The sequence below is a fragment of the Megascapheus bottae genome, chromosome 38 (genome assembly GCF_031878675.1).
Source record: "Megascapheus bottae isolate mThoBot1 chromosome 38, mThoBot2.hap1, whole genome shotgun sequence".
Classification (NCBI taxonomy): Eukaryota; Metazoa; Chordata; class Mammalia; order Rodentia; family Geomyidae; genus Megascapheus; species Megascapheus bottae.
This window is the reverse complement of record NC_143546.1, coordinates 5,346,847-5,417,653: the sequence shown is the minus strand read 5'-3', so window position 1 is coordinate 5,417,653 and position 70,807 is coordinate 5,346,847. Positions and strand designations below refer to the sequence as shown.

At 50.2% G+C, this 70,807-nt stretch overlaps 1 protein-coding gene, 1 long non-coding RNA gene and 1 pseudogene across 2 annotated transcripts; 1 reads left to right on the top strand and 2 right to left on the bottom strand.

The window, feature by feature from the left end:
* Positions 1-15,462: 15,462 nt before the first annotated feature.
* Positions 15,463-23,841, bottom strand: Bod1 (biorientation of chromosomes in cell division 1). Its single transcript, XM_090325564.1, has 4 exons — positions 23,458-23,841; positions 18,888-19,012; positions 16,396-16,592; positions 15,463-15,890 (listed from the first exon to the last, which is right to left on the bottom strand). Exons 1-3 carry the CDS (start codon positions 23,719-23,721, stop codon positions 16,397-16,399), a joined length of 585 nt encoding a protein of 194 aa, XP_090181690.1. The 5' UTR covers positions 23,722-23,841; the 3' UTR covers positions 15,463-15,890; position 16,396.
* Positions 23,842-31,323: 7,482 nt separating this feature from the next.
* On the bottom strand, positions 31,324-32,841 carry LOC150041911 (NADH dehydrogenase [ubiquinone] 1 alpha subcomplex subunit 5 pseudogene; annotated as a pseudogene).
* An 11,600-nt stretch (positions 32,842-44,441) lies between these two features.
* On the top strand, positions 44,442-49,285 carry LOC150041910 (uncharacterized). Its single transcript, XR_016533708.1, has 3 exons — positions 44,442-44,726; positions 45,654-45,846; positions 48,975-49,285. It is a non-coding gene; the product is annotated as an uncharacterized LOC150041910 (long non-coding RNA).
* The last annotated feature ends 21,522 nt before the right edge of the window (positions 49,286-70,807 follow it).

The following is a 70,807-nucleotide window of genomic DNA, read 5'->3' as shown; positions in this document are numbered from 1 at the left end:
CCGGGGGCGGGGCCGGGGATCCGGGGGCGGGGCCGGGGAGCCGGAGGCGGGGCCAGGGATCCGGGGGCGGGGCCGGGGATCCGGGGGCAGGGCCCGGGCACCGCGGGTGGGCGGGGGGCGGGGCCAGGGATCCGGGGGCGGGGCCTGAGCACCGCGGGTAGGGATGGGGCGTGGCCAGGGATCCTGGGGCGGGGCCAGGGAGCCAGGGGCGGGGCCGAGGAGCCGGGGGCGGGGCCTGGGCGCCGTGGGCGGGGCTCGGGGAGTGGGTCCGGGAAGCTGAGGGCGGGGCTAGGGCAGGGCCTGGACTCTGTGGGTGGGGCTGGGGAGGGGCCTGGATGCCGTGGGTGGGGCCGGGCGTGCGGCTGGGGCGGGCCCGGGGGCGGGGCCTGGACGCTGTGGGTGGTGCCGGGGGGGGGGGCCTGGACGTCGTGGGCGGAGCTAGGGGCGGGGCCAGGGTGCCGGGGGCGGGGCCTGGACGCCGTGGGTGGGGCCGGGCACGCGGCTGGGGCGGGCCCGGGGGCGGGGCCTGGACGCTGTGGGTGGTGCCGGGGGAGGCCTGGACGTCGTGGGCGGAGCTAGGGGCGGGGCCAGAGTGCCGGGGGCGGGGCCTGGGCGCCGTGGGTGAGACTGAGGGTGGAATCGGGGAGCCGAGGGGCGGGACCTGGGCTCTGGGGGCGGGGCCGGGGGCGGGGCCGGGGGCGGGGCCCGCTAGGTCCGCCTCACCCTCGTGTCTTTCCCACTACGAAATGCAAACGACCCTCACCCGCGGGGGTCACTCGGGTGGTGAGAGGGGGCGGACGACCCGAATCCCCGCCCTGTCCCCGCCCGGTCCCCCGCCGCCCGCCCGCACTGCTGCCGGCTGCCGGCTGGAGCCCGGGACTGGAGGCCGAGCCGCGGCCGGCCGGGGCGGGGCGGAGCCGAGGGCCGGGCCACAGGATCGGGGGGTGGGGGGGGGGGTTTCCACGATGGCCCGGGCGCGATCGGCCGCGGGTCCCGTGGATTCCACCCCCGAGAGCCCCCCACGGCAGGCCGAGGAGCGCGGCATCCACGCCCCGGGGCCGGACGCGGGAGCTGGAAACAGAGAGAACAGAGCATCGATCGCACAGCCCGGGGCGTCTGCAGGCGACGAAGCCGATCGTGCGGCCCCATCCACGCGTGGACGTGTCTGCTGTCCGCTAGGGACCCCTCCCTCCCCAGCCCTCGCTTCCCCTTGGACAACTGTTGAAATAACTCAGCATTTCCTGAACACTCTGTGCCTTGGCGTAGCCCGAGCCTTGGCTCTGCCTCTCTCCGTGTCCCCTCCTGCACTCCCTCTCCTGGCTTGGGTGTTAGGGTTCCCCTTGGTGACCCCTTTGGGTCAGATCCTTCCCTCACAGGACAAGCAGCTTGTGACCACTGCAAAGCTGTCCTCGGACAACCTCTCCAGCCTTTCCTCATCCAGTGTGGGCCTGGCCCCCCCCCATCCCACCGCACCCCATCCTAGGCACTTGGCCCAGGATACCCCAGTGCATTTGCCGACAGCTTCATCTCACCCACCAGAGCGGGGGTCATTGTCAAGGTCAGGGTCCTTTGGTCTTGGCCATTCACCAAAAGCAAGTAGGAGTCAGGCACAGTGGCTCCCGCCTGTTGTTCCAGCTACTCCGGAGGCTGAGATGTGAGGTTCGGGGGTCTGAGGCACACTTGGAAGGCTGTGAGATTCTGTGGTTAACCAGCAAAAATCTGGAAGTGGAGTTGTGGCTTATGTGGTAGTGGACCAGCCTTGACAGAAAAAGCTCAGGGCCAGCGCTCAGGCCTCAGGACCAATAAATGGCTTTTTTTTGTTGGTTCATCGCTGTAGCCGTCTGGCATCCCTTTTACGTATTTACTTATTTATTTTTTTTTGTCTTCGAGCCACGTGAGCCACAGTGCCACTTCTGGCTTTTTCTGGGTAGTTTATTGAGGATAAACGCCTCCCAGACCTTTCTTGCCTTGGCTGGCTTTGAACTGTGATCCTCAGATCTCAGCCTCCTGAGTAGCTGGGATGACAGGCGTAGGTCACCACGCCTGGCAGTCCTTTTTAAAAGAAAAAAAAAAAAGCAAAAAGAAATCTTACCAGGGACTGGTGACTCATGCCTGTCATCCTAGCAGCTCAACAAGCTGAGAACTGACACCTGAAGTTCAAAGCCAGCCCCAGGCACGGAAAGTCTATGAGACTATTGACAATCAACTGTGCCAAATAAAGGCCAAAGTGGCACCGTGGCTTAAAGTGGTAGAGCATTAGCTCAGGGACAGCACCCAGGCCCAGAGTTCAAGACCCACAACCGACATAAAAAAATAAATAAATAATGATTAAGACCGAGTTTTGGTCCAGGCAGCTTGCTTGCAGAGTCATTGTGTCAGCATTTCATGGCTCTGCAAACCACGCCGTGATAGGGGGTTCTATTTAAAACACAGAAAGAGTTCACACAACTCCCTTAGCAAAGCAAAGAAAGGCTCTGGCTAAAAATAGGTAACAGACCCGAGCACACAGCCCACCATCCAAAGACAAGTGACTGGCCAAGAGGTGCAAGACAAATACCCCTGTGTCACTCCTCACTGGGGAAAATGGAAATTCACAGTGCCTGGCTGTGCCATCCCCCAGCTGGGAAAATGGCATAGGCGATTGTATAAAAGATGGTGAACGGGAAGAGAATTTGCTTCTGGGTAGTGGGAATGCATGTTCATGCAGCCATTGTGGAAAACAGAATGGATTTTAAGACTTGTGATTCCACTCTGGGGGAATCACTAATTCATAATAATATTATGATGATATTATTATAACATAATATATGATATATGATAATAATAATAAATTATTATTATTAATGTTGTTTCTTGTCCTATTCACAGAGGCTCCAGTCATCAACAAGCACGGATGATGTGATTTCTGAAAGTCCTTCTGCATGGCATGCACTCCTGGAATCAGAGAAGGAATCAACCAAAGATCAAGGCAAGCCGGTGGCTCACGCTGGTCAACCTAGCTCCTCAGAAGGCTGCAATCTGAGGATTGCGGTTCAATCCAGGTCGGAAAGTCTGTGAGACTCTGATTACCAGTAAATGATTCCGAAAAAGGCTCAAAGTGGTGCTGTGGTTCAAGTTAGTCGAGTGCTAGCCTTGAGCATGAGACTCAGGACCTGAGTTGAAGCTCTAGGATGAGCAAAAGAAGGAGGAGGAGAGGAGGAGGAGGAGAAGGAGGAGGAGGAAAAAGAAGGAGAGGGAGAAGAAGGAGGAGAAGGAAGGAGGTGGAGGAGGAAGAGCAGGAGGAGGAGGAGGAAGAGGAGGAGGGGGAGGAGGAGGGGAGGAGGGGGAGGAGGAGGAGGAAGAGGAGGAGGAGGAGGAGGAAGAAGAGGAGGAGGAGGAGGAAGAAGAGGAGGAGGAGGGGGAGGGGGAGGGAGAAGGGGAGAAGAAGAAGGAAGAGGAGGAAAAAGAAGGAGGAGAAGGAGGAGGAGGAGGGGGAGGGGGAGGGAGAAGGGGAGAAGAAGGAGGAAGAGAAGGAGAAGGAGGAGAAGGAGAAGAAGAGGAAGAAGAAGAAAGGATGAGGAGGAGGAGGAGGAGGAGGGATGGAGGGAGGGAGGAGAGGGAAGCAGAAGGAAGAAGGAGAATTGGAAAAAAGAGCAACAAAGTATTTGGAGGGCAGAGCTTGGCTGGTCCACAAGAGCTGGAGGCCAGGAGCTTGGAGGACAGGCCAGGATAAATGGCAGCTGGACAGATGGTCCATCCCAGAGGCAGGGTGGGCCCTGAGGACACTCCGCTATGGCTGGCCTTCCAGCCAGGCCATACATAGCCCCCCCTACCAAACGGGGGCCTCCAGGACAACCCTGAGGGTGTGTGATGGGCCCCTGTCCTCAGTCCCCTGTCAGAGACATCAACAGCAACACCCACCCTAAAAGAGACATGCAGAGGGACTGCCGGCACTGTGGCTGGACTTGTTTTCCCCAAAGCTGTGGCTGGATCTTCTCAGTGCCCATCTGCTCAATGTCACGGGCCACCCCGCCCCGCCATCTGTTTATGGGCTGTCAAGAGAGCTGGCCGAGAAGTGGGGGGGGGACGGGGAAGGGGGGGGACACAGCGTGACCTTCCCTTCGCACAACCTGCCAGCCCAGCCCAGCCAATACACTGGCAGAGTGTGTAGTCAGAAGGAGCACGGGTGATGGCTGATCCAGGACTCTGGGGTCAGCTCCTGAAGCCTGGTCTGCTTGTATGGATGAGAAAACAGAGTCTCCATGGGTGACAGGCCAAGTGACAGTACTGGAAACTCATCTCCTGTCTCAGGCTCTCAAGAATCTCCTCCTCCTGGAATACCAGGTCTTTCTGGGTCATGTGATGACCCAGACTCTGACGGGGCCTTCAGGCCATTTCCAGGAGGCCCCTGTGGTGTTTAGGCCTGGGCTTCTATGATCGGTCTGCTCAACCGTGAGGAGTCTCTGTCTCTCAAGCATGGTAGCTCATGCCTGTGATCCCAGCGACTCACGAGCAAATGAAGCAGCAAAAGAAAGCTGGAAGTAGAGGTGTGGTTGAAGTGCTATAGCATTGGAGAGAAAAAAGGTAAAGGATAATGTCCAGGCCTTGAGTTCAAGCCCCAGTACACACACACACACACACACACACACACACACACACACAGAGTTAAGACTGTTCTTTAGGACACTGTTAAATTCTTTAGCAGTGGTTTGCAAAACAAGAATTTATTTTATTTTATTTTTTTACCAGTCCTGGGGCTTGAACTCAAGGCCTAGGGCTTTCTCACTGCTAGTGCTCTGTCACTTGAGCCACAGCACCACTTTGGCTTTTTTTGTGTCTCTGGTACTGAGGAATCAAACCCAGGGCTTCATGCAGGCTAGGCAAGCTCTCTACCACTAGGCCACACTCGTAGTGGCAAAATAAGAATTTAAATGAATCCTACAGTAGACCTTAATCCTCTTGCTGAGGTAATTGTTTTAAATTCCTAATTGAAATGGCAAAATGGCCATATATATATATATAGATAGATATAGATGACTCAACCATGGATATTACAGTTGGAAATTACTTGAGTAAAAATAATGTACTTGTCTTGGGGGAGGGAAAGTTATAAAATTCTAGTTTTTCCTCTAAGACCATCTCTCCCACTACATATCTTTTATTAAAGAATTTATTAACATTGATTTTTACATCATATTTCAAATGGCACTATGTTTTTTTTAGGCCAAAGCCATTATAAAATAAACCATGAAGAAGTATATTTCTTTTAGCATGAAACAAAACAACATCAGGTCAGTACCAATAGCTCAGAGACTGCTTTGATTTAAAAAAAAGAAAATATCTCAGTGACTTTCCATTCTTCATTAATCTCTCTGGCTTCTTTCTTTCTTTCTTTTATTTTAGGGGTGTCTGTCCTGGGACTTGAACTCTATCCCTGAGCTTTTCTTTTTTTTTTTTTTTTTTGCTCAAGGTTGGCCTTTGCCCCCTGGAGTCACACCTCCACTTTGGCTTTTGGCTGTTTAACTGGAGCTGAGTCTCAGGGATTTTTCCTGCCCAGGCTGGCTTTGCACTGTGGTCCTCAGATCTCAGCCTCCTGAGTAGTTGGGAGGACACAGGCCTAGCATGGAAGCCTCTGGGGACAAACTTCTCCAGGCTCCTGAAAAAACATGGCAGCTGTCACAAGACTTGTCTCTTCACCCCCATTCTTCTTCCAAGACACCACGGGATTCATGGAAGAATGTGGCGACAAGATACCAGAAAGAGATTTATTATTATTATTACTATTATTTTATTAAAATGAACCGTGGCCCAAAAGAAAGCCTGGAAGCCATTAGCGACTTCCAGCTTCCCAGCTTGATTCCTTGGGTGAGGGTGGACATGTTGGAAGCTCACAGCGCTGTGGGCTGGGTTTGGGCACAAGTGGGTGAAGACTCCCTTTCCATTCAAAATGAAATGAGGATACTAGGTCTTACCCAGACCATTTTGGCCAGGTGATGGATGAGACAGAATTGGGTTTGACTTGACTGGTGCCATCTTGTCTTCATGATAGAGGAAGGGAAGTTCCCCCCACACACACACCAGGTGATGGGCAGGTCTGAATTCTCAGAGGCAGTGGATGATAGGTGATTGGACCTGCCAATCTTGAGTCAGGGCTCTCAAGCTCCCTGTGACTCTGTCCCCTGGCCAGGACCTTAATTTAAGCCTGGATGAGTTCAGGTGGGGCGATACCAGGCCTGCTGTCTCAAATCTCCTGGCTCTCCTCTGGTCACCATGGTGTCCCAGTTCAGCTGTCCATCGGAGTTGATCTGGTTTGTTGGTATTGTTTTTCTACTCTTTCTTTGCTTTACTACTGTCATGGCGCAGCTTTCTAAGCATGTGGCACGTATCTGCAATCTCCAGTCTTTCCCATAAAGACTCCCCAGTCAACTCCTCAAAATGTGGCTTCTGTTTCTCAGCATGGAGCTCCCATACAACAAACACACCTGGAAGAGGATGTAGGTTCTAGAAACTTCCAAAGCCCTTAGAGATTGAGGCTAGGGCCCCAGGAGCACAGCTTTGGATGGATGAGGAGAGGCAGCCAGCCTGCAGACCCAAGGCCTGAACTTGGTATCAGGTAGAATCTATAGTGTGGACGTGCATATTAAAACAATAATAATTATTATTACTATAATATAGGTTTCCAGCTTCTAGAAATCTAAGGATCTTGTATTAAAAAACCAGAGCCTGGCCGGGAGTTTGGCCTAGTGGTTAAAGTGCTTGCCTAGCATGCACGAAGACCCGGTTTCCATTCCTCAGTACCACATACATAGAAAAAAGCCAGAAGTGGTGCTGAAGCTCCAGTGGTAGAGCTCTAGCCTTGAACCAAAAAGAAAAAAAAAAAAGCTCAGAGACAGTGCCCAGGCCCTGAGTTCAAGCTCCAGGGCCACCATCTAGACAGACAGACACAGACAGACAGACAGATAGATAGACGGATGGATGGATGGATGGATAGATGGATAGACAGATGGATGGATGGATGGATGGATGGATGGATAGACGGATGGATGGATGGATGGATGGATGGATGGATAGACAGATGGATGGATGGATGGATGGATGGATGGATAGACAGATGGATGAATGGATGGATGGATAGACGGATGGATGAATGGATGGATGGATAGACGGATGGATGGATGGATGGATGGATGGATGGACGGATGGATGAATGGATGGATGGATAGACGGATGGATGGATGGATGGATGGATAGACGGATGGATGGATGGATGGATAGACGGATGGATGAATGGATGGATGGATAGACGGATGGATGGATGGATGGATAGACGGATGGATGGATGGATGGATGGATAGACGGATGGATGAATGGATGGATGGATAGACGGATGGATGGATGGATGGATGGATAGACGGATGGATGGATGGATGGATACACACACACACACACACACACACACACACACACACACACACACACACACAGGCACTACATACACACACCTGGATGGACAGACAGACAAAGTCTGGATTTCATCATTGCTGGGCACGGATGCGTGTCTTGCATCACCGGAAGTGGAGGCGGGGCTCAAGGGGGTGGAGCCTGAGCCGGCCCACACCGGAAGTGGAGGCGGGGCTCAAGGGGGCGGAGCCTGAGCAGGCCCACACCGGAAGTGGAGGCGGGGCTCAAGGGGCGGGGCGCTGCAGCCCGGCTCTGCTGGGCAGTGAGAATGTGGGACAGCGAGGATGGCAACGTCAATGGAGGAAACCTGCCAGGGAATTAAACAAGCAGATGTGCACAGGTATTATTCCATTCTGTACAACGCAGCGTTCACCATCTGTTATATAACAACACACATCACACGTCCTGGACATGTGAATGCACAATAGAATACAGAATATAGCCATATACAACCACCCTGCTAAGTCTGTGTTTTGTATTCGTTTATAATTCTATTATTACTAATATTAACATGAATATATTGTTATGCATTCGTAGGTTACATGTGAATATAGAATAATAGTGTTAAGTATTCATAAGTAATATTTTATTAATATAATATGAACCTATACTGAATATTACTATAATATTACAGATTTAATTGTATTTTGTAACTGTAATAACATTTTAATATATAATAGAATTGTTCTCTGTTAATGATTGTAGAAGATAATATATAACTGTACACGAAGCATATGTTCGTATGTTATAACTCATCGATAATTATAATCTTAATTAAAATTAATGATCTATTAGGTAATTATACATTAAAATTAAATGTGTCATTGCAATTCTCGTATATCATATAAAATATATGATATATTCCACATAGATTGATGTGTGTATATTTTTCTAATGACTAAAATTTATGAAATTTTATATAATCCAATATTATAACTATTATATATTTATACTATAATATGGCACAGTATCATACATGATTATACTCAGTACTATAATAGGGAATAATTAGTTATTACAGTTTAATAACCATAATATAAGTTTATCATGGAATACTTAGTGTCATACACTTATTATACTTGTTATGATGCTGTAATGGCATATTAGAATATGGAAATACGGTTATAACATATAATTATGCACTCAATAATTATTTACTATGTTTATTAACACAATTCATAACGGTAATAGCATCATTGTCACACAGCATGGATTCTTTGTTTTCCCCAGTCCTGGCCTGGCATCGAACCCGGGTCTTCGTGCATGCTGGGCCGCACTCCGGGCCCCTAGTGCCCTACGGGACGCGGTAGATGAGGCACTGCGCACGCGCCACACCGCACCTGCGCCCTGGGGGGCGTGGCTCAGGCCGGTGGGCGTGGCTCCTGGTGGGGGCGTGGCTTAGGCCGGGGGGCGGGGCTCCGGAGACCAGGCGTGGAGGCTGGCGTGGGGCGGTGAAGCAGGGTCTTCTTACAAAGGCCTCAGAGCCCTGCTTTAGTTTCTCTCTAGGAGCTGATTGGCCAGTGATGGATTGGCCAGCTACTGATTGGCCAGTGGCTGCCCTGGGGGTGGGACTTCCATTTTGACCCCACCTCTGGCTGCTTTCTAGTTTCTGCTTTGGATTTCTGTGGCATTCCAGGCACTGGGGGCTCACGCCGGTTATCCTGGCAGCTCAGGAGGCTGAGATCTGAGGCTCTAGGTTCAAAGCCAGCCCAGGCAGGGAAAAACCCATGAGACTCTTACCTCCAATAAACCACCCAGGGGTTTGGCGCTCCAGGACAGTGCACCTATCCTGAGTTCAAGTCCTTGATAGGCACAAAAAAGAGGGAAACTGAGGCAGAAGCCATGCCTTTCCTAAGGGTTCAGAGCGTGCAGGAGCAGGGAAGAGGGACAGGCAGGGATAGGAGACCACCCCCTCCACACACACACACACACACACACACACACACACACACACACACACCTCTTTTTCTTGGGTACATAGTATTCCGTGCCAAAGGGCTGGCAGGAAATACGACTGACCATCACCCTACAAGCTTGGAATTATTCAAGCCCAGAGAAAGAATCCCAAGAGCTTGGTACACAAACCACCTTCTCTTCCCTCTGGCTCCTTCCCAGCCAGTCCTGGGCCTCTCTGGTCCTTGGCCCAACTCTGCCCAAGCAATCACCAACCACACAGCCATCGAGGCCCAAGCAGGGCTGGACTGGAGCGACAGGGAGGCTGAAGGCCACCAAATCCTCAGAACACATGAAGGGAAAAATCACTGCTGTCTCACAAGGCCACCTCTCAGCCCTTGTTCAAGAAAAAAGAAATACTCACAAGCAGAGGCCATGACAGGGCCAGGAGGCACAGCGAGGTTTCTTTACCCAGGACTTTAATGAAGGCTCTTATGAGCTGGCATTGCTTCTCCCTGCCACTTCCCTCCCTCCCCTGTCTCACTGAAATTAAAAAAAAAAGGGGGGGGGTGCCTTGGTCATCTCTTTCCCAAGCTAATTTTCAAAGCAGAATTAGCACGAGCAGAATGGCTTTACTATGTATTGGACTATTTGATGACCACACAGTCATGTTCTCCGTGGGTCAGTTGTGACAACTGTATTGTTTTTCTCTTAGGCATGCTGATGCAGTTTTGGGGGTGTTTGGGGAACCCCTTGATTTTTTTCCCTCTAGCTCTTTCTCTTTTCTTTTTCCTTCCCTCCTTCCTTCCTTTTTCCAGTCATGGGGCTTGAACTCAGGGCCTGGGCACTGTCCTTGAGCTTCTTTTGCTCAAGGCTAGCACTCTACCGTCTGAGTCACAGCTCCACTTTCCAGCTTTTTGCTGGTTCATTGGAGATTAGAGTCTCCTCCACACCAAACATGGACTCAAGTCTCAGCATCTTAATTCCAGTCCACTGAGTGCTGTCGGAGTCTCTGTAGGAGAAAACATGCAGACACTTAATTTCAGGACTGAGCAGTAAAGAAGGGGTTCTTTTCAGAGGGGATGGAAGGAGGGTGGGGGTGCGGGCAGCAGGCTTAGAAGGAAGACCCGGGCCGAGAGTTTAAACAATCTCCAGGAATGTAAATAAATCTTCTACAGGGAGGGGGGGCAGGAAGGGGGAGGGGACGCCCGTACCACTGGGGTTCCTGTCTTGTCATTTGGATGTGAAATGGGGGTTCGGGGAGGGGGAGCTCACCCAGCCTCAGAGATGGAAATAATCATAGTTGATTGTGTCTGATCAATCTCAGAACACAATAAGATTTCATGAGGCTTCCAGACCCTGACCCTCAAAACTACCAGCAGCCATAAATATGAAAGAGGTTCCTTTATTCATTTATTTATTTACCTTTTAATCCCCCCCTTTTTTCTATTTGGGTACTGTGTTTATTCTTTTTTCTATGAGTAAACATTTTTTGGATTGCCTTGAAGAGATGCAAGGCTTGCGTGTCTCTGATCATATAAAATAATATCCATCGAAATGAACTCTCAGAAATAAACTCCACTTGTGGGTGGGGATGGGAAGGAAAAACTGGGAGAGAGGGAGGGAAGAGGGGGTTACTGACCCAAAAGAAATGTTCTCCTTGCTGGAGTCATGTAACTGTCACCCTTCTGTCCAACACCTGGATAATAACAAAAAGTCAAACATAAAGCTGGGTGGCAGATGGCCCACGCCTGTGATTCTAGCTACTCAGGAAGCTGAGATCTGAGGATCGTGGTTCGAAACCAACCTGGGCAGGAAAGTCCATGAGACTCTCATCTGGAATAAACGATGCAGAAAAAGCCAGATTGTGGCTCAAGTGGTAGAGTGCTAGCCTTGAGCAAAAGAAGCTCAGGGACAGTGCCCAGGCCCTGAGTTCAAGCCCCAGGGCTGGCCAAAAAATAAGAGCAGGGGCAGGGAGGGTCTTAACTCCAGTTGTAGTATATTGGTTGCCAGAATACAGACTCCACTTATTACAGACCTCGTTAACTGCAAACAATCACTGTTTGAGAGGGGCAAAAAAAAATAGTGGAAACATTCCAGAAGAGCTGGGCGTGGTGGTTCACACCTGAGATCAGAAGACTGCAGTTCAAAGCCAGCCTGGGGCAGGCAAGTCGGTGAGACTCTTCTTTCTAATGATCTACTAAAAAGCTCTACCACTTGAGCTGTAGTTCAAGAGCACTAGCCTTGAGCAAAAAGAAAAACTCAGAGACAGCACCCAGGCTCCGTTCAAGTCCCAGTACCAGCGCCAATGAAAAAAGAAAGACCATTTCTGGCATGTACGGTTGTCTTGAACTCCAGTAACGGAGGGTACGGATGGAGTTTGAACTCAGTCACCTCACCACACCCCTGCAGACAGTTCTGGAATGTTCCTCAGACAGGGAAGCTGGTGGCTTACAGGAAAGAAAAGTCACCATTCATTTCTGGGTTCACAAGTCTCTCAGATGCATTTAGAACAACGAAAGACTCAGTTCCGAGGGACACTGAAAAAAAATTAAATTAAAAAGAAAAGTAACCAATAATTATAGTTTGGGCGCATGGAGCAGATCCAGGCCTGTCCATTGGAGACTGAAGAAGGAATTTTGTTTACCAATTTTTCATTTAGGCCCCACCCACTCCCCAAAAAAGAATCTGGGGTCGGCGACAGGGGAGAATGAACAGGAGTCTCAACCTGAAAACTCTGGTCAACTGTTCAAACCGACTGGGATAAAATGGATAGAAGGAGTCTGGGAAATTTTTTCGTTTAATTTTATTCGATTTTTAATTTAAAAAATTTTTTTTCCATGAAAGAAATGAGTATCTAGAACCAGAAAAAATCATCATAAAGGAATAAAGCTATTTACCTATAGAACACCCATTGTCCAGTAGAAATAGTGGGGTTGCTGGTTCAAGAACCCCCTCAGCCCTCTGTGGGAAGGCCCAGGGCCCCAGCCTCAGTTGCTTGTTTTTGTGCGTGTCAGTTGTAGGACTTGAACTCAGGGCCTAGGCGCCATCCCTGAGCTCTTTTGCTCAAGGCTTAGCGCTCTACCACTTTGAGCCACAGCGCCACTTCTGGTTTTCTGGTGGTTCCTGGGAGATAAGAGTCTCACGGACTTTTCTGCCTGGGCTGGCTTTGAACTGCGATCCTCAGATCTCAGCCTCCTGAGTAGCTGGGATGACAGGCAACCAGATGGATGTAGAGAAACCGGAAACATCTCTCCTGGAGCAGCATCAACAAATGAAACTTGGTGCTGGGCTTCTGTTGCTCTCGCGTTGTCCTCCTTGCTGGGATCTGAGGATGGTGGTTCAAAGCCAGCCTGGAGCAGGAAAGTTCAGGAGACTTATCTCCAATGAACCACCAGAAAAACAAACACGAAATGTGGCATAATTGGGAACTGGCCTGCTGTCGGGGGGGCCTGGTAGGCAGAGGGCTCCCTGGGGGGGTCTGGGTGGCCTTGTCAGGTGCCCCTAGGCCAGGCTGGTGACAGAGCCATTGAGGCAGAGGGGCCTGGTGGGGGGTGGGGGGAGAACCAGGCAGCTTGGCAGACCTGGGCACGCTCACCCTCTGGTGGCCAGAGACGGAACTGCAGATAGTCACTCAATGGGGTAACCACTGAGAATTCCCCAGGGCCTGGAAGGGTGTGGGGGCTTTTGGGGGGGGGTGGAAATCCACGGCAGAAGGCTCCCCAAGATGCTACCAACATAAATCACAAGACAATGGCGTGTTAATACGCAGGGCCACAGATAATAGAACCAGACACCAGGAAAGATTACAGGGAATAATGTGGGGAGGGGGGTGGGGATTTAACAAGTGACCCCAATATACTGATCTCTTCAGCCCCTCTCCCTTCTGACATTATCCCAGGCCTAGAAAAAAAGCAAGGACAGAGTGAAGACACCTGTCATTCCAGCTACTCAGGAGGCTGAGAGCTGAGGATCATGGTTCAAAGCCAGCCTGGCCAGGAAAGTCTCTGAGACTTTATTTTTTTAAATCTCCAATGAATCACCACAAAGCTGGAAGTGGAGCTGTTGGCTCAAGTGGTAGAGCGCCAGCCTCGAGTGAAAAAAAAAGCTAAGGGACAGCACCCAAGCTGTATGTTCAAGTCCTAGGACCAGCATGAACGAATGAATGAATGAATGAAGCCACAGTGAACATGTGTCTATTGGAAATTTAAGCCTCCCATGCCAAGCTGAACGTTTTCTCTCCATCCCTCAGCTGCCCTCACAATGATCTGGTTTAGAAGATGGGGGCACCCCGGCTCTGACCTCTGGGCCTGCCTGGCCTCGAGTCAGCTCACCACTGCGCTCTGGTGGTGAGAGCTCGCTGTGCACGACCGGGAGAAACAGGAAAGGAACTCCTTATTCAAGTCTGGGGTGTCGGTGTCTGCACCCCCCCATCCCACCCCACCATCCTGATGTCACTGGTTTACGGCTAAGGCCAGGCATTTAAAAATGCCCCAGACAAGATGGGTGCTGGTGTCTCACGCCAGCTAGCTACTCAGGAGGCTGAGATCTGAGGATCACAGTTCGAAGCCGGGCCAGGCAGGAAAACATGTAATTCTTCTCTTCCATGAACCACCGAAAAGCCGGAAGGAGAGGCGTGGCTCAAGTGGTAGAGCACCAGCCTTGAGCAAAAGCAGCTTTGGGACAGAGCCTAGGCCCTGAGTTCAAATCCTGAGACTGGCATTTTTAAAAAAAAGGAAAAATACAAACTGGGCTCTTTCTGAGACATTTCCAGATTTCCCCCAGACTTCTATTTTTCTGGTCACCCCAGCGCTGATTTCCTGTGGACACCGGGTCTTGTTCCTGTCCCCTGGATCATTTTTTGCTGGCATCCTGGGAGACACATTGGGGACCCCCCCCCACTTCTCCCATGGGGTTTCTCCTGGGCTTGTTTTCCAACTCCAGATCCAACGGGGACCAGTAATTAAAACAAATGCTAAAAACCCACTTTCTTCCCCATCCTTTTCTGTGTGCAAACCTTAAGGGATCATCTCAACACTGTGCAAATCTCAAGGGTTCATCTCGTAATTACCTATGTTACAAACTGGGCCCAACTGCCAAGGGGGTCCTGTCGGGGTCCCCTGGTCTTGGAGCTGGGTCTGGGTCACTCATGCCCTTTCTGGATGGATGAGGGAGAGGAGGGGCAGGAAGAAGGAGCCAAGGAGACATAGCAGGGGTGGCTTGGATGACCAAGCACTAGCCAATGAGTACCAGCGTCAGGCACTGAGTTCGAGTCCCAGGAACAGCACGAAGCAAGCTGAAGACTTGCGGAAAGTCACCTGCTGAAGCTCAGCATGTGAGATCCAAGTGCCAACCCCCCCCTTCCAGAGCCCAGATGGTGGGTGACCCCTCCACCCGCCCTCCTCCTGGGTTAGGAAGGTCTCACCCACAGCAGAGCCTGGTCTGACCGGCTCCGGCTCTTCTCCCTTCCCACCGCCCTGAGTCCAGGCTCCAGGCTTTCCCTCTCCCTGCTCCTCTGGCTCCAAGGTCAGCACTTACCAGGTGAGTATGCTGGTGGGAAAATTCTCACTCTTCAAGCCATGTGCCGCTGGAATGTTCCCACAGACAAGCACTGGTGATCCACTGACCCATAGAGTGCCAAGTGCCAAGAGGGGTCTCCCCGTTCTCTCCTCCCTCCTTCCCTCCCCATTCTCCTCCAAACTACTCTTGCCTTGTTCACATTCCACCAGTCTCCCTCTTTCTCTTCCTGGGCGGGGAGGGGAGCAAGAAGCCTGGCCGAGGAGGAGATTCTAGATAAAAATCAACCTCAGGAGGGGACAGGCCAAGGGGACTCTGGAAACCAAAGCAGAAGAGGCGCTGGTGACAAGGTTAAATAAGCTCATCACCTGCAGCCCCAGTTACTCTGGAGGCTGAGGTCTGAGGATCCAGGTTGGAAGCCAGCCTGGGAAAGAAAGTCTCTCAAGAGACCCTGATTTCCAATCAACCACCAAGAAGCCACCAAGAAGTGGAGCTGTGGCTCAAGTCGTGGTGTGCCACCTCGAGTGAAAAAGCTCAGGGACAGATACCAGGCCGTGAGTTCAAGCCCAGGTCCGGCGCATAGGCACACACCAGTCCACCTGCAGCCTTGAGAAAGGGCAAAGAGGATTTTATTATAAAACGTCTGCCATGACAAACACGGGCCCTGGGCAGACAGACACCTAACGCTGGATGTCCTCTGCCATGCTGGGCTCCGGGGCTGGCAGCTGACAAGGGAGAGCCGGGTTCCAGGGAACCCCTGGAGCAGAGGGTCCCAACAGCACCCCAAGCAGCGCCAAGTCTGTCCCGGGGTGTGGATTCTTTCAGTCCAGCCCAGCTCCTAGAATCCCCGAGTCAAGTTCAAGTAGCAAGGCCGGCCTGCGGTATGTAGTGTCTGCACTCTGTAGTGTCTGAACGCTGAGGCATCGCGCCCAGCCCCCTCCCCAGGGTCACCTGGCTGGCCACAGGTGCTCTCACGAGAGCAGAGGAATCCACGGTTGCATCATGAATTAAACGGAGCTGTCCAAAGTGCCAGGCACACTCTAAAAAGAAAAGACAATCATATCTAAATATACACTTTTTCCTTTGGTGCCAGTCCCGGGGCTAGAACTGGGCTTGGGCGCTGTCCCTGAGCTTCGACCCTCAAGGTCGGGTGCTATACCACTTGAGTCACAGCGCTGCTTTGGTGATTCACTGGAGATAAGAGTCTCGGGATGGGCCGGGCGTGGTGGCTCACGCCTGTCATCCTAGGCTGAGATCTGAAGATCACAGTTCAAAGCCAGCCTGGACACTAAAGTCCATGATTTTCTTATCTGCAGTTAACCACTAGAAAACCGGAAGTGGCGCTGTGGCTCCAGGGGTAGGGCAGTAGCCTTGAGCTGAAGAGCTCAGGACAGCGCCCAGGCCCAGAGTCCAAGCCCTACGGGCGTGAGCCACTGGCACTGGCTGGCACACGCCGGGAAACACTGGTTTTCTGTTACAGCTCCCCCTCCACTCATGAGACCCATCTACAGACAGCAGCTGCTGGAGAAAGACGGGGTACGGGACCTTAGGAAGCGTCCTGGGATGGGGCAGGAGGGTCCTGGCCCTCAGGCTCTGGGGGTGGCGCGGGCACAGCCTCTTTCCTCTGTGCTGCCAGGAACTCGTGAATGGCTCGCTCTATCTGTGGCCTGAAGATGTGGTTGAGTTTTGGATCCACCACCTGCGAGATTATTCGGTCCACTCCAGCTTCCAACATGCCCGACCTGAGAAAGACAATAGAGATCACTGTTATTGGGGGCCCTCTGATAATCATTCCCACCTGGGGCTTGAACTCAGGGCCTGGGCTCTGTCCTTGAGGTTTTCCACCCACTGTCACTTGAGCTGCAGTGCAACTTCCAGTTTCCTGGTGGCCCTGGGAACCAACTAAAAAAGGCCTCTGCTCGGGGGACAGTGCCCAGGTCCCAAGTTCAAGCCCCAGGATCAGCAAAAAGAAGAAAAAAAAAAAGCCTACAGCTTTGTTTGACCTGAGCTCTTCTCTGCTGTTGTATACGCTGTGGTCACCCCGGGCTTCAAGAAAGATCTGACTCATGCAGAAGCCATCTTGTGTGAAGACACACGGCCCTCACACCGGCAATGCCTTCTTCTGATCACTTTAGACGGCACACCCCAAAACTTAGAGGACAGACACCTCCTCCTTCCTGCTCTGGCCCAGTAATCAAGTGATAATTCCCGGCCCTTCCTCCAGGGGGCGCCCAGTCCACCAGGCCTCACCTGGGCCGGGCTCTGCTTTATCTCTGCAGACCTTTCTCATGGTTGCCCCCCAGTCCCTACTACTGAACCTGAAGGCAATGTCTGCACCCCTAAAAGATACCCTAAGTGCTGTCCTCCCATAGGTGCCATGGAATACGTCTTTCTCTGCCTTTCTCCCTCCTCCGTGTCTCTGTCTGTATTTGGCACTCATGGAGTGCCCCAGGCCTGACTTGGGGTCCTAGACACTGAACCCATTTTTTAGCTGTGATCCTAAACTTGTAACAACAGTAGGCGAGATGGAAGTCCCAGTCACTCACACACACACGACAGCCAGGCCCAGAGCCACTGCTTCTGGGATTCAGGGGGAAGTCGAGGCTCAGAGAAGTGGGCGCCCTGTACCCCCACACTGCCGGGTGCTCTGGGGGTGATCAGCCATCAGAGCGGGCCCAGGGGACAAAGCCCCGGGCCAGCCACATCCCACGCCCTGCGGGACACACGTCCCTAACGTGGTTTTTTGTTTTAGTTCTGGGGTTTGAACTCTCAGCCTGGGCACTGCCCCTGAGCTTTTTCACTCAAGGCTGGTGCCCCACCACTTGAGTCACACCTCACTTCCAGCTTTTGAATGATTAATTGGAGGCAAGAGTCTCAAGACTTTTCTGCCCTGGCTGGCTTCAAACCATGGTCCTCACATCTCCGCCTCCTGAGAAGCTGGGATGACAGGCGAGTCACCAGTGACCCAGCTACTTCTGAGCCCCAACTCCATTTTTTTTTTGGGGGGGGGGTGGTTCATTGGAGATAAGAGTCTCCCGGACTTTCCTGCCTAGATTGGCTTTGAACAGCCATTCTCAGTTCCCAGCTTCCTGAGCAGCTGAGATTACAGGCGTGAGCCACAGGGCTGGGCTCCAGGGCTCACGTCACCTCCACACCAGCGCCCCACATGTGTGCCTTTGGGGGAGCAGTGCCACACAACCTAATGGTATGGACTGGCCCATGGGGCACTACTGTAGGGCTGAATGAGCTATGCCCCCCTCCCCGTCAATGATGGGCATGGCAGTAGGCATGGCTGGCTTTCCCTTTCCTTCAGACCCCTGGATCTATTTTTAATCAACCACCAAACTTCAGAAGACTTCATAGACAGTTAGGAGACTTTAGTGGGACCAAGAAGGCAAAAGGCCCAGGTGGTGGTGGCTCACGCCTGTCATCCTAGCAACTCAGAGGGCTGTGATCTGAGGATCCCAGTTCAAAGCCAGCCAGGGCAGAACTGGTGGGCCAGGAGAGTGGCCTAGTGGTAGAGTGCTTGCCTAGCATGCACGAAGACCTGGGTTCAATTCCTCGCTACCATATACATAGAAAAAAGCCAGAAGTGGTGCTGTGGCTCAAGTGGTAAAGTGCTAGCCTTGAGAAAAAATCCAAGGACAGTGCCCAGGTCCTGAGTTCAAGGCCCAGGACTGGCAAAAAAAAATTGCAGAATCAGGGGCTGTGGCTCAAGTGGTAGAGCACAAGTTTTAATGTAAAATCAGTAAGGGACAGCACCCATGCTCTGAGTTCAAGCGCCAGCAGGTCAAACAAAGCTAACTTGGGGACTTTAGATTCCACTAGGGACATGGGGGCACCCTCTGTAAAGCCTTCATCAGCTGGGGTCCCAGCGGTGGCCATGGGCGGGCCACACGTTTTACTGACCACACATCCACCTGCAAGAACACAGATCCGCTTCTTTTTGCCCACGATCCCAACGCCATCAGCGCCCATCTCTTGGGACAGAACTCCACACGTGCTCAGATGACACGAAACACCTGCTCTCCACTTACTGCACCACGCTCTGCCGCAGGCCGTTCCGCAGCTGGTTCTTGTTCATGGTAGGATTCCATTCCTGCTTGTCCAGATGTGTGGACACAAAGTTATCCACTTTCTGCCTCAGGTTCTGGTAGGCCGGCTGGAATGTCAAAGAGAGACACTGCCATGAGCTAACCGGACGGGGAACCCAGCCATTCAGACTTTCTGGCTTTCGTTTACACTGTAGAAATGGGACAACGCTAAGGTGAGGCTGGGTGTTTTGGAATCAAAGGAACTGGGGTGAGAACCAGGGCAGGCCAGACTCTTAGTTGCTCGCTAGCCGCCTCACTTTCAACAATTCACACCATCTGAACAGCATCTAACCTCGGCTGCAAACCCAAAAGCCGCCCTTAAAGGTCCCAGAGAGCCACCGGATTGAGACCTGACCCAAGACGACACAAAATCAGATGGAAGCCAGGATTAAGCCCCAGTGAGCTGCAGAGAATGTACAGCACAAACGATGATCAAAATAAAATGACAAAGATTCTTGGTGAGCACAGCGATAAATGCTGAGCCCCTCAGGACCTTGGGGAAGGGACAGTCACTTTCCTCTGAAGCTGATGGCTCACACCTGCCGTCCTACCCATTCAGGAGGCTGAGGTCTGAGGATCATGGCTGGAGGCTAGTCTGGGAAGGAGTCTGTGAGCCTCTTATCTCCAACAAACTACCAAAAAGCTGGAAGTAGAATAGTGGCTTACATGGTAAGAGTGCTAGCCTTGAACACAAAAGCTCGGTGACAGGGCCCAGGGCCCAGACACACAGACACACACACAGATAATTCAGGCTTCTCTGCAGTTTCTGCCTAGCAACTCCTTTTTCTTTTAAGGCACCCATTTTCTCTTCACAACGGTATAGCGCCAGGTTTCTGGCTACACAGAGGTCAGGAGTTCAAAGCCACCTTCCACAGGAAGGCGCTGTGGCATGCAATCAAGGGAGACATGGAGAGGGCCTGGCATGGTGGTCCCAACCTTTGATCCTGCACATGGGGAGACTGAGGCAGGAAGATCACCAGAGGAGGCCAGCTGGGGCTACACAGGAGAGCCAGTCCCCAGGGATGCTGGAAACACAGGGACACTGCTCTGCCACTTGAGCCACAGCGCCATTTCCAGCTTTTTTTGTGTATGTGGTACTGAGGAATGGAACCTGGGGTTTCGTGCATGCTAGGCAAGCACTCTACCACTAAGCCACATTCCCAGCCCAGTCCCCCAACTTTGACTGTGTCCCTTGACCTGAGCTCTTCCCTGCTCCGGTTTACTCTGTGGTCACCATGAGCTCCGAGAAGCATCAGATTCATGCAGAAGCCATCTTGTGTGAACACACACGGCCCCTCACACTGGCAATGCCCTCTTCTGATCAGTTAGACAGCACACCCTAGATTCAGGAGACCCCGTCAGTTCCTGCTCTGGTCCAGTCATAAAGTGATAGCAATTCCCCGCCCTTCCTCCAGGGGGCGCCTGGTCCACCAGGCTCGCTTGGGCCTGGGCCTGGTTCTGCTGTATCTCTGCAGACCTTCCTCACCCCGGCCTCCCAGTCCCTGCTATTGAACCTGAAGGCAATGTCTGCACCCCTAAAGATGCTGAAGGTACCCTAAGTGCTGTCCTCCCATGGGTGCCATGGAATACGTTTCCTTCCTCTGCCATGGCGGCCACGGCTGGACCTAACTCGAGGTCCCTGGATTCTACAAACACGGTTCCAGGAGCGTGCTGCAAACCAAGGCAGGAACGCACTCAAAATGCCAATAAGCCAGCAACTCCCTCCAAACAGCTGAGGAGGGAGGACTCCAACAGCCTTCTAGATGTTTCCATCTAGATGCTCTTTATCTGTGGCTTATATGGAAATTCCCACCTAGACTTTTAGTCACATGAGGGCAGAACTTGTGACAGGAAATTGAGGACACACATGGAAAAAGAAGCCTGGCACTGGTGACTCATGCCTGTCTTCCTAATAGGAGGAAGAGATGTGAGGTTTTCAGTTCAAAGCCAACCGGGAGAGGAAAAGTACTGGAGATGGTTCTCTCCAATGAACTACCCAAAAGCCAGAAGTGGAGCTGTGGCTCAAGTGAGCTCTATTACATTAAGCCACAGCGCTACTTCTGGTTTTCTGGTGATTCATTGGATATAAATAAGAATCTCAAGGACTTTCAAGTCCTGCCTGGTTTTGAACCGCCATCCTCAGATCTCAGCCTCCTAAAGAGCTGAATAGCCCCCTTTCTAACCTTGGCAATCAACTGTACTCAGAATGTAAGCCTAGCTCCTTGACATAGTTTAGACAGGGCTAAAAACCTAGCAGACTACTCTGCCCGGTGTGGCCGCTTAGCTCTGGGTAAGAGTAACATCCATTCAATGCAACACTGCCGGGACATCTCCGTCTCTGTTCATTTCTGACACTGGAGAGTGAGCCACTGCACTTCTAACAACTAAGTACAGTCTTAACTTTGCAACCTATTTTTTGTTTTGTATTTTTTGCTGTATTGGGAATTGAACCCAGGGCCTCCGATGCGTCAGGCAAGTGCTCTACCACTTGAGCTACGCCCTGGGGCGGTACTGTCCTCCCCATCTCAGGTGAGCTCTACCTTAGTCCCGGCTGGTTTCTGGAGACCCTCCGGTTTCTATTTCCTTCGGCAAAGGAAACGAAAACAGCTCTAACTGGGATTAGCTGGGAGTCTCTGGGGTTATCATCTGGCATCACCTTCATTCTGCACCCTTAGGATTGATAACGCTTCTGGCATGTTCTCTGGCTCTTCCCCTGTGGGAGAGGCTGGTTAGGGGTTAGGTAGAGGCTTGGAGGCGTTTCCCTCTTTTTGGACCCCCCGCCTGGGGAGAAGGGGGGACGGTACTAAGCTCCGCAAGCCTGTGAGGACAATCAGGTTGGGAAGAGAGAGCAGCCGGGCTAGGGATCCAGGGATCCAGGGATCCAGGGCCCGAGGAAGACCCCGGGAAAGCGCTCCGCGGCGCCCCCGGCGGCGAGACGCGGCTCTGCGCCGCTCGCCCTGCGCTTTTGTTTGGGAAGGGAAAAAAAAAAAAAAAAAAAGAAATCAAAGCTGCGCCTGGTGCCCCCTCCCCCCGCCCAGGCCCGGCGTCGAGATTCTCGGGGATCCCCGGTCCTGCCCGCGCCCCACCCCGGCCGAGGCCAACCCCAGACCCTCGAGGACGCCGGCCTGCCGCCCCCCCACCCCGCGATCCCCGGCCAGGACCAACCCCAGACCCTCGAGGACGCCGGCCTGCCGCCCCCCACCCCGCGATCCCCGGCCAGGACCAACCCCAGACCCCCGAGGACGCCGGCCTGCCGCCCCCCACCCCGCGATCCCCGGCCAGGACCAACCCCAGACCCTCGAGGACGCCGGCCTGCCGCCCCCACCCCGCGATCCCCGGCCAGGACCAACCCCAGACCCCCGAGGACGCCGGCCTGCCGCCCCCCACCCCGCGATCCCCGGCCAGGACCAACCCCAGACCCCCGAGGACGCCGGCCTGCCGCCCCCCCACCCCGCGATCCCCGGCCAGGACCAACCCCAGACCCTCGAGGACGCCGGCCTGCCGCCCCCCACCCCGCGATCCCCGGCCAGGACCAATCCCAGACCCCCGAGGACGCCGGCCTGCCGCCCCCCCACCCCGCGATCCCCGGCCAGGACCAACCCCAGACCCTCGAGGACGCCGGCCTGCCGCCCCCCCACCCCGCGATCCCCGGCCAGGACCAACCCCAGACCCTCGAGGACGCCGGCCTGCCGCCCCCCATCCCGCGATCCCCGGCCAGGACCAACCCCGGACCCTCGAGGACGCCGGCCTGCCGCCCCCCACCCCGCGATCCCCGGCCAGGACCAACCCCGGACCCTCGAGGACGCCGGCCTGCCGACCCCCACCCCGCGATCCCCGGCCAGGACCAACCCCAGACCCTCGAGGACGCCGGCCTGCCGCCCCCCACCCCGCGATCCCCGGCCAGGACCAACCCCGGACCCTCGAGGACGCCGGCCTGCCGCCCCCCACCCCGCGATCCCCGGCCAGGACCAACCCCAGACCCGAGGACGCCGGCCTGCCGCCCCCCACCCCGCGATCCCCGGCCAGGACCAACCCCGGACCCTCGAGGACGCCGGCCTGCCGCCCCCCACCCCGCGATCCCCGGCCAGGACCAACCCCGGACCCTCGAGGACGCCGGCCTGCCGCCCCCCACCCCGCGATCCCCGGCCAGGACCAACCCCGGACCCTCGAGGACGCCGGCCTGCCGCCCCCCGACCCCGCGATCCCCGGCCAGGACCAACCCCAGACCCTCGAGGACGCAGGCCTGCCGCCCCCCACCCCGCGATCCCCGGCCAGGACCAACCCCAGACCCTCGAGGACGCCGGCCTGCCGCCTCCCTCCCCGCGATCCCCGGCCAGGACCAACCCCAGACCCTCGAGGACGCCGGCCTGCCGCCTCCCTCCCCGCGATCCCCGGCCAGGACCAACCCCAGACCCTCGAGGACGCAGGCCTGCCGCCCCCCACCCCGCGATCCCCGGCCAGGACCAACCCCAGACCCTCGGGAACCGTCCACCCCCCGCCTCCCCGCGGCTACCTTCGTGTCCACGTCGGCCAGGCAGTCCCGGCGGAAGCTGTCGAACAGACCCCGGCTCTTGAGCTGCTCCACAATGAGCGCGATGAGCTGCGGGTCTCCGGGAGGCAGGGAGGCCGGGTTGAGGGCACCACCACCGCCGCCGCCGCCGCCGCCACCCGGCCCCTTGGCGCCCGCCGCCGTCCCCGCCGAGGCCGGGCCCACCCCGCCGCCGCCGCCGCCGCCCACCGAGCCCGGGGCCCCGCCGCCGCCGGCCCCGTCCGCCATGCCTGCCACCCGGGCCCGCGAGAGAACCCCGACACGACTTCCTCCTCTCCGGGTCCGAGGGCTCTGCGGGAGCGGAAGTGGGGACCGTGGCAGCGGTGGCGGTGGTGGCGGCGGTGGCGGCGGTGGCGGAGGAGGAGGCAGGCTCGGTGGCCCGAACGAAAGAACACGCCCGCTAGGTTTCCGGCGCGCCGCTGATGGCGTCACCGTTTGCCTTTGCATTGTGGGAAAGCTGGTTTCCCCGCAGCCATCCCCAAGCGTTTTTATAAGGCTGAGGACAGATGAGAAACTACAACTCCCGGCAGGCACCGCGCTCACTCGCTTCCCCACCCCTCCCCGTTCGCGACGCAGCGTAGGAGTTGTAGGCGCAAACCTTCAAGGAGACTTGCAACTTGGTTCGCCAGGCATCCTGGGAGTTGTAGGCTCAAGGCCTTCATGGAGGCGGCAACTTTGGGTCGCGTGGCATTGTGGGAGTTGTAGGCGCAGGCCTTCCTGACTGCTGCAACCTGCTTGTCTTTGCCAGGTGGATCCTTGCAATCTGCTCACTGCACCTGCAGCCTCCCTGCAGATCCAGGTTACAAGAATCATCTGCAGAGCTGATTAGACGCAGGGGGTCACCAGGTTTCCCCTTTGAAGGCTGTGCCTCACACCTAGCCACCCAGGATGCTGAGATCTGAGGATGGCTGTTGAAAAAGCCAGCTGGGCAAGACAGTGTGCGAGACTCTCCTCCCGCATCAGATGCTCAGCTCAAGCCACAAGTGGCACTGTGGCTTTTTCCCAGACTCTACCACAGTCCTAGCAAAAAAAAAGAGGCTCGGGGTCAGTGTCCAGGACCTGAGTTCAAACCCCAGGAATGGCAAAGGCCTGATGCTCACAGAGACAAAAATACTGAGTCACAGCTAAGAAAACACAGAACTCCTGGCATTCGGAGGAGAAGCTGTGCTTCAGACCTTCACAACCCTGGGACGGACAGGAATGGGGTGTCCTGGTGGGTGAGGGATGAGGGACAAAGGGGAGCAGAACTAAGAGAGGCCTATGCTTAATCAAAGCTCTGTGATTGTGGATTAGACCCCAGAGTGACGTGTAATGCACCCCGACAGCCACGCGGTGGCATGGCGGTGTTGTGAATCCACAGCACTGGGGCAGGTGTGTTTTAAGTGTGTGTGTGTGTGTGTACCAAGTGTTGGGGCTTGGACTCAGGCAATCTCTTGTTCTCACCTGGCTTTTTCACTCCAGGCTGGTCCTCTTCCACTTGAGCCATACCTCCACTTCTGGCTCTTTGGCTGGTTTACTGGCTGGTTTTGAACTTCCATCTCAGTCTCTTGAGTAGCTAGGATCACAGAGGTGAGCCACGGGCCCCCAGATAACTTGTGTGACATCTGGGAACAGCGTGGCTGCTGACCTGGTGCCAGGACTGCTGCCACTGCAGGCCATTCCAGGCCATGTGTACTTTCTGGGTCAAGGCCATTGTCCTATGTATGGGAAGATAATGGAGACCAGAAGACTTCTGGAACAAACCAATGACAACCCTCGGGTGCCATGCTGGGCCCCCTGGCTCCTCACATTGCCCTCTCTATTCCAGCAAAGTGACAAAGTGACAAACACTTAGCATCCAGAGATAGACTTCCTGAGCTTGATTCTTGGCAGAGCTAGAAGACGCTGCCAGCATGGAGTCCGACTCTTCTAAATGATTTCAGCTGCCCACCTAGAACTACAGAGTGGCACACGCCTGGCATCTCAGGAGGCCGAGATCTGAGGACTGGTAGTTCAAAGTCAGCCCCGGGGAAGGAAAGTCCATGAGACTCTTCAGTGAGCCAGCCAAACAGCCAGAAATGGAGGTGTGATGGTTCAGGTGGTAGAGCGCCAGCCTTGAGGCATCAAAAGCTCAAGGACAATGTCAGGCCCAGAGTTCAAGTCCCAGCACACACACCCTGGTAGGATATTCAGCTTCCTTCTTCTTACCAATCTCCATGTCTCTGGTCTTTGTAAATTGTGGATGAAAGCAATCTTGAATGACATAAAAATAAAACACTTAATCATCCTAATCATTCAAGATGGTTGCCTGAACATCCGGGTCCAAAAGGGCTGCAAGGCATCCTAGGAAATGTAGTCTCTGGTGTTTGGGGGACGCAAAGACTCCTGTGAGAAAAGTGAGATTGATCAAAGCAGCAAGTCAAAGTGGGGGGGGGGGGGAATGGGTGGCCTGGGATTTATCTATGAGATCTTTTCCTCTCAGAAGGGACCACTGACATCTTCTCAGGATTGAGTTATGGATGTAAATGTGGCATTTTGTCTTTTGCTCACTGGGCAAGATGGTGCTTTAAAAAGTGTCAACATTGGGCCGGGAGTTTGGCCTAGTGGTTAAAGTGCTTGCCTAGCATGCACGATGACCCGGGTTCGATTCCTCGGTATCACATACATAGAAAAAAGCCAGAAGTGGTGCTGAGGCTCAAGTGGTAGAGCTCTAGCCTTGAGAAAATCCAAGGACAGTGCTCAGGCCCTGAGCTCAAGCCCAGGATTGGCAAAAAAAAATAATAATAATAAAAAATAAATAAAAAAAAATAAAAAGTGTCAACATTGAAATGTTTTGGGGAGCAGGAGGGGAGGCTGTGCCCCACCATGGGGGAGAGGGGGCAGGCCGCAGGGTGAGCCAATGGGTTGTGAGTTCTAATCTTTTCTCCTTTCTCTCACACCTCACATACCCTTCCTGGGCTTTCTACTCGAGGCCTCAGCTCTAGGTGCTGTTAACAATTGTATTTGAGGATTGACTTTCTAATGGATAAAGTTAACATTCAATCTATAGCAGGGGCTGCTTCCAGCCTGGCATCTGTCTTTTTGTCTTTTTTTTGCCAGTCCTGGGCTGGAACTCAGGGCCTGAGCACTGTTCTTGGGTTTTGTTTTTTTTTTCTCAAGGCTAGAACCCTACCCCTTGAGCCACAGCACCACTTCTGGCTTTTTTTTTCTATGTATGTGGTACCAAGGAATCAAACCCGGGTCTTCATGCATGCAAGACAAGCACTCTACCACTAGGCCACACTCCCGGCCTGGTATCTGTCTTTCACTGAGACACCAAGGTGAGCAGAAAAGGCCTTCTAGGCTTCCCCAGGCCCTGGAGAGAAAGCCTAGGGCCACAGAAAAAATGTCTTTCCAAGAGACAGTGTGTAATGAAACAGCTCGTGTGCGCACACACACACACACACACACACACACACACACACACACACACACACATTTCCTCCCCCCCTTAAACCCTAACCCAGAGTGCACTTAACATGTCTGATGACTGAGTGATGGATGGATGGATGATCCAATCAGAGACTGGAACAAATCTGCAGAAGGGGGGGGGAGGCGGGACTTGTGGGTGAGCCGGCCCCACCCCTTACCTGTTAAGACATCTTATAAGGCACTGAACTCTCACTTTCCCTGTCATAAAGTGGAACCACTAAATGCATCCCACGTGTAAGGAAGCCATCTGAAAGAGAATTCACGTGGAGATCTCCGGGAACCATGCAGAAATGTTCATTTATCCTATTCTCACTATAGTAGCCCAGCTGGGACTTTTGTGTGTGTGTGTGTGTGTGTGTGTGTAACCACTGAGACCCACTGAGATTCAGTCAGGGAGATGGTGGGGTTCCTGGTAGGAGGAGGAGGGGAGAGACAGAGAAAGAGGATGTAGAGGAGAGAACAGGAGAAGGCCATGAGCTAGGGCAGTCCTCATGTCACTGTGTCTTAATCCAACTTTAGTTATTATCATGAAATATATATATATATGAATTATGCTATGAATACTCTGGTGAAGACCTCAGGGGGCCAAAAGCTGGGCACAGAAGCAGACAGGAAGCCAGGGAACCTGAAGGCCCCCAGCCACTCCTGAAGACAACACCCCCCCCCCAAGACCTAAACACCTCTCTCTAGACCCCGCCCCTTAAAGGGCCCGCTACAGTCAGGAATGACCTTCAAGTCTCTGTGTGGGTTGTTTCTCCAGCAAGTGCTGGGCTGGCCCTGTTTTATGCTAAGTAGAATCATCCAGAAGCTCTCATCTCCACACCCCACCTTTTTTTTTCTTTCTTTCTTTCTTTCTTTCTTTCTTTCTTTCTTTCTTTCTTTCTTTCTTTTCTATTATGACTGGGTCTCAGGCCAGATTGGGCAAAACCCACAGAACTGCTGAGACAGCCATTTGCGATTACATTTCAGTAATGGCAGAGGTCACGTCTGGGGCAGGCGTGAGGCTATTTAAAGAGGGATCATTTCAGCAGAGAGTCAAGGTGGGTCCCCTAGTGTTCTAGACGCCCTCTGTGTAACCACTCCCCCACTCCTACCCCACCCCTGGCAGGGAGGCCTCAGGTGACAAGAGAAATGCTGATTCTACATTTCTTGCCCAAAAGCAGAAAAGGTGCTGAGGATGAGGAAGTCCTGGCTTTTCCCTGACACCTTGTAATCTGATCTCCCTCTCTCCTTCCCTGACAATCTCTGAGGACCCACAGAATACCATGTCCCCCCTCCCCATCCCCCACCAAGTGGCTTTCTGTCCATGCTTCATTAACCAATGCAGGGAAAAGAAAACTCAGCCAGGTGCTATGGCCGACACCTGTAATCCCAGCTACTCAGGAGGCTGAGATTTGAGGATCATGGCTTCAAACCAGCTCCAGGGAAGAACAGTCCTGTAAAACTCTTGGTCCTTCAGCAACCTTGAGCTGAAGGTCTCCAAAGAACACCAGTGAAAACCAACAGTGTGCACAAACTGTGGAATTGTACACAGCATTGGAGTTCAGTCTTAGGGTTGGGCTGGGACTCAGTTTCCCCAAATGAGAGGATGTTGAGCTTTTTTTTTTTTCCTTTTTCCTTCTGCCAGATCTTTTCCTCTCCCCCCCTCCTCCTCCTCCTCCTCCTCCTCCTCCTCCTCCTCCTCCTCTATAGCAAAGTACAACCTATTTTTCAATTAATATCCTGAGAGTCTGCGTTCTTCCCCTGCACCAACTTTTCAGAATTAAAAGTTTGGGAGTTGTCTTGAAGATAGGTGTGAACTCAGAGGCGTGGTTCAAGTTTCTGTGACTTCCTTAGAGTGCCACAAGCTGGGAAGCAAACTTAACACTTGAGTGTGTGTGTGTGTGTGTGTGTGTGTGTGTGTGTATCTTGGAGCTTGAATTCAAGGCCTGGACAGTTTTGTGGGTTTTGTTGTTGTATATTTTATTTTTCTCAGGGCTGGTTCCCTTCCACTTGAGCCACAGTTTCCCTTCCAGCTTTCGGGCATTTCAGTGGAGATAAGAGGCTCATGAATTTTTTTTTTTTCCCTTCCCTGGCTGGCTTTGAACCTTGATCGTCAGATCTCAGCTTCTTGAGTTGCTAAGGTGACAGGCACAAGCCCCTGGCACCCAGCATACTTTGATTTATTTTTTTTAAATAATATCTTTTAATGCACTCTCTAAAAGTGGTTTTCCCAACCCACCCCTGGGTCTGAGCCAAAGCCATGAAATGTGAACCCCCTACAGGGTGCTGTAGAAATTGGGGTCACAGCCCCCACCCAGGCCCTGTAATGAAGGGTGCTGAGGGTGGGAGTGGCAGGCCTCCTCGGGTACCATGGCAACGGTTGCTATGGCGACGCTGCAGCTGCATCCCGCCCGCCCACTGGGATCCGTGGGAGTTTTCTCCCTGACTGGAATGGATGGAGAAAAGGCAAAGGCTCAGAAGCAGAGCCCCAGGCCAGATTTGAGGGGCTGCCCCAACCCGTGTGTCTATTTTCATGCCCCTCCTCTCCTTCCTCTTGGATCTTTTCTTCTTTGGTGGACCCCCCCCATTTAAAAAAAGAGAAAAAGAAATACAGGTGCTAGGGCTTGAATGCAGGGCCTGGGTGCTGTTCCTTCGTGGTGATGGCTCAAGGCTGGCACTCTACCACTTGAACCATGCCTCCCCTTCCAGCCTTTTGCTGGTTGGTGGAAGATAAGAGTCTCACAGACTTTCTTTCTTCTTTTCTTTTTTGTGGGTCATGGGGCTTGAACTCGGCCTGGGCCTTGTCCCTGAGCTCTTCAGCTCAAGGCTACCACCCTACCCTTGAGCCAAGCCCCACTTCCCGTTTTCTAGAGGTTCATTGGAAATAAGAGTCTCAGGTCCTTTTGTGCCCGGGCTGGCTTTGAACCTTGATCCTCAGATCTCAGCCTCCTGAGTAGCCAGGATTGCAGTTATGCACACCAAGGCCAAGCTACGTGAAGAGCTCACACCACTCAAGTGTGCAAACCAGGAAGGGCTCATGTGTCTAGTTGGAGGTGCAGCCTTTGCTTTGGGGGTGGGGGTGCGGGGAGAGAACTTGAATTCTCAACTTGGCACTGGTTTCTCATGTTGGTGCTGAAGATTTCTGTGCCAGGAGGCAGGACACCAACCTTTCTCTTGGCACACCAAATAACTTCTTATTGTGGTGGCTGGCTGTTTTCATTTGCAATGCACATCCTTATGTCCTCCAATGAAGACTTCAATTCTCCATCCAGACATCCCAAAACAACCTACAGACAATCAGAATTCCAGAAGATTCTCTCAATGAAAATCCGCGCCCCCCCCCCCACCAAAAGCTGGAATCCATGATACCATAGCCAGAATGTCTGGAATTTTCCAGTTAAAGCTCAAAGTGTGTGGCATGGATTAACTGCAGCGTGGGACACGTGGTGACGCTTTGAGCCATGATCCTCAGATGTCATTCTGCTGAGTAGCTAGGATTGCAAATGTGTCACGGGTCCTTACAGTTGTCCTGAGATGCTGACATAAGGTCTACCTGCTATGTTCAACCAATTCTAGCTAGGAAATACGAAAGAAGAAATAAATAAATAATAACAATACTAAAGTCAGAGCTGAAAACAGATTTTTTTCCTTGCATTGACTCCCTGCACAATACATGGTCACAACATACTAAACAGTTCTGTATGCTAAGAATATGGCCCATGTCTACAACCCCAGCCACCTGAGAAGTGGGAATCAATAGGAATGAGATTCCAAGCCAGCTCCAGAAAAAAGAAAAGAAAAGTTCAAGAAACCTCAGATTCATAAGCCGGGTGCTGGTGGCTCACGCCTGACATCCTAGCTACTCAGGAGGCTGAGATGTGAGGATGGCAGTTTGAAGCCAGCCTGGGCATACAATAAGTAAACAAACAAATGAGGTCAACTGCAAAAACACGACCATTTCTGTGCTTGTTTGAAACTCGGCATGAGCAGGCTTGCTTGCTCTGGAACTGAAAGGTACAATTATTCTGAAATTCAGTAGTATTCCAGAGCAATGAACGTTCTGCTTTTGTTGTTATTTCCACTTTGTCACTATTGGCAGAAGCTGCTTTTATGTATGGCCTGCTGGTAGAGTGCTGGCCTAGCATGCATGAAGCTCTGGGTGTGATTCCTTGGTACCAAATACACAGAAAAAGCCAGGAAGTAGAGCTGTGGCTCAAGTGATAGGGTACCAGCCTTAAGCATAAAAGCTTAAGGACAGTGCCCAGGCCTTGAATTCAGGCCTGGGGACTGGTACAAAAGAGAATGAAAAAAATATATATATATATATATATATATGAAGAGGGAACAGAATGGCGCCTCCTCTCTTCCCACTGGTTAAACCTAGCCAGAATCTAGAGGTCAGGGGTCCACCTTGCCCCCTGGGAAGAGATCTGGGGTGGGTAGCAAGGGTAGCTAGAGACCCCCAGTCCTTCAACAGACAAACTGTACTCATTGGTTCAGCCCTGGCCAATGGGAGAGCTCATGCCATGTATGCCCCACCCCCGGAGACCCAGATCCTTCTGTCATGAAGACACCCCATCTCCAGAAGGACACCCCACACACACACACACACAATCAGGACCTGCTAAAGTGTCATTTGGCTTCCTGGGAAAGGGAAAATAAACTGGTTTTCCCCTTGTTGGGGATTTTTTTTTTAATTTCACAGTCACTATATATTTATATATTTTAATTTTGTTTTATACATCAGATCCAAGCCAAAGAGGCTCACCACAATTTAAGATTTTTATCACAAACTGTTTTGTTGTTGTTGTTGGTGGTGGTGGTGGGGCTTAAACTCAGGGCTTTTGGGACTGTCCCTGGGCTTCTTTGTGTTCAAGCCATTACCGCTTGCAGTTGCTGAGTGATTCACAGGGGAGAAGAGTCTGCCCATGGAAACTTTTCTACCCGGCTCTAACTCTCGATCCTCAGATCTCAGCCTCCTGGAGTCGCTGGCATTTACAGCTACTCATGACACTTTTGTCATAATTGAACATTTTACTCCCACGACCACTCAAGTCACTGATAAATCCATTCAGACAGGAATCAAATTCCGTTTTGTCTATTTCCCAAACTAAGTACTAACTTAGGGGCTGTGTCTAAAGGATCTGTAGAAACTTTACCAATGAACTTGCTTACCACAACCTTTCTGTTCAAAGCAGCACCATCTTGGAAATCATCTGCGAAAAGACTGTGCAGTTGGCAAAATGCTAATACCACAATCACTAATAACGTTGCTAAGCATGTCGGTTGCAATTTTCTTAATCCAGATAGCACACATTTTTAATATACTAGAACATTTAATTACATAGTAGCCCATTAACACATCAAAGATTTTTGACAATGCTTCTCTTGGCCTTTTCCACTAGTTGGCAGAAGGCTCTTCCTCTAATGGCTCTCAGGGTTTTCTACCATTTTTCTTGCCAGACTTAGTTCTGTTTCAGCCTGAAAAATCATCTCTTTAGTTGGCTATCCTGAAGTTTGACTTTTTCTTTTTTTGCCAGTCCTAAGGCTTGAACTCAGAGCCTGGGCACTGTTGTTGAGCTTTCTCAAAGCTAAGCACTCTATCCCTTGAGCCACAGTACCTTTTCTGACTTTTTCTGTGTGTGTGGTACCAAGGAATCGAACCCAGGGCTTCATGCAGGTTAGGCAAACACTCTACCCCTAGGCTCCTAACTTTGAATTTTTGGACATCTGGTTGGGCTTTAACCATATTGACTTTCTCTTTTGTAAGCACTTCTGTCTGTTTTCTGTATTTTACATTTTTAGGGAGTCGTTCTAGACCATCATGAATCTTGGTGTACAATATTGTTAGCCTGACGTACTGTCACAAACAGCCAAACTCACCAGGTCTGCAGTCTTCATCCCCACTCCATCCATAATAGATAGCCACTCAAGGGATTTGTTTTAAGACAATGGCGTTGTATTGAGTAGTAGTGGAGTTTGAACTCAGGTCTGAACTCACATTTGCAGGTGCTCTACCACTTGAGCCATGCCTCCCGTCCAAGACCACTCCAGATTTTCCTGTTCTTCTTGAGTCCTAAGTGGGTGATTTTTCTCCACAGACCCCTCCTACCCCATGCTCCCCCCAACCCCCCATGAAATGAGAAAAGGGGACCTCATTTTCTTTTAATTAATTAGTTTATTTATTTTGTTGCCTGTCCTGGCTTGAACTCAGGGCCTGAGCACTGCCCTTTCACACTGTTTTGCTCAAGGCCAGCACTCTACCACTTGAACCCCAGCACCACTTCTGACTTTTTTTTGTGCGTGTATGTGGTACTGAGGAATCGAACCCAGGGCTTCATGCACGTGAGGTGAGCATTCTACCACTAGGCTATGCTCCCAGCCCATCCCTTCTCTCTTTCATAAAGGGTCTTGGGGATGCTTTTGCAATAGCCAGTCTAAGATCTTCCTATCTCCACCTCCTGTTAAATATCTTATTCAAGGCAACAGAAAGCTAGCAGAACAGAAGTGTGAACCACAGTAGCCCCCCCCCCAAACCCAGATTCTCCAGAAATCACAGGAGGTGAATGCTATCATGGCTGTGCCTGGATCCCCGAACCCAAGAAGGGAGCACCCCAAGACTGGGAGAGGAGTGGGGCTTCTTGTCTCTCCTGAACCTCAGAAACTGCTATAGCCTCTAGGCTTCTGTGGGGCCTCAAATCTTGGTTATTTATGGGTTCAGCTGCCCTGTTCATACAGACTGACCAGCCAGCCACTGGGGTGGGGGGGGGAAGGAAAGGGGGGGAAAGGGCTGGCTGTCCACTGGGAAATGAAGATTCTGCCTTCTCCAAGCCCAGCTGCTGGGCTCATATGCAAATTCCTGCTAATTTGATTAGCTTATTTAGTCATCTCCTGATGATTCCCTGGCTGGCGGCAACTACCAAATGACATTGTGCCGCCTGCAAATGTAATTGTGCTGGCGAAGGGACATTATGTTAATATGTCACAGGAGAGCCCAGGCTACAGGGAGGGCCATATGGCTGCCTTTCTTTGTGGTCCTGGCTAGCCTCTGTAACTCGGAGTGTCTCCAGGTGGCTGGAAAATGGAGGGTCATTCAGTTATTGACTTGGGGGTGGCTTGAGAAGGTGGGGCAGGAGGAAAGGGGGCAGATGGTATCTTAAGACTCAAAAATTACCTGGTGCCAGTGGCCATGTCATCTTAGCTCCTCGGGAAACTGAGTGCTGTCATCTTGAAGCCATAGTTTGTCCTGGTAATTCTGCCAACTCCTTCCCATCTTGGTCTTGGATTAAGTGAGGGCCTAGCAGAGCCCCACAAGGAGGAAGTGGGGGGGGCTCTAGGAAAGGGGCCAGGTAGCTGGCAGAGCCAGCTTGGTGAAAGCAGCCTTTCTTCTGTGTCACAGGGCGATGACTTTAAGTAAATGACTTTACTTAAAGAGGAAGAGCCATCTTGGGTTTGGTCCTCAGAGCTTCTTTATTCCTGAGCTCCACGGACAAAGCTCGACCATCCATGAGATGCGTGTGAGATTTTTCTCTCCCACTTCTCTTCTCACCACTGGCTGGTCCTGCGTGTTCTTTCCTGGGAACAGATCCAGGCTCTGACCATCTCTACCCCAGTCCTAGGATCCAACCTTCCCAGATTGCTCATGATTGTCTGGCATCCAGCATGATGTCTCAGTCAGCTCTAGCTGCTGTAACAAACATCCCCAACCAGATGGCACTGACAACAGGGCTTCCGTTTCTCATGGTTCTGGTCACAGGTTGTAGTGTCATCAGGCTGGGGCCCTACTGAAGGCCCAGCTCTGGCTTGTAGGACACTGTGACCTCACTGACTTTCACTTAAAGGACCCCTGCATGGCCTGGCATGGGTCCCAGCCTTCTCCTGGCTTCCAGAGCTCCTTAGTGACATCACATGTCCCGCCCCTTAATGACACCAAGACCCCACCTCCTTGGTGACAACACAAAGGGCTTAGGCTCGAACTCTAGGCTTGAGTGCTGTAACTGAGCTCCATTTTGCTCAAGGCTAAAGCTTGACCACTTGAGTCACAGAACCAGGTTTGGCATTTTCTGTGATTAGCTATCCATAAGAGTCTCCTGGACTTCCCTGCCTGGGCTGGCTTCGAACTGTGACTCTCAGATCTCAGCCACCTGAGTAAGTTAGGATGAGATACGGAACCTGTCCTTGTTATGGGCTTTATTCTTAGCGCTGATTTCTTTTCTTTCTTTCCTTTTGTAAATAAGTAAGGGAGTATTTCTCTTGGGGGGGCGGTGGCTTAGCTGGCAGGGACAGCTCACGCCTGTCAACTGCTCAGGAGGTGTAGATCTGAGGATCCTGGTTCAAAGTCAGCCTGGACAGGAATGTCTGTGAGAAGTCTTGATTTCCAGTGAATCATCCAAAAGGCTAGAAGTGGCACTGTGACTCAGATGGGAAAGCACCAGGCTTGAGGAAAAAGGCTAAGGGACAGTGCCTAGGCCCTGAGTTCAACTCCTAGTACTGGCAAAAAAAAAAAATGGCATTGGAGTGCTTGCTTTGGTACCTCCCAGCCTCTGGCTTTCCTCCTTCCCCACTCCAGCCTCTACTTACCCCCAGGGATCTCTTGTCTGGAGGTCACAGTCCTGTCTCTGGCTCCCTGCCTGACTGTTTTGTGTGTGTGTGTGTGTGTGGTGATTGGTGGACCAAGGCACTTTCCGCTCAAGAGGAGACCTGCGATTGGTGCACACACCACCCTTCATTTGCATAAGATCCTACTCTGATTGGTCAGACCAGCAGAGGAACGCTGTGATTGGTGCAGAGACTTCCTTGTCCCCTCCCTCTCTGACTATATAAGGGGCCTGCTTGGCTAGCAGAAGGCCTAGAAGAGAGACAGATGGGGCAGAGCTGTCACATCCAGGCAGTGGCTGGCATGGGAGAGAAGGCATAGATGGCTGGCTGGTGGGAAGACCTCCTGTTAGCTGAAGCTCTCATGCCCTAGGCCTGCTCCACTTGTCTGCAAGAGCCTGGAGCCCAGAATCACCGGATGGCAGGGTATTAAACCTGTAGAAGGCCATGCTACCATTTAGAAGCTGGGTGAACTTGGCTTCTCAGCCACTCTGCTTCTCTGAGCCAGGTGACATGATCACTGTTACTGTCTGAAAGGATTCAGGGGACACTGTGGGAGCCGATGTCAGATCCACGACCAAGTTTTGGCTGTAGACAACTCTCAAAGTCTGACACTCCCCACCCTCACCCCCAAAAAGCCCCAGACAAGTTCCCAGCATGGGGAGGGGGGAAAGGTCACAGATCTGCGCTCCTTCTCCTCTGGCTAGAAACTGGTGACCCGCTGGGGTCCCCTCTGACTGCTAGGTTCAGCAGAGTGATTGTGGGGGGGGGGAGAGGGGGGGTGTGGAGGTTCCAGAGCTCATCACATCGCCAGAGTCCAGCTGGGTCACCCAGAAAGGGTCACGGGTCCCCAGTCCCTGAATGGCTCTTTCTTTAAATAGACACAGGCATCTGCTAGCTGGGCCAGCTGTCTGAGGACTCTTGCTCCCTGTCTGGCTGTGTGAGCCCTGGGGTCAATGATTGCATGTCTCTAAGCCCCAGGGAAATGAAATGGATCTGGGGAGCAGGGGTAAAGGGTAGACACATCACAAGCCACCATCCCAGAGGAGCAGTCCTTACTCACCCCAGAGCCCCAGACTACTTCATAACCCATGAGGGGATATGCAAAGGGCCTGGGGTCAGCAGTATTGCCCTTTAATGGGCCACCTTACATGTACACGTGCTTGTGTGCCTGCCCACATGCATCTGATGCTGCCAGCCCTGGGTGGCATATAAATATATACTGTTGCCATAAATGATATCACAGAATGTCCCTGTGTAAGGGGATGTGAAAGGACCAACGATGGGTGTGAATGCTGGGTACATCAAGGCAATTGTTTCTGCTGGGAGTTGAAGGGGGGGGGCAGGCCGTGGCCTCACAGGCAGGTCTAGGAGATGGCTGGCTAGCTGATTAGATGGATGGGTAGATGTGTGTATGGATGGGTGGGGGGGTGAGCATCCATCCAGGCCGGAAGTCAACTGTCCCTGGGGCCCGTGTGGGATTCCCACAGCTGGAAACAGCCTTTTTCTTCCTTGCTGAAATTCAGTTCCACAGCTCCCAGCAGCTCTCCTGGCACTTCGCGGTGTGTTCTGGTTTCTGCGTTAATCAAGCAGGGGGCCTGGTCCCAGCGTGCCAGCTCCCCTCAGCTTCTTGGCACCATGTCCTGCCCCTGGCTCTTGATCTGCTGACGCAGTTTTCAAGAACTGTGCCAGGGGGAGAAAATTCCAAGGTCCCTGGGACGTTTGCGGCCTGGTTTCCACGGCGATGCCTGTTGCAATCTTCTCTTCCACTTGAGGTTTTCCAGTCTCCACCCTCACTGGCTGAGCTCTGAGGACTGGGGTTCAAAGCCAGCCCGAGCAGGAAAGTCCATGAGACTCTTATCTCCCATGAGCCACCAGCACACTAGAAATGGTGGTGTAGCTCAAGTGGTAGAGCTCTAGCCTTGAACTGAAGGCTGGGGGTTCTAGTTCATGGTCAGTCAGTTGGGTCCCATTGGGTTGGGGGCTGTAGCCAGAGAGAAGAGAGCTGTGTATGCAAATGAGGATGCAAATGACCGGGCTGGATGCAAATGACCTGGCTGGATGCAAATGACCTGGCTGGATGCAAATGACCTAGCTGGATGCAAATGACCTGGCTGGATGCAAATGACCTAACTTCCTCTCCCTAAGCCCCACCCCTTAAAGGACCCACACACCCACGGTCCAGCAGTGGCACCTGTAGCAAAGATTCCTGTGAGCTCCTGGGAAAAGGAATGATGTCTAGTCTCATAAAACCTGTGGGGAAACTGAGGCAGGTGTGAAGCCCTGACCCAAGAGGACACAACATCAAAGTGACAACACCCAGATTTGAAACTGGGGCTGTGGTGGCATCTTTGTCACCAGCCTGTTGTGAAACCAGTTCTGGCGGTGGCTAAGCAGGGAATGGGACAGAGCTGGCGCCATGATGTGTGCCCAGAACAGGCAGCTATGACCTCATCAGACCACCCCCCCACCCCGCCCCACATGTGGGGGTTCTGTCACTGCTGCTGCTGACAGGGGCTGGGGGTGTTTCTTGGTCAAGGTGACGCTGTCCCTGAGCTCTTCAGCTCAAGGCTACCGCCCTATCTCTCAAGGACTTTTCTGTCCAGGCTGGCTTTGAACCCTGATCCTCAGAGCTCAGCTTTCTGAGCAGCTGGGATGACAGGCGTGAGCAGCGGGGTGATTTTGACAAGTGTGAGGTTCACAGTCTGCCTCTGCGGGGAAATGACACCCCATCCTCAGAACTCCACAAACCAGACATGCGTACCAGACGTCTGGAGTGACACCCCCGTCACTCCAGAGTCGTCCTAATCACCCTTGCTGGTCCCTCCAGAGACTCTTCCCAGAATAGCTATCTGATCTCCAGTACGAGTTATTTGGCAAACTCCTATTGGAGCTGCAAAACCCAACGCAAAATGTCACCTCTTCCGGGAAGTCTTCCTTGATTTCCCCCAAGCAATCTGCTACTGTTATCTTCTGTATCCCAACAGTCATTTGCTCTTGCTTTTAATCACCTTGTCACTGCTTCCCTTTCACCTTCCTCCCCTTCCTCCTCCTCCTCCTCCTCCTGCTCCTCCTCTTTCTTGTGCCCCAGCTGGGTACCCGTGTGCATGCTCTCTATTAAGCGCCAGCTGTATACCAGCTACCCGAGCATCACCCAAGCCCAGTGGCCCTGCACCGCCGTGCAGCCAGCCAGTGGGACTGCTTGGTCGTGAGGCCGTGGAGCTCAGGGCCTGGGGGCGGGGGGGGGGGTCCCTGCTGGCCCAGCCCGAGCTGGGCGGGGGGGGGGGGACCGGGTCCCCTCGGCAGGTCCAGAACAGGAGGTGGCTGTGTGCTCTAAATAGCATTGGGCTATCCCGTTGCTAGGCAACGCCATCCCGTTGCTAGGCAACGCCTCCAGCATCCCTCAGCCCCCTCCTTATCAGGCTGCACAGAAAGGCAGCAGAGGTGGGGGGACAAGACCATGCAGGGGGACATCCTGGAGCTGGGGGGGGGTGCTGGGAACTTGGGGGACCACCGGGGTGACCTCAGGTGCAAAGCCACTGTCCACAGAGCGGGAGGCCGGACTTCCCTTCCTCTCAGGATGCAGGCCCGCCCCTCCCTCCCTCCCTCCCTCCCTTCCTTCTCCCTTCTCCTCCCCTCCTACCTCCTCTCCCCTTCCTCCTCTGGGCACTGCCCCTGAGCTCTTCCCTTCCAGGCTAGCGCTCCACCACTTTGAGCCCCTGCTCCCCCTTCTTCTGGTGGGTTCCCTGGAGACAAGAGTGTCATGGCCTTGTCCTGGCCAGGCTGGCTTTGAACCACCATCGTCAGCTGTCAGCCTCCCGAGGAGCTGGGGTGGCAGGTGTGAGCCACCATGACCTGGTGTGGGTCCCCGATTTGTAGTAGCCGAGCTCTCTCACTGTAAAGGGGAAACCCCCCCCCCAAGTAAGGCACCTCCATATGTCTAGCTATGCCTAGATCCACCTCCTGTGTTGTGGTTGGACCACGATCCTCCTGTTTACCCCTCCCGTGTAGTGGCTGGGAGGACAGCTGGTGTGTCCTGCCACACTCAGACTTGTGTGTGGGGGTGGGGGTGGGTCTCACGAACTTGAAACATGTTCTAGAATTATCTTTCAGTCGTGGCACAAAGGCTTTCCATTCAACATGTCAGACTCGCTCTGCCCCCCCTCCTCCCCTCACACGACCTGTCACCCTTGGGGCTGCCACCCCCACCCATCCATATGTCTGCACGAAGACCCGGGTTCGATTCCTCAGGAGCACATACGTAGAAACGAAGCCGGAAGTGGAGCTGGGGCTCAACTGGTAGAGCTCTGGCCTTGAGGAAAAAGCCCAAGGACAGGGCTCAGGCCCTGAGTTCAAGGCCCTGGCCTTTGTGGACTCACTGGTTCTCTGTCCCCAGCCCCCCCTCCCTAGACTATTTCTAGGAGGCCAAGACAAATTTCTCTGGGGGTCCCTGATTAAGTTGGGGTAATCCCATCTTGTGTCTCCCCTTATTACGGGGAGGGGTGTGCGTGGCTCATCCGCCTTCTTTGTCCTGGACATTGCCTGTCCAGGGGGCTGGTCTTTCTGCGTGCACAGAACTGGCTGGTTGGTTGGGGTGGACAGGGCACGCGTGGCTCTGCCCTGTAATCCTAGCTACTAATCCAGGAGGCTAACAGCTGAGGACAGTGGTTCGAAGCCAGCCCAGGTAGAAAAGACCCCAATGAACAACTCAAAAACTGGAGGTGGTGCCGTGGCTCAAGTGGTAGAGTGCCCAACGCTCAGGCCCTGAGTTCAAATCCCAGGACTAGCATAAAAAAATTGTATTTTAAAACAAAGGAAAATAGTATGACAGTGATCAGTCCCATTTTATCCAATATATTTCTAAACAAATAGCCGGGTACTGGGGGCTCCCGCCTGTCATCCCAGCTACTCAGGAGGCTGAGACCTGAGGATGGTGGTTCAAAGCCAGCCTGGGCAGGAAAGTCTGTGAGACTCTTGCCTTGACTGACATGAGAAGGGGCATGTGCACACACACACACACACACACACACACGCTGAAATAGACAAGGACGCTGTTACTTCCTTCTCTAACTATGGGCAGCATTCCAGGAGTTGCAATCCTGTGGTCCCTAGAACCCACTGTGAGGGATCGGGGGGCCCCCTCACACGTGAGCTGGGGGGCAGTGCTATTTCCAGTACCCGCTGTGGTCTCTAAGGAAATCCCCTCGCCCCTCCTGTGGTTTTCTCCACGCCCTGTGGTGACTCAGAATCAGTTGTGGAAGGAGTCCTGATTTTTAGCCTGGTTGGCTGAGGAAGGGGGGCGGGATGGGGTAGGGTAAGCTGGGGTTGGGGTGGGGGGGGATATATATTTATTGCTTTTCTTTTCTTTTTTGACAGTCCTGGGGCTTGAACTCAGAGCCTGGGCACAGTCCCTGAGCTTCTTTTGCTCAAGGCTAGCGCTCTACCACTTGAGCCACAGCGCCACTTGTGGCTTTTTCTGTGTATGTGGAACTGAAGAATGGAACCCAGGGCTCCATGCATGCCAGGAGAGCACTCTACCACTAGGCCACATTTCCAGTCCTTTTATGTCCAGTTATACATTTGTTGTGTATTATATATTTATTATATATAATATTGTATATGTATTTACATATTTATTATATTTACTTTATTATATATTACATTTATATTATAGTATATATTTAGCATATACTATATATTCACTCATTATATAGTATTTTTATTACTTTATTATTTATATGTCGTATTTTATTATATTTATTATATATCGATGTATTTATTATATTGTTTATTTATTACATTATAATATATTGTTTATTTATTACATTACAATATTATATTGTTTATTTATTGCATTATAATATATTGTTTATTTATTACATTATAATATTATATTGTTTATTTATTACATTATAATATATTGTTTATTTATTACATTATAATATTTAGTATTTATGTATAAGTATTATATATCAGAATGTATAATACTCCAATATAAATTATATATTACAAGACATATGTCTACATATGATATATAGTATAGTATATATTACATTATATAAACATATATAATATATACTATATATTAAACGTGCTCTTTTATATTATATATGACATTTAATATTTGTATTTACATAGTATATTAGTCGACATAATATATTCGAGATTGCATAAGACATAATACATGTTAATGTAGTATATTGTCTATTATCCATACATACAGTATATAATACATATATGTACACAGTGTATAATACTACGCTACATTGTAGGCTATACTACACAGACCTGTCTGTGTATAAAACATAGACACATACTGTGTCAATGTAGAGAACGACTGTTCTTCTCAGTCATTTTCTGAGCAGATTTTCCATGTTCTTCCAGTTTATAGGTGGAGAATAGAAACCTGAGAGCGGACAGGAGCCCGTGATTCTGACATCCTAGCTACTCAGAAGGCTGAGAGTTCAAAGCCAGCTGGGCAGAGAGAACCAGAGAGACTCTTCTCCCCAATCCACCCCTAGAAAGTCCGGATGGGAAACCATGGCTCAGTGCTAGCCTCGAGCAACCACGTAAGGGACACCGCCCAGGCCCCGAGTTCAAGTCCCGGGCTGCTCTGTCACCCTGTGTGACACAGCATGGCCAGGATTGGAAGCCATGTCCTGTAACATTCTGGCTTGCTGACCAGCCCCAGCCCAGGCCCCAGGGCTCTTGTGAGCTGACTCAGAGTCGGCCTATGCCATGGTCGGCCTGGTTCAACATGATTTTCCTCCTTCTCCTCCCTAACCTGTGGGCTCAGAAGGGCACGTGGCTGCCTTGGCACGTCCAGCCTCTGCTCTGGTAGGCAGGTCTGTGGGCAGCTGGCTGGCACCACGCCTGCGCAGGCCTTGCATGTTGTTGGTCTGTGGCCCAGTTCAGAGGCCTGGCCCTGAGGACTGGGTGTGGTGGGGGGGGGGAAGGTGGGTTCAAACCCACAAACTCCAGGAATCATTTTCATCACCCTCTGTGTCCAGCACAGACTTTGGTGGGTCATCTCAAGTGTGATGAATCCTCCCGAGACCCAGGGAAATCCAGGCAAGAGCTTCATTCATTCATTCATTCATTCATTCATTGTACTGAAACTTGCCTAACAAGCAAACAGGAAGAGAAAAACACAGGGAGCTGGGGCTTGGCTTACCCCAGTGGAGGTGTCTCACAGGGAGAGGAAGCAGGTGGCTTGTCACTCAGACCTGAAGGGCGGAGCCCCGGGTCAGGTCAGGTCAAGGGAGGGAAGAATTTTGGTGCCCATCAGACCTGCTAAGCCAGAAGCAGTGGGTGGGGGACCTGGTGGCCCAGGCTGGGTGGGGCCTTGAGCCCTTCCTGTGGCCTGTGGTTTGCCCTGTTTGAACAGGTGAGGCTGGGGACACACCTGGGGAAAAAAGTCACACGCCTGGAGGAAGAGGCTGGCAGGTGGGGTGGGGTGGGAGGAGGTGGTAGAAACTGTGTGTGTGTGTGTGTGTGTGTGTGTGTGTGCGTGTGTGTGTGTGTGTGTGTGTGTGCTGGTCCTGGGGTTTGAACACAGGGCCTGGGTTCTGTCCCTGAGCTTCTTTCATTCAAGGCTAGGGTGCTTTGCCATTTGAGCCACACCTCCACTTCTGGTTTTTGTTTTTTTTGGGGGGGGGATGGTTCATTTTGGAGACCAGAATCTCCTGGACTTTCTCGCCACGTCGGGCTTTGAACTGGGATCCTCCGTTCTCAGCTTCCTCAGCCACTGGGAGAGCAGGTGTGAGCCTCTGGCACTTGACTCACATGGACGATTGTATTTACTCTTCGGGATGAACACAACTTGAACTCAGAGTCCAGGTGGGATCCCGAGCTTGCCCTCACCCCCCCACAGACTCCACTCAAGCCTGCTGATGCCTTTATGGCTGGATCTGCTTGTTCCAGGCGCTGCAGTTGACTCCAGTGTACCTGCCCGGGGGGAGGGAGCTGGGGTCCATGCATTCCTCAGATGCTCCCTGTTGTGCAAATGCCTGAGAAGCTGGGCTTTGCTTCCTGCAGCAGTGGAGCTGGGATTTCGCTCTCCTTCCTGCTGTCACCTGTCCCTGACCAGAGCCACTGTGATTTCCTGGCTCTCCTCTCTGCGTTGCCATGGAGATGGGCCCCTGGCACCTCAGAAAGATATATTCGAGCAACGTTCATCTGCATGTTGCATTGCACACACACACACACACACGCATATGCACACGCCTGCCTGGTGACAGTGCAAGGTTTGTCCTGAGATACTGCAGACCAGAGGACGCACGAAGCCAGCCTCTGGCGGCTCACACCTATGAGCCCAGCTCCTCCTCGGGAGGCTGAGATGTGAGGATCGTGATTCAAAGCCAGGCTGGGCAGGAAAGTCTGTGGAAATGGAGCTGTGGCTCAAGTGGTTGAGTGCCAACCTGGAGTGTAAAAGTGTGAGCCTTGCAGGGAGTTTGGCCTACTGGTAGAGCGCTTGCCTAGCATGCACGAAGACCTGGGTTCGATTCCTCGGTACCACATACATAGAAAAAAGCCGGAAGTGGTGCTGAGGCTCAAGTGGTAGAGCTCTAGCCTTGGGAAAGTCCAAGGACAGTGCTCAGCTCTCAAGGTCAAGCTCCAGGACCGGAAAAAAAAAAAGGCCACCAAAACAAAAAATAAAAATAAATAAATGAACAACTGGATGTACAGCTGAGGCTCAAGTGGTAGAGCACCAAACTTGGGCAAAAAGAGCTCAGGGACAGCACCCAGGTCTTGAGTTCAAGTCCCAGGACTGTCAACAATTAAAAAAGAAAGACAAAGAACAACCAGATTTCTTGCTGGCATGGTGTCACCAGATTCCTGCAAGATCTTCTCAGTCTTGCAACACTCAGCTGTCAACAAGCTGAATGACTGAATCGGCAATCATTTATTCCTCACAGAGCCTGAAGGCGGAGGCCAGCGTGCTTGCCTGATTGGACTCTGGTGGAAAAAGAAAAAACAAAAGGACAAGGAAATGCACCCCACCATGTCAACAGCATGCCCCCCCCCACCCCACACCTCTCTAGGCAATCTTCAGAGATCTTAAGACAAGTGACTTGACTCAGTGGAACTAACATTGAACTTCTGCATCTGTGAACACAAATCACCAACATTCTCAAACACCAAACAGGCCAAGGCCCTGTGGCTCTTCTTGGCCGTGGATATAGCAGACATCTCATCACAGCTAGGTAAATCATTCAACTTTAGAAGAATTCCCTCAGGGAGGGGGGAAGGGGCGGGGTTGAAGGAAGTGGAGGGCGGGAGCAGATTTCACCTGGTCCAATGAGAGCCCCTTCTGATGCCTGGTGTCTGGCATACAATTTCACCCTCTCCCTCCACCCTGTGTGTGTGTGTGTGTGTGTGTGTGTGTGTGTGTGTGTGTGTTTGGGGAGGGGGAAACTTTCTTTTGCTTACTGAGCAGTTTGGGGTCTCATCTGTTCTCTCTGTGGTAGCTGTGGATTTTGTAAGAGGCCAAATTCCAGGCTGGGGCAGGATAAACAAAATTGTCTGGGCTAATCATTTGATGAGTCTGCCTGGAATGCAGCTGACTGGTGGATTTCAGCCCCAGAGATGTGGCTTTCCCATCCCCATGGGGCTGGGTGACCAGAAAGGAAAACACACCCAAAGTTATGTCCCAGGCTTGGCAGAATAATGATTGTGAGGGTTTGTTCTTTATTCTTTTTTGTTTTGTTTGGGAATTAAGACACACCTGCTACCAGCTAGAAATGTTCTGGCTCTATCAGCTCGACAAAGAATTCAAACCTTTCCTGTCAAATGAGCCACATTTCATCTTCACAAAATAAATTGTCAATCCCACCCTCTCCATCCCTCCCCCCCCCAAAAAAAATGGCCGAGCTGGGCATGGTGGCTCACATTTGTCATCCTAGCTTCTCAGGAGGCTGAGATCTGAGGACCGTGGTTCAAAGCCAGCCTGGGCATGAGACTCTATCTCCAGTGAACCAGCAAAAAAAAAAAAGCTAGAAGTGGAGCTGTGGGTCACGAGCTAGAGGACCAGCCTTGAATGAAAAAGCTAAAAGAACAATACCCCAGGTCCTGAGTTCAAGCCCCAGAATCAGCATTTTTAAACGTTTTCTTCTTTTTTTTTTCCCCCTTAGGTGAGAAAGGGAACATAAAGTTTCAATGAACTCATCTACGCTTCTCAAATTGCTGGAAGATATACATTTCTAGTCCCTGCTTGTAACTCTACATCTGACAACCTGAAGACCAAGAGGCTGTGTACCCCTAATTTGTACCACCGGTTTGCTCAGGACTCCAACCAGAGTGACATCCCTCCAGAGTGACATCGGAGTGAGGGGCCAAGAGCTGAGATAAAGATGGCTGGCTGGATTGTTGTAATAAGGGGAGTCCAGTTGATGAGATTCAGAGAAGCCACATTTTGAGAGGTGGAATTGGGAGTCTTTCTTAGAAATCGGGCCTATGCAGATGCATTCCTATTCCAAACACGTGCACCCCCTCTGAAGTAGGGTGGCTCAATCCAGCCATGCCAGCAGCTGGCTGCCAGGTCTGTTGGCTTCACAGACATCCGGGCCCCTCCCAGGACAAGGAGGGAATTCTCTTACCAGGTGTTGAATAAACCTAGGGGAGAGGGAGGCTAGTCCATGAATGCAGACGGAGGGTTCTGCTTGCTTCAGGAAAGCTTTGCATATGAAGAATGAAGGTTTGGGAGTTGGGGGGAGATGAAGCCCCCCCCCACTCCCATAGCTGGTGTCTGGGTCCCTGGAGACAGGGGCTGGCACTCGACTGATAGGTGGTACTGGAAACTGGGAGTTTCCTGTGACCCTGCCCCGTGACCTGACCCTATGAGGCCTGAATGAGCTTAGGTACCAGGGTGCCATGCCATGTGTCTCCAAGTTCACATCCTGTTTCCTGCCTCCTGGATGTTCTCTGGTCGCCATGGCGTCCCAATTCAGCTCTTTGGCCTGTGGGTATTGTTATCTGTTGTCTCTGTCATCTCTGGCCTGTTTCCTGACTGTCCTGACTGCGTTTTCTGGCTGCTGGACTTTGAGAGTCTGCTCTGCAGTCCCTGGCTTGTGACTAAAGACTGCAGGATTCGAACTCCCAACACGTGGCTTCTGTATCTTCTCGCCTTTATAACACCTCAAATGCACCTAAGCCTGGTCAGGAAATTGAGCCATGAGAGTGGGAGAGGACAGAAAGAGCAGGAAAAAAAAAAAACCAATCCCAACAATCCAGATCCAACCCCATTGGGAGAGCTGACATGGGACGCCATGTTGACTGGGAGCAGAGCCAGGTGACAGGAGACACCCCACAGGAGGCCTGGCATCATGGCATCTGAGCTGGTCTGCCCCTAAAACAGGGTCAGCTCAGGGAACAGGGCCACAGGAAACTGGAGTGCCAGGCACAGGATTGACAGGTCCAGTAACCTATCATCCAAATTCCCACCCCTGCCTGTAGGCATTCAGGCCCAGTCCATCACCCAGGAGGTGGGACTTCCCTTCCTCTAAGGATTCAGGCCCACCCCTCCCTCCCTCCCTCCCTCCCTCCCTCCCTCCCTCCCTCCCTCCCTCCCTCCCTCCCTCCCTCCCTCCCTCCCTCCCTTCCTTCCTTCCTTCCTTCCTTCCTTCCTTCCTTCCTTCCTTCCTGAGCTTCTTTGGCTCAAGGCTAGCCCTTTACCATCTGAGCCACAACTCTACTTTTAGCTTTTTGGTAGTTTAGTGGAGATAAAGATTCTCACAGACTTTTCTGCCCAGATTAGCCTTCAGCTGTGACCCTCACATCTCAGTGTCTTCAGAAGCTAGGATTTACAGGGGCGTATTGCCAGCATCCAGCTTTGACAGGAATTTTCTAGAATCAGCTCTTTGCTATGGCCTGCTTAGCTAATCCAAAAGCCATTCAGAGAGTGGCCTTTGGTGGTGGGGGGGAGGTCACTTCACTGTCTTCTCTGTCTATGTGTCTATTAGTCACATTGTCACTAGTTTCCATCTGGAGAAACTGAGGCTTAGGACGTGAAGCAACTTAACACTCACCATCCTTCAATGGGTGAATGATAGGGGAGTTTGCAGGTTTTTCTCCAATACGCCAATACAATTGTGGGCTCCATTTTCTCCTCCAATTCTCTCTCACTGCCTTGCTACTGTGTAGAGACGCTCAGAAACAAGTGGGTCCAGCGATGAACCCCAATCTTCACCTCCCAAGTGCACAATCCAGGTTCTATGACATATAAACCATTTCTAAGCTCAGCCTGAGAGTCTCCTCCTGATTATGTTGGAAATATTCAGAGCTCTTTAGGCTGAAATAACCCGGATGAGGAAAACGGGTATGGCCTTCTCATGCTTATTTTCCCCCCAGGATGCATTTTTCCAAAGCAAGAATAAGCTGACACAGACAGAGAGTCAGCTGGAAAAAACAAGGTCCCCGTGTGGTGGCCCAGAAAAAAAAAAAAAAGCCTTGCTTTGATGCCCAGTGATTTCAATTGCTGCTTAGCACAGGGCCAGCAGAACAATTGTGTTCCTAGAAAATGCACCATTAAAACTGACCCCACACAGCTAATGGGGGTTTAATAGTGGCTTGTTTAGTTCTTGGTAGAGTTCCTGCTGTTATTTTTTTTTTTAAGGAAGAAAATTACCTGTCATTGCTCTTAAACTTGTACAGTAATAATTAGCCAACCCCCAGGGAGAGTTTGGTTATCTTTAAACCTGGCTTCAGGACAATTCAATGACCCATCCCAATCTACAAAAACCATTTACTCTGACTAGCTGCAGAAGTACTAAATGTGATCCCCAAATGACTTGTTCTTTTTTAAGTGATCCTGATTCCCGTCTTTTTATGATGTTCAGGAGTCAGGGTAAACTGAGGTGATAAATGATGACTCTGAACCAGAAATTAGGAACTCATGACATTGAAGTTTGTCAATAAAGTTTTATTGCCAAATAATAGCCAGGCTGTAGAATAATAGCAGGGCTGTAGAAGCTGGTAGAATACTAGCCTTGAGAAAAAGAGCTCAGGGACAGTGCTCAGGCTATGAGTTCAAGCCCCAGGACTGGTGGGGAAAAAAAAATAAAGATTAAGAAAAATAAAAGTGGGGCCGGGAGTTTGGCCTAGTGGTTAAGGTGCTTGCCTAGCATGCATGGAGACCCGGGTTCGATTCCTCGGTACCACAGACATGGAAAAAAGCTGGAAGTGGTGCTGAGGCTCAAGTGGTAGAGCTCTAGCCTTGAGAAAGTCCAAGGACAGTGCTCAGGCCCTGAGCTCAAGCCCAGGACTGGCAAAAAAAAAAAAAAGAAAAAGAAAAAGAAAAGTATCTCCAGGTCTACCCAAGTCTCTTCTCTGGTGAATGAGCTTCTCCAGATAATTTGCTTCTACCACAACATCCTGCCTCTCCATAAACCTGAACCAGAAACTGTGAATCAAAGTAAACCTTGCTTCTTTTTAAATTGATTCCCTCTGACCCCCAGGTACATCGCTACAGTAAACAGAAGGCTGCCTGGATATCTGCCACGTGCCTCAGATATTAATAGGTAACAGAAGGTCATCTCTCGGGGTGATGGTGATGAGAGCTCTGTACGCCTCTCCCTGCAATGTCCACTGCACCGTGGGCCAGAGTGGGGAAAACTCACCTTAAGGTGCATCATCTCCTGAGATTTTAGTCCGTCATCCCTCAGAAAAGCCCAGCTTATGACAAAGGATTAGCCTGCTGTATAGAGGATTTTTGTTAGGATTCCATGTAAGGGGTGTAAGATGCGTAGAACTGTAGCCAAATCATAGAAAGGACAGGCTAAATTACATGTACTGTGAAATTACAATGTCATGTCACCAATTATTAACAAAGATATGTTTTGTTTTGCTTTGCTCTGCTTTTAATCTCACTCTCGACTATGCAGTGACTGGAAGGCAGTGACTGTTTTCTACACTAGTTCATTTACTGGCACCTACTGAATGGGTAAGACTCCAGGTTTTGGACTTAAAGAAAAAGAAAAAACAACGTGTTTGTTCCAAGAGGGATAGCTGATACACTGCAGAACTGAGAACAAGAAAGATAGGAAAGGAAGGCATCCCAGAGTTGAGTCGTAAAAGATAAAAAGGTGTCTACCAGGTTAGAAGAAAGAGATGTTATCAGGAGAAGGCAAATGCCATAAAATCCTGAAATTATAAACCCTTGTGAGGGTGGAGAGACAACAAACAGATGAGTGTGATAGAGGAATTGGATTCAGTGAGAGAAAAGACAGATTTTGCTTGGCATGGTCAGACATTTGCAATCCATTCCATTTACAGCAACCTTTAACAACAGAAGTCAGACGCCGGTGGCTCAGGCACATTATCCCAGCTACACAGGAGGCTGAGATCTGAAGATTGTGGTTCCAAACCAGCCTGGGGCAGGAAAGTCTATGAGATTCTTCTCTCCAGTGAGCTGCTAGAAAACCAGAAGTGGAGATGTGGCTCAATGAAAAGTCAGATGTAAACTGTGCCCAGACTCTCTTGCAGCTAGCATGGCCGTTCCATAAATACAGCTGTGGCTCTAATGCCCAGGGCTTTAGTAACTATCTTGTTAAAACCAAGGGCACGCTAAGAGAATTGTAGAGACACAGACCCCAGGTCTAGACACTAAGCCATCAGTGAAGCAGCTCTGGTGACAACGAAGTGACTTCTCAGTCAATGGAAGCGTGTGAGAAATGGCCCCCGAGAGAGATTATAACTCAGGATCTTGAAGAGAATTGGTGTGGCTGAAGGATTTAATACGTGGAAGGGTTAATGACAGTCATTGACTCTTCCAAGTCCCATGGCTGAGAGGTGACAGAGCTCTGTGCAGACAACCAGAGGTCACAGCCGGAGTCCATGGGGGAATGTTCTGCAGAAAACCTGCTCTCATTTTCTGCTCTGCTTTCTCTCTGCCTTTCCCTTTCCCATTGCCCCAAGAGATACTCAAGGGGAAAATGCCCCGTATTTTCTCACGTTTTTCAGTGTATATGTGTCTATATGTGTGTATGGATGCGTGTGTGTTTTTGTAGAATTTTAATTGTCACAAGGGAAAAGCAATGGGCCATCTGTCTCGTTGATCAGGAAAATGGCTTTCCCCTGCCTCCCTCCCTCTCTTCTTCCTTCCTTCCTTCTCTCCCTTTCTCCCTCCTTTCTCTCTCTCTGTCTCTATATCTCTCTGTTTCTATATCTCTCTGTAGCTTTTTCACTCACCTGCTCTAATACTTGAACCACATCTCTCTTGTGGCTTTTGTTGTTGTTGTTTTGTTTCTTGGCAATAAGAGTCTCACAGACTTTGCTGCCTGGGTTGGCTTTGAACCTCCATGCTCAGATCTCGGCATCCTGAGTAGCTAGGATTGTAGGTGTGAGTCATTGCATCTGCCTTACTATTTCTAGCAGAATCCTAGGGCCTCAGTGACTGCCAGCCGGGAAGGTATTTTATGTAAACTCATTTGCAAAATGTTCTCTCCATAACTTCAGTGGCTGGGCACAACTGACTGTTTAAAATTCAGGGTTTTCTAGAGAAAATCTACAATCCCCGAAGTAGAACTTGCCCAAAGCAGGTGATTTATAAGTATGCAAGATTTGATCTAACCCCTAGCCTGACCCCAAATCTGTGTTTCCTGGTGCCCCCCCTCCCCCACCTCCACGGGTCTGAGCCCAGGCCTAAGATCAAGCATTTTTTATAAAACCTTCACATGATCTCGATGCTACTGGCACAAACACACATTCTAACTCAAATCAGTAAATTCCTACTACGTGCATTTGATTCTTCCTGCTCGCTTAAGTGGATGACAGATGACAAAATATGCTGTGAAATTCTTTCCTGGAAGAGCTTTGTTGAAATAGAAACATGGGGAAGATTTGAGGCTAGGAAACTGAGATTTGAACTATTCTTTCGAGAATAATTAGATTCTAGAACACACACACACACACACACACACACACACACACACACACAATCTCTGGGCCTGGGCACTGTCCCTGAGCTCTTCAGCTCAAAGCTAGCACTTTACCAGTCTGAGCTACAGCTCTACTTCCGATTTTCTGGTGGTGTATTGGAGATAAGAGTCTCATGGAGTTTCCTGTCCAGGCTGGCTTTGAACCACGATCCTAAAAGCTCAGCCTCCTGAGTAGCTAAGATGACAGGCGTGAGCCACCAGTAACTGGCAATATATATATATATACACCCAAAAGTGTGTGTGTGATGGAATGTAGTGAAGAAAGAGGAAAAAAAAAATCCCTTCTGCTCAGCTACCCATGGGCAGACTGAGTTACTATGGAAAATTCCCAGCAATAGTCTGCAGAAGAATTTCTTAGCTAGCAACTATGATTCATAAGCCTATCGGCCTGGCACTGGCCTTTAAGATTGGTTCCTTCAAGCTGGCCCTGCAATCACAGGTGATTAAACCATTATTGTTTTTTAAGCCAAAGAGAATGCAAGCACCTTTGCCAAATGCCTGCCCTTTTAATAACCCACCGGCCTTGCTCACTTAGCATGAGAACAGCAACCGTGAAATTATTTTAACAAGATCATAAAACATCATTTTTGCTTGAGTGATGTTTAGAGGGTGTGAGGCAAGGGAGAGGTCGCTTACCCTTTTCTCTATACTCATTAAATGATAGTATTTATCCCCGTGGAGTCTGGGACATTTTCCCAGGGCCTGACTCCCAACCAAAGCAGAAACTTCTAGAACTTTTTTTTTTTTTTTTTTTTACAAACGGAGGAAAACTTATTTTTGTATTGTGGTGTTTCAGTTGCAACTGTTATCTGGCCTCGTGGAAAAAGAGAGAAAATGAGCTCTTACCATTTGAAAGGCTAATTATGAAGTGACATTGACCTTATTATATTTTTTCAGAAATATAATTTGAGCTGGACATTGGCGCCTCACATCTGTCACCCTGGCTACTCAGGAGGAGGGGGGGGGGAGGAGAGGCAGGGAAAGGGGAGGGGCAGGCACCAGCTTGCCTTGTTCCAGGTCTGGACAGGTGCTGGAGTGGGTAGGAGAGGAGGGTGGAGGAATTTAGAAGGCCTTTCTGCTCTGACCTCACCAATCAGGCTTTTGTGTTTTCAAACCCTGGGCCTCCTGTGAACAAAGTTAAAATAAAAAAGTTGCCAGGGAGCCGTGCTTTTCTCCCTCTATCCCTTCCACCCAGACCTTGCCCTTTTCTGTAGGATCAGAGATCGAGTTACACCTCTGGTTATTTTTAGCCTCTCCTGTGGCTCAGGAGAAAGCAGCCCTCCAGGAAAGAGGAGATATATTTATCCTGGTAACCGAGATATCCTTGCCTGCAGGAAGAGGGGTGTGTGTGTGTGTGTGTGTGTGTGTGTGTGTGTGTGTGACCTAAATTGTGACCATTAAGCAAGACCTAGCCTCCCCCTCCCCCTCCCCCTTGTTGTTCTTATATAAACTAAGCTAAGAAGGACTACTGCTTATAAATTGCTTCTGGATTCAGCTTTCAAAGAAACCCCTTAAGGGTCAGAAGCTGGAGGCTCACATATGTCACCCCAGCTACTCAGGAGGCTGAGATCTGGGGGTCCTGATTCATATCCAACCTGGATATGTCTCCAGTGAACCATCCAAAAGCCAGACGTGGAGGTATGGCTCAAGTAGTAAAGGCCAGCGTTGAGGGGAAAAAGCTAAGAAACAGTGTCCAGGCCTTGAGTTTAAATCCCCAAACTGGCAAAAACAACAACAACAAACCAACAACCTTCCTTTCCTTTTTTTTTTTTTTTTTTTTGCCAGTCCTGGGGCTTGAACTCAGGGCCTGAGCACTGTCCTTGGGTTTTCTCAAGGCTAGAGCTCTACCACTTGAGCCTCAGCACCACTTCTGGCTTTTTCTATGCATGTGGTACCAAGGCATTGAACCAGGGTTTTTGTGCATGCTAGGTAAGCACTCTACCACTAGGCCACACTCCCAACCCAGCAACCTTCTTCTTATGGTAATGTTCTCCACTTGTGTTCCAGATGGGGAAACTGAGTCTCCGAGAGGAAGAACTGAAATTCAAAGCCAGGTCGGTGGCAGGGCCTCTCCCCTATGGCACTGCCCATGTCCAGACCTCAGCAGGCTGAGAGGGAAGGATCATGGAAGGATCAAAGTCAAGTTCAAGCAGGAAAAGTCCACGAGACTCTGATCTTGAATGAACTACCCAAAGAGCCAGAAATGGAAATGTGGTTCAAGTAGCAGAGTGCTCATTTTAAGTGAAAAAGGTCAGGGACAGTGCCTAGGCCCTGAGTTCAAGGCCAGGTACTGGCACAAAAAAGAATGAAAGAGAGAGAGAGAGGGAGGGAGGGAGGAATTTCACTTCTTTTCAGAGTAATACTGCTTCTCCAGCCTGACATTTTTCTTTAGCTTCATTGCTGATGGCCCATGCCCGTTATACTAGCTGCTCAAGAGGCTGAGATCTGAGGATTGTGGTTCAAAGCCAGCCTGGGCAGGAAAATCCATGAGATTCAGGAAACCAGAGGTGGAGCTGTGGCTTAAGCTGGCAGGGCAATAGCCTTGAATGAAATAGCTCAGAGACAGTGCGCAGGCTGTCCCACAAAAAAATAAAATAAAGTAAAAATGCAATGTCCTGGGTTCCATCCCCAGTACCAAAAAAAGAAAACACACACACTAAGTGGTAGAGAACTAACCACTTCTTGAGGGGAAAGCTAAGCCAGGGTGGAAGACTTTGAGTACCAGTACAAAAGGAAAAAAATCAAAGAGGACGCTAAGCAAACTAGACTCTTCTGAATCTGCACCAGCCTTGATGGACTCTGATCCTCTATATCTTTTTAATCCAGCCCTTATAAACCCGATCTGTAATTATCCTGCTTGCCCACAGCAAGAATGCTAATAGAGAACCCACATGGCAGCCATCTAAATAATAGTCGAAGTAATCCATCAAGCTAAGACATTCTGGAATAAAATATGTTCTAGCCACATACCTTGACAAATACCCCTGCTAAATCCAATCCAGCTCTAGTTCTATGACCTTGAAAAGCCCTCATCCATTTGTCCAAGTCTCTGCCACCTCCCTCTCCCCATTTAAATTCTCTCAAGGAAGCAGCCAGACCCCTCCTCCTGCGGCCCCTTTCCCTAAGGCCATTTCCAGTTTTCAGTGCTAGCTCTTTGTGTGGCTATCCCCAAATCATTTGTGGAGGTCTTAACCCCAGGATCTTCCAGGGTCACCTTCTCTGGTTCTTAGTTATCATTAGTTAAGATGAGGTCAGAGGGCAGCTGTGCAGGGCTTTAATCTCTTCTGACTGGTGGACTGGTCAGGTGTGGAGAGACTCGGAGCCCCTGGTATCTGAGGGAAGGCTGGGACATTGCAGATGGCGCTGTCACAGTAATAAGCTAAGGAGTGATGAACGACAAACACCACTGGCTTCAGCCAGCGGCCAACAAGAAACATATTTTGTAGCCTACAGCTGCAGATAGAGTGTGGCTGTACAACACAGTGATTTTAGACTTATGGGCTCCAGAACTGGGAGAAAAATCCCTTCTTTCCTTCCTTCCTTCCATCTTGTCATTCGTGGGCCTTGAACTCAGGGCCTAGACACTGTCCCTAAGCTTTCTTACTCAAGGCTAGCACTCTACCAGGTTGAGCCACAGTCCCACTTGTGGTTTTCTGGTAGTCCATTGGTGATAAGAGTCTCACAGACTTTCCTGGCCAGGCTGGCTTTGAACCACGATTTTCAGATCTCATTCTCCTGAGTAGCTAAGATGACAGGTGTGTGAGCCACTGATGCCAGGCCAAAAAAAACTAAAATAAATAAAATCTGTTTCTAGTGTGCCCAGCCACTTGGTGGTGGTCTTTGGTTACAGAAGCCAGAAAGGTGGTGATCGTTTCGTTCATGCAAGAGACATTCTGAAGGAACCAGGCAACTGATTTCAACTAGAGGAGAATTTTGTGATAGATGGTGAGAAGCAGACGTGTGATCTGCATTCTGAGAAGGCCTGGTTTCTTTTAAATGGCCTATTCAAAAAAAAACGAATGGAGACACATGAAGATTAAGGACAATTCCCTTTTTCTTGCCAAAAAAATTAATAACGGGTAAGTTCTCCCTGGAAGCTCACACCAGTCACCCTAAGCACTCAGGAGGCTGACATCTGAGGATCACGGTTCAAATCCAACCCCAGCGGGAAAGTCCATGAGACTCTTATCTCCAAGGAACGGCCAGAAAAACCAGCCTTGAGTAAAAAAAAGCTCAGAGACAGGACAGGGCCCAGGTCAAGCCCCCAAACTAGCACCCAACATATAATACCAATAATAATTATTATTATACCAATTATAATGATTATTTCTCTGGAGGACAAGGATGAGATGATTGCCAGAGCCTGAAGCACTGACCGTTCCAGACCTGATCAGATGATCAGACACTGGGACCAGACCATGTGACCAGAGCTGTGACCAGGCCATGTGACCAGACACATCCTCAGACCACGTGATCACACCACAGTGGTCAGCCAGAGGAGTGGAAGGAAATGTCTTCCAGGTGATTCCCCACCCCCATCCCAGCAAGGGCCTGAGACAGCAGGGAGGGTGAAGCTGGCAGAGGGAATCTACCACTGTGGGGCTGAACCAGCAGAGGGAGGAAAGGATGGGAGTGAAATCTACTCCAGAACTGAGCAAGAAGGAGGAAATGTAAGAGATGACATTAAAAAAAAATAAAAAATGGGTTTTCTGGGTCCTGTGAACTGAAGTGACAGTGCCATCTTGGCCATGTGGTGGATAGGGAATGGGGCTTGACAGGCGCCATCTTGTCTTCATGGTGAAGGAGGGGGAAGTCCCGCCTCCCAGGTGATGGGCGGGCTTTACTCCCTAGAGGCAGGGGCAGGGACTTGGAGGATAGGTTACTGGACCTGTCAATCCTGTGCCAGTTTCCTGTGACCTTGCTCCCTGACTCTGTTTAGGCTGGATCTGGGTTGGTGGGATTGGTTTTCCTGCCCTTTCTGGCCCCTCCTGCTCTCATGGCTCAGCTTTCTGACTGTGTGGAGTGGATTTGAGGGGCTGCAGGTCTTTGGGGACAGGAGTCACTGGCTTTCCAATAAAACTCCCAATTCCACCTCTCAAAGTGTGATCATCATTCTCCAGAATTCCTCTAGGGAACTTAAAGGCAATGCCTGCACCCCGAAAGATGCTGGCTGAGGATATACCCTAAGTGCTGGCCCCCATGGAATATGTCTGCTTTCTCTGCCCTTCTCTGAGTCTCTGTGTTTGGCCCATGGTTGGATCTAACATGGGGGTCCTGGACTTTGGGGTCTGGTGTCTAAAAACCCAGTTCCAGAGATTTTAGTTCCTTCCTTTTCCTTCCTCTTTCCCCCTTTCTTTCTTTTTTTTTTTTTTCCAGTCCTGGGCTTGAGCTCAGGGGCTGAGCACTGTCCTTGGACTTTCTCAAGGCTAGAGCTCTACCACTTGAGCCTCAGCACCACTTCCGGCTTTTTTTTCTATGTATGTGGTACCAAGGAATCGAACCCGGGTCTTCATGCATGCTAGGCAAGCACTTTAACCACTAGGCCAAACTCTCGGCCCCTTGACTCTTTCTTTCTTTTCTTTCTTCCTTTTTTTTTTCTTCTTTGTACCAGTACTGGGACTTGAACTCATCGCCTGGGGGCTGTCCCTGAGCTTTTTTATTCAGGGCTCTTTTTTTTTTTTTTTTTTAGATAGTCTTGGCACTTGAACCCAGGGCCTGAGCACTGTCCTTGGGCTTTTTCAAGGCTAGATCTCTACCCCTTGAGCTACAGCACTACTTCTGGCTTTTTCTTTGTATGTGGCACCAAGGAATTGAACCCAGGGCTTCCTTCATACTAGGCGAGCATTCTCCCACCAGGCCATGCTCCCCTGCCCCTCTTTTATTTTTAACTGACCAGTTGAGAGCTGGTTAATTATAGAAGAGTCTCTGGGACCTCACTTTCCTGGCTGTCTTGAACCTCAGCCTTCTGAGTGACTCGGATGTTAGGAATGAGCTACATGTACCTGGAATCACAAAGAGCTTCTTTCTGAGCCCAGAGGGTAAGGAAGCCAGCTGAGAGAGGGCAGAGATTAAAGCAGGGAGGGCACCAAAGGGAAAGGAGCCCATGAAGTAAGCTCCTCCCCATTCTGAGCTTAGTCCTTCCCTCTTCCAGCACTGATCTGGGAAGATGGTAAGCTATTAACTCAGTAATGAGTTATAAGGAACTTAGACCAATGTTCAACCGAGAGGATGTCTAGGATAAATGGTTGATGAGTAAACAATTGACTGGTAGGATGGATTATTTATAAGGGCCACATCTTATTTTTCTTTAACAATAAACAAACAAACGAGGGGGCAGGCAGGGGCTCAAGCTTGTCATTCTAGCTACTCAAGAGGCTGAGATCTGAGGATCATGGTTCAAAGCCAATCCAGGCAGGAAAGTCTGTGAAACTCTTACCTCCAGTGACCCACCAGAAAACCAGAAGTGACTCCAGTCACAGAGCACTAGCCTTGAGCTGAAGAGCTTAGGGACAGTGCCCTGGTCCAGAGTTCAAGCCTCATGACTGACCAAAAAGAAAAAAAAGTATAACATGTTGGAGATCATGAACTCCAAGTTGAATCCAGGCTGCCAGAATTCAGGAAGGATTCTTCTAGACAAACTGCTCAAAAGGCACTGGGCAAAGGAGAAACATAGAAGGCAATTAATTCAAAACAGACCCTGCTAGCCTCAGGAGATTTGATACAGGCACGTAGTGACTTCTACTGAATTAGCAAATGCCTCTTCCAGTCCCTGATGGAGCGGGAGAGATGCTTTACTACCATACTGGGGCAGCTGATTTTTGAGGAGTCAGGCAAAAGTGATTCTGAATCTCTGGGGAGCTATCTCTTCCTCCTCTCTCACTGGCAAGAGAAATAATGGATCATGGGCTAAATACAGGGTCTAATGTACCACTGGTCTCTTCAATATGGCTTCTGGCTCCCCCCCATCCCCAAAGCAGATGCCTGTCTCAGGAGGCTGAGATTTGAAGATCATGGTTCAAAGCCAGCTCATGCAGAAAAGTCTGTGAGCCTCTTCTCTCAAATGAACTGCCAGAAAACCAGAAGTGAAGCTGTGGTTTTATTGGTAGAGGGCTAGTTTTGAGCATAAAAGCTCAGGGACAATGTCCAGGCCTTAAGTTCAAGACCCCACGACCCCACCTTCCCCCTTCCCCAACAAAACACACACAAAAAAACACTGTTTCTGTGAATCTTCAAAGCAACCAGCAGAGGTACACACACACACACACACACACACACACACACATTGAGACTTGGACTTAGGGACTGTCTCTGAGCTTTTCCACTCAAGGGTGACATTTTAGTACTTGAGCCACAGCTCTACTTCTGTTTGTTTGTTTGTTTTTTTCATGATTCAAGAGCCTCCTGAACTTTCCTGCCCTGCCTGGGTTTGAACCACGATCCTCAGATCTCATTCTCCTGAGTAGCTGGGATGGCAGGCTTCTGAGGTTCCAGGCACTCCAGATACCACAAGGGGGCTCAGTGTTGGGGTACTGCTGGGGTTGATCAGAGTCGTCATAGCACAGAAGGAGCCTAGGTGCTTGTTGCTTGGTTTGAGTCGGATTATGTCCTAGCCCCACCCATCTCATCTCTGAGCACTCCCAGCTCAGATCCAAGAAAAGACCTTATCACAAAAGCCACCTTGAGGCTGCTTCCCTGCCACCTCCTGCTGAAAGGCAACTTGTTTATGCTTAGCTCTAGAACTTTCCTCTTACTGTGTTTTCTCTCTCCACCTGGCATGGCTCCATCTTATTCTTCAGGGCTGAGGGCAAACGTTACCCTGCATCATCTTGTTTTAGCTTTCTGAAGGTGCATCATTCCTTCCCAGCCTGTCTTGATTCTTTTCTTATTTTGTGCCATTTCTGGGATTTGAACTCTGGGCCTGGGCGCTGTCCCTGAGCTCTACCAGTTGAGCCACAGTGCCACTTCCGGTTTGATGGTGGTTCATTGGAGATCAGAGTCTCAACGCTTAGCTCAGTACCCAACCTGTGCAAGACACTTCTGGAGGAGAAGTAGAGAAGTGGAATTCTAAACCCAGGGTGCCATGGCTTTCTAGAACCAGTCACCTGCCTCTTTGTGGAAGCCCGTTTCTTGTCTCCTTAGCAACTCTCTCAGCTGCAGAACTCAGGGGCACAACTTCTCGTGGGTGAATCTTTCTGGCATTCTCCCAATCCTTCATGTTTTCTCTCTGCAGATGAACCCTGGAAAAAAATCAAACAAGAGACTGGGTGCCAAGGAACCAATGGCTCAAGCCTGTCATCTTAGCTACTCAGGAAGCTGAGATCTGAGGATCATGGTTCAAAGCCAGTCCAAGCAGGAAAATCCACGAGACTTTCCAATAAATCTCACCAGCAAATGGGAAGTGGGGCTGTGGCTCTGACTGGTAGAGAGTGCGAGCCTGGAGCAGAAAGAGCTCAGGGATAGTGCTTTGGGCCCTGAGTTCAAGCCCCGCAACTGACACAAGTAGAAAGCATCTGATATCAGTTTGCCTCTTCCATTGGCTGTCAATCTACCATCAGGCCCTGGACATCCGTTTTCTGTGTCTGATCCCTTCGATGTCCAAGAAGAACCCTGCCTACCATGAAATATTTAAGCAGTCCTGACAGTGGAGAGCTTGCTTGTATTAACCAGCTCCTGTGAACAAACTGGGTTGGGTTTCAGATAGCAAAGCAAAGCCAAAGGCCCTGACACACAGCAGACTGGAACGCTGGCAATGGATTCTGGGAAACAAATTCGACCTTTAGATGCTCTGTGTGTGTGTGTGTGTGTGTGTGTGTGTGTGTGTGTGTGTGTTGTGGGATTTGAACTCAGGCTCTGGGACCCTGAGCTATTTTTTTTTTTTTTTGCTCAATGCTATCTGTGGAATGACACCTCTATTTCTGGCTTTTGGTTTGGGGGCTGATTCGAGATAAGAGTCCCACAGACTTTCCTGCTTAGGCTGGCTTTGAACCACCATCCTCAGATCTGAGCTTCTTGAGGAGATAGAATGACAGGTGTGAGTCACGGACATGCCAGTTTAAGATACCAGTTTGAAGGAAATACAAAGTTGGCAGGTTCCTGAAGAAAGAGCTGAGATCTGAGCACCCAGTAAAGACGCTGGAAAACTATGTAGCCCTCATCCTGAGGAAAGAGATGGGTTCAAATTCAGCCTGGCTATTTTCTAACGGTGCTGCTGAGATATTCAGCTGGGTGGACGTTTGGTTTCTACATCCATATATTCAACACAGAGAGAGAGAGGTGGGGGGGAGAGCGCACACATAAAGCAAATCCTGGACTATTAGAATCTGCTGCTTATCTCATTTCCAAAAGAAAATGAACAGAGGCTGTAAAACTCACTTGCATCAAAAAGAGGTGGCAAGTGCCATGTTGCCAGTGGCTCACGTCTATCATCCTAGCTACTCGGGAGGCTGAGTTCTGAGGATCGTGGTTCAAAGCCAGCCCGGGCACTAAAGTCTGTGAGACTCTGATGTCTAATGAACCACTAGAAAACTAGAAGTGGAGCTGTGGAATAAGGGGTAGAGTGGTAGCCTTGAGCTGAAGAGCTCAGGGACAGCACCCAGGGTGCTTATGGGGTATGTTGCCATTAGCTCTGACACTAGGGCAAAAAAAAAAAAAAATCTTTACTTATTTTCTTCTCTTTTTAAACATCATCTTCCTTTTCCACTGGATGGATGATGAAGTCAGGCTTCTTGACCTATTCTTGTGGTTTGGTGGCTGGGAGGAGAAGATTCCAGAAGGCCAAATCATGAAGAAGAAATGCAATACCACCCAGTTGACATGTGAGAGGTCCAAAATGGCAGACACTGAGCTCCCTGGTGGCCCTGCCAAAAAGGGAAAGTCGGCGAAGTGAAGAGTGAGTTCTTTTACTGAAAGATAGATGCAGGCACGCTGGGCATTGTTGCTTTGATTCCTACAAAGTGGAATGCCATAGGATCAAGTTCTCAGCTATTCTGGCTTTTGCCCTTCTTGGAAGAAGCATGAGGTCTGTCGGTGAGATTTGATGGTCCCAACCATTTTCCTCTCTCTCGCACACCTGGCCTATGTCCAGGAGGCCCAGAGAGGTCAGGTGAGTGACTCAAACTCACACAGCCAAGGAGCGGTAGAGGCAGGATTTGACCACAGCTCTTAAACAGAATTACAACAACACACTGATGTACACACAGCGTACTCAGCAAAGCGGTACAACCACGCCTCAGTACTCACCCTACTGTGTCTATGTCACAAATCTCTGCTATGCACTTGCCAGGTACTTGAAGAGACAGCTGTGAGCCTCAGGCTCTGTCTTTTGCAGTGGGAGCCATAGATGGATGAGAAATAAGAAAAACCAGCAGGCTGAGAAAAATCATTTTTAGATGACTCTCAGGAATGGACTGCGTGTGTGTGTGTGTGTGTGTGTGTGTGTGTGTGTGTGTGTGTGCGCGTGCATGCATGCGTGGATACCAGGGAGGGAGCCTGTGCGCATGTGTGAGAAGTTGATTTTTCTTTTGGAGAGGAGGGGGTGAGAGGGTGTGATTGTAGGTTCCCAGGAGATGGGCAGTGAAGCAGCTCTGGCACAGTGGGCACAAACAAATTCATGAGGAAGAGATCATCAGAGGGACTTCCAGGCACCTGGCTGGAAGCAGGCAATGGCAGACTTTCTGAGTTAAGCTGGGTGGTGCTGTTAGCCACCAGAGCCCCTCCACCCACTGGGCAGGCAGTACCACAACCCCCAGATAAGGATCCCCTCCCTACTGAGCTTTCCCAGAAGGCCAGCCAGCCAGGTCCTGCCACAGCCCTGGGCTGTGTAGATTAGATTCCTGGAAATGCACTTCTATTCTTGATAAAGACCTTCTGTGACATCCAGAGAGGCCTACCTCACCCCCCCACCACCCCAGCATGGAGGTCTTCACACTCAACAGCCAGGGGAGCAGAAAGAGGAGTCACTGGAAATGTAGCCCCCTAAGAAAACACTCAGGAATTGCTTTCCTTAAAGGGTGACTACTGGGTCTTGAACTCAGAGCTGTCTGTTCCCACTTAGCTACTCAAGAGTGGGAGAGGTGAGAATCGTGGCCAGGCAGGAAAGTCAATGAGAGTCTATCTCCCAGGGAATCACCACAAAAGTTGGAATTGGGAGATGTGGCTCGGGTGATAAGAGTGCCAGTCTTGAGCAAAAAAGCGAAGGGATGGCACCCAGATCCTGAGTTCGAGCCACGGGACTGGTGTAAGAAAGGAAAAAAGAGAGGAAGGAAGGAAGGAAAGAAGGAAGGAAGGAGGGAGGGAGGGAGAGATATGGACCTACCTGAGAATCTCTCTCTGCCTAGAAAGGAATCGAGGGCTGAAATAAACAAGAACAAGAAGACAGGTGGAAGCTTCCCGAAGCCTGACAGGAAGAATAATTGTCATGGAACGTTCTAAGGCTTTCTAGAACAGTCTAGAAACCCATCCCCATCTCTGTGTCTGTCTCTCTGAGGGGGTCAGGAGGGAGTTTTTCTAGGCCAGATCCAAATCTGCCTTGAATCCTTACTAAAGTAGGACAAGAAGGGTGACAAGAAGGAATTAAAGTAATATTACATGTGATTGAGCCTCCGTGGCTGAGATCAGTAGAAAAGCCCTCCAGAGCTGGGCCCATTCGAGGGCAGGAATCACCCGGGAAAGCGTGTCTTATGTCCTGGCTTTGCCATTTCTGGCACTGTGGGAGGTAGAGACATGTATCCAACCATTGCCAAAGCCAATGAGCCATTACCTCCAAAACTCAACCCAACTATGGCTCCAGTCTTACATTCTCTCTTTCTTGATAAGCTGAAGTCTAATGGAGGATCTTTTAAGAGACTTGGCTTCTATTGACGTATTCCAATGGTGGCAATTCCATCGTAGAACAATAGAGAAGGCAGTTGACAATGTTATTTTGTCGTTGTTGGCTTTTCCTGAAGTATGTGAATATTGTTGTTGTTGTTGTTGTTTCTTTGCACTAGTCCTGGGGCTTGAACTCAGGGCCTAGGTATTGGCCCTGAACTTCTTTGCTCAAGGTGAGCCACAGCCCTACTTCTGGCTTTTTGGTAATTTATTGGAGATGAGAATCTCAGAGACTTTCTTGCTCTGGCCGACTTTGAATTGTGATCCTCAGATCTCAGGCTCCTGTGTAGCTGGGCTTTCAGGTATGAGCCGTCAGTGCCCCTATAAGCAAATGGGGGCTCCAAAATATATTTATATGAACATAATGAGGTCTGGCATCCTATAGCATAGTAAAAATAGCTTTATCTTGCACAACTTCTGATGTATTTTATGAACAGATGGACTAGAAGAGCTAGAAGGTTCCGGATTTGAAAAAGCGACATGAAAATACAAACAATAATCCCCTGATTTGTTTCCATTCCTTCATGAATTACACGTCAATAACATTTCTAATTTTATTGTGATTATTAATAGTTATCAAGCAAAACTTTTTATTGATTTGTCAGTTAGAGGGCTTGAACTCAGGGCTTGTGTGCTGTCCCTAAGCTTATTTGTGCTTAAGGCTAGTACGTACCACTTGAGCCACAATACTACTTGCAGTTTTCTGGCGCTTCATTGGAGATAAGAGTGTTGTAGACTTTTCTGCCTGGGCTAGCTTTGAACGACGATCATCAGATTTCAGCATACTGAGTAGCTAGAATAACAAGTGTGAGCCACTGGAGCCCAGTCTCAAAAATTTTAATATTAAACACACACACACACACACACACACACACACACACACACACACACTAGCATTGCAAGCAGGCTAGCACCCTTCCTGATAGGGTTTGAGCTCCACAAAGCCCTTGAATTCTGCTACTCATTTATGCAGTCAAGTCATGCATATGCATGAAGTCACATCCTCAGCAACCAATCAAGAGGCGGCCTCTGAGCAGATTCAAAACAGAATCTGACACTAGGGAAGCAGGGTTCTATTCAAAGCCACATTCTGCCTCTTTCTTTGGTCTGAGCCACACACCAGTGGCTCGCACCTGTCGTCCTAGCTAAGATCTGAGGATCCAAGTTCAAAGCCAGCCAGCCCATGCTGACACATAGGTGAGACTTTTATCGCCAACTAACCAGCCAAAAGCTAAAAGTGGAGCTGTGGCTCAAGTGGTAGAGTACCAGTCTTTGGTGAAAAAACTGAGGGCCAGGACCAGGAACTAGTGGTAGAGTGCTTGCCTAGTATGCACAAAGCCCTGGGTTCTATTCCACACACAAAAAAGCTATGGCTTGAGGGTAGAGTGCTAGCCTTGAGAAAGCCCAAGGCAGTACCCAGGCCTCTGAGTTCAAGCCCCAGGGCTGGCAAAAAAATAAATAAAAGAGGTGGGGCAATACTACAAGATTAGAAAATCAATGGGGGGGGGGGGAACAGCCTGATAAATTGGTTCAAAAGTAACAATAGCTTTCCACAAGGCAACAAACATTTCCAAACTGGTGATTTTTCTATTAAGCATCCCCAGTCATTTCGAGATGCTTTAAGAGTAAATTGGAAGACACACACAGTTTATGTGCAAAACCAAACCAACCCAACCCAAACCCATGCCATTTTTTACAGAAGGGCTGTGCACATGCGCAATCCTGGCGCTGTAGACTGCAGCTCCTGGAAGTGGTCCCAGGTTTCCAGGGAAATGGAGCTTGCCTTCAAAGGCAGTGCTCAGATTCTCAAGTCTTCCCTAGGTTATTTGCATGAGAGAGTAGGATTGGGAGTATTGGGGTGAGGGGGGGGCGGGAGGAGGGGAACACCTCAGATTTACTATACTGCGGATGGCTTCTGACACTCCACGGGCAGAGGGACAGAAGGGAATTTTCCGGTTCCAGCATGGCTAGCGTCCATCTGACATGCTTTGCATTCTCAGTCCCAGAAACACAGTTATCCCTGACACCTCCTAATTGTCAGTGACAAGGGACCCCCTCGTGTGGTTCCAGTGTGGCTGGAATCTTTCAGACACCCCACCCCCTCCTTCTCTGGAGACATTGAATCACTGAAATCCCTCCAACATGGTTCCTGCTTAGGCTCCAATCCTAAGCAGGCAGAGCTATAGCGGGGGGAGAGAAGGAAGCAGATAACATTGGGGTTCAAACTGCCTCTGCTCTCCTAACCCATTCATAATTCCTGCTCTCTGTCACCTCCACCTAAGAGAAATGACAGCATTAGGCCCTTGCAGCCCTTGGGGAAGGTCGTGTATGTGTGGATCTCCAACATTTTGTAGAGTTCCTTTCGTTTTTTTTTTTTTTAAAAACCCAAAATCTTGCCTAATTTAAGCATGCCATCTGTTTCCTGCTGGCCTCTGCCTGACACCTTCAGATTCCCAGGCTGGAGATTGTTTTGCTCCATACATATTTTTTTTTTTTCCTTCTAGACCAATGGGAAAAATAGCTGGAAATTTAGTTATTTCGACATTTTTTTGCACATGCTTTGATTATTATTATATTCAATTAGGGCTGACCATAGGAGCTGTTTTCTTCCCAGCTCTTAGGGGGAAAAGAAAATGATTTGCAGGTCTAATCTGAGACGTGCATGGGCAGAATTTACATACCTCACAGAGACCATTCCATCTTTCACATGATCCTCAGGGTTAGATTGAATTATGCATGCTAAGCCTCCAGTTCAGCACACCTGGCACACACAATAAGTGTGTGTGTGTGTGTGTGTGTGTGTGCCAGTCCTGGGGATGGAACTCAGGGCCTGGGTGCTGTCCCTGTGCCACCGCTCCATTTTTGGTTGGTGGTGAATTGGAGGTGAGGGTCACAGGGAGCAGGGTCACAGGTCATAGATCTCACCCAAGAGGCTGAGATCAGTCCATCATGGCCTTCTCCAGCATGGAAGTCACTGGCGAGAAGGCGTGGCCCCTGTCTGGAGAGGGAAAGGAGGACGTGCAGACGCAGCCCCGCCCCCGGCCCCGCCCCCGGCCAAGGTGGAACCACCCCGGGCCCCGCCCCCGGGCGATGCACGACAAGGATTGGAGCTGGAGCAGAGGAGAGACCCAGGAGAGACCAATCAGAATCTCTCGGGGAGGCCCCGCCCAGCTCATTTGCATTTCCCCATCCTGTTCCTCATACTGGGATCCCCAGCTCTTTCTTCACTTTGAGAAGCAGGCACGGGACCATTCTCTTAACCCAGGAGCTGAGGAAATCAAACTTTGGGGGGGGGGGGGGTGGGGGAAATTAAAACACAAATCAAAAAAATGGATTGAGGAATATGCAGGAGATATTGAGGAAAAGGAGAGGGCTGGTATCAGAGAGAATTGAAACCTGTTTCTAGAATATTCTCAGTATCCTTTTGATACTCTTTCCCCCCCCACTCTAAAATTATTTCTATTTTAAGTTATTGTAAGGTGACATACAGAGGAGTGACAGTTACACATGTCAGGTAATGAGTCCATTTCTTGTTACCCCCTCCCTTGTTTTCTCCCACTTTTCCCTCCCTCCCCTCCCCCAACAAATTGTAAGGTTCATTTTGTGAGTATCCCTGTAACACACCAATGAACATCATTTTTTTTTTTTTTTTGCCAGTCCCGGGGCTTGAACTTAGAAATTCTTCCTCAAGAAGTATTGGGTGAAAATTCCTGGGAACTTATTTTTTTGTGTGTGTTTGGTCAGTCCCTAGGGCTTGAACTCAGGGCCTGGGTGCTGTCCTTGAGCTCTTTTGCTCAAGGCTAACACTGCTGGTTCATGGGAATTAAGAGTCTCATCGATTTCCTTTTACCAGCTGGCTTCAAACCACGATTCTCAGTTCTCAGCTCCTGAGAACTCTTAAAAGTATGCCGAGGCATGAGGGAAAATCGTGATCCTTCCTCAATGCTTTTCTCTGATCTAGAGCCTGAAGCCTGCAAAGGGACTAGACCTGAAATCCATCCCACCCACTCCCCAGCTCCCTGCCAACCAAGTCAGGGCGCCCAGTCTCACTGATCCTGTTCCTTCCTTTCCAAAATGGAGGTTATAATTGGACCCACCTCCACGAGTTATTTTGAAACTCGAAAGCCTCTCTGTGCTGGGCTGAGCACATGTTCAGAGGCGGATCAATCATAATAAAGTAGCCAAGACGGGGAACAGGCAAGACTCATAAAAGCAATTTTATTTTTTGCCTCCTATTTCTTTTTTTTTAAAAAAACTCTTCATTGTGTGCCATCTGTCCCTCGTTCCCAAAGGAGACTACCATGAGATTTATGGTGAGAGCCACAAGTCACCAAGCTCAGGGACAGTGCCCAGGTCCTGAATTGAGGCCCCAGGACTGGCAAAAAAAAAATCAGTAAGAATGACCTCCTGTGTATTCTCCTAATGGAACCAGTTACACCTGCTTTTCTAGTGGGAGGAGGGGGGGCAGAGATGAAGGTATTAAGGTGAGAAGATATTGCTTTTGCTGATTGTAAGTCTCCCCTCCCCCTCCCCCACTTCTGGAATCTTCCCATGAGGCCCTTGGGTAGGGATTTTACTTTTGGTTATGTGCTAAGCAGGCATGAAGTACCCCCCATTTGATCCTTAGCACCCCCAAGGAAGAAAAGCTTTTAAAAATTAATAACAAAGCCAGGCACTAGTGGCTTCATAAGTGTCATCCTAGCTTCTCAGGAGGCTAACATCTGAGGATTGTGGTTCAAAGCCAAGCCTAGGCAGGAAAGACTGGGAGACCCTAATCTCCAATGAAACACCAACACGTAGGAAGTAGAGCTGGGGCTCAAGTGGTAGAGCACTAGCCCTAAGCAAAAAAAAAAAAAAAAGCTTAAGGTCAGCATCCAAACTGAGTTTAAACCCTAGTACCAGCATGCACGTGAGAAAACACATACCCATACCCACACAAATTAACAGGAACATTTAAATGGGATGTGGGGTCTAGCTCAAGAGTATCTGAGCTAAGAGTATTTAGCTAAGAGTATCTGCCTAGCAAGTGTAAAGGCTCTGAGTTCGAATCCTAATACTAATCAAATAGAAATAAATACAAAATAAAACAAAATACAAAAATCCCTGAGATTAACCAGTGGAAAAAAAAAGCTGGGTGTGGAGTTGTGGCTCAAGTAGTAGAACACCAATCTTGAGTGAGAGTACAAGGCTCTGGATTCAAGCCTCAGTAAACACACACACACACACACACACACACACACACACACACACACCATACATTAGTGAACACAGGGCTGGTTAGATGGCACCCTAAAATTTTCTATGGGCCTTGTACATGCATACACACGTGTTCATGCCACATCTGACATTATCTTTTCTTGCAAGTTGAATATTTCTTCTACACACTCTCTTCTTTTCGAAAAGTATATTTGTATTATCTCTAAGTAGTTGTCTGAAAGGGCTGTAATTCACCCCATCAGTTGATGTGTTCAATGCATGTTGGTTAAATGTCACCCCTTCCATCATTCTCTCCCATGTTGCCCAACCCCAGCTCAACTATTCTCTTCCTCACCCTCCTCCTTATTCCTCCATTCTTAGGGCTTAAACTCAGGGCCTGGGCATTGTCCCTGAGCTTCTTTTGCTCAAGGCAAGCACTTTACCATTGGAGCCACGGTGCCATTTTTGGCTTTTTCCATGTATGTGGTACTGAGGAATTGAACCCAGGGCTTGACGCATGCTAGGTGCCACTATGCCACCTTCGCAGCTCATGCATTATCCTCTTGAAATATTTTACAAGTCAGTGAACATTCTCATTCTCCTTCAGCAAGGATTTAAGGGCCATTATACTATAAAAACTTACCATATAAGCTGTTGCATGTTATTGAAGGATTCTGACAGTTCTTGCTTTTGTGGACCATTATAAATAGTGTGGGAGAGGGCTGGGAGTTTGGCCTAGTGGTAGAGTGGTTGCCTAGCATGCACGCAGACCCAGGTTCGATTCCTCAGTACCACATATACAGAAAAAGCCAGAAGTGGTGCTGAGTGGCTCAAGTGGTAGAGCTTGAGCTTTGAGAAAATCCAAGAACAGTGCTCAGGTCCTGAGTTCAAGCCTCAGGACTGTCAAAAAAAACCTAAAACCAATGTGGTAGAAAGCATCTTTCTATACAAATCTAGGAGTACTTCATTGGAGTGGATTCCTAAAAGGAAAATTACCAGGCCAAGGCGTGTCTTGGTCCATGTTGCTCAATTGGCTTCTAAAGCTACATTTACCATGACGTCAGAACATCTTTATGGCTCTGATTACCCTTTAATTGCAAAGGCAGTTCACAGAATACACTCTCTTTGCATAACACTTACCAAGCTAAGCTGCCAGGCATCAACGACTCAAGCCTGTCACCCTAGCTGACATGTGAGAGGCTGAGATGTGAGGATTGTGCTTTGGAGGCCAGCACAGCAGGGAAGTCTTATTGTAATGAGCCACTAGAAAAAGCCAGAAGTGATGCTGTGGCTCAAATGGTACAGCACTAGCCTTGAGCAAAATGAAGCACCCAGGCCTGGAGTTCGATCCCCCCAGGAACAGAAAAGCAAAAAACAAAAATAAAAAAAACCAAAAACAACACCTCTTCCAAATCTGTCTGAACCTTATAAAGTAGCCATGGTTTTCAGCTTAACAGATGTCCTCTAGCGATGAATTTAATGGGATTTATGTTCTTATTTCAAATGACACATCTAGGACCTAATGAAAAAAATATCTCACATATCTCTGTAAATATAGAAAATATGTCATTTCAGTGTGTGGAATTTCAAATGAGTGGTACATTTTGCATTCTGTGGTTTCTTTTCTCCAAGTGTATGGCTCTGAGCTTTTCCTGTGCACATATAAAGCTACCCTCCCCTTTTCTAACAGTCCAGATTTCCATGGAATTTACTCCCCCATACCACATACATAGAAAAGCCAGAAGTGGTGCTGTGGCTCAAGTGGTAGAGCTCTAGCCTTGAGAAAATCCAAGGACAGTGCTCAGGGCCTGAGTTTAAGCCCCAGGACTGCCCCCACCCCCCCAAAAAAAAAGTCCTATGAACTTTCCTGCCTGGGTTGCCTTTGAATCATGATCCTCAGTTCTCAGCCTCCCGAATAGCTGGGATTATAGACATGGGTAACTGATGCCTGGCTCCCGGGGTACCCTTCTAGGTGAACAATCGTATTTTGTATTTTGTTCTCTACAGGGAACTTTGTAGGAGGAAATCCTTCCTTCCTCCCTCCCTCCCTCCTTTCCTTCTCTTTTTCTTTCATGTGCTGGTCTCGGGGCTTGAACTTATGACCCCAAGCACCTGAGCACTGTCCCTGAGCTTTTTTGTGTGTGTGTGTGTGTTCAAGGTTAATGCTTTATCATTTGAGCCACATTTCTACTTCTGTTTTTTGAGTGATTCATTAGAAATCAGAGACTCATAGACTTTCCTGCCCTAGTTGGCTTTGAACTTCTATCCTCAGCTCTCAGTCTCTTAAG

Bases quoted from the DNA above. Each gene is read 5' to 3' on its own strand.
- Bod1 (XM_090325564.1), bottom strand. From the start codon at position 23,721: ATGGCGGACGGGGCCGGCGGCGGCGGGGCCCCGGGCTCGGTGGGCGGC. The intron at 19,013-23,457 runs GTAGCCGCGGGG...TTGACATTCCAG, and splicing joins TGGCCGACGTGGACACGAAG to CCGGCCTACCAGAACCTGAG. The intron at 16,593-18,887 runs GTAAGTGGAGAG...TGTCTTTCTCAG, and splicing joins CTGCGGCAGAGCGTGGTGCA to GTCGGGCATGTTGGAAGCTG.